The sequence below is a fragment of the Arachis ipaensis genome, chromosome B2 (assembly GCF_059453495.1).
Source record: "Arachis ipaensis isolate K30076 ecotype BB chromosome B2, ASM5945349v1, whole genome shotgun sequence".
Taxonomy (NCBI): Eukaryota; Viridiplantae; Streptophyta; class Magnoliopsida; order Fabales; family Fabaceae; genus Arachis; species Arachis ipaensis.
In genome coordinates this window covers 64,417,746-64,489,834 of record NC_142437.1, presented here as the reverse complement: position 1 = coordinate 64,489,834, position 72,089 = coordinate 64,417,746, and the positions used below count along the sequence as shown (strand labels likewise).

At 39.0% G+C, this 72,089-nt stretch overlaps 3 non-coding genes across 3 annotated transcripts; 1 reads left to right on the top strand and 2 right to left on the bottom strand.

Moving 5' to 3' along the window:
* Nucleotides 1-3,169: 3,169 nt before the first annotated feature.
* Nucleotides 3,170-3,276, bottom strand: LOC148574164 (small nucleolar RNA R71). Its single transcript, XR_015906666.1, has one exon. It is a non-coding gene; the product is annotated as a small nucleolar RNA R71 (small nucleolar RNA).
* A 30,977-nt stretch (nucleotides 3,277-34,253) lies between these two features.
* LOC148574163 (small nucleolar RNA R71) lies at nucleotides 34,254-34,361 on the top strand. The gene has a single exon (XR_015906285.1). It is a non-coding gene; the product is annotated as a small nucleolar RNA R71 (small nucleolar RNA).
* Nucleotides 34,362-40,647: 6,286 nt separating this feature from the next.
* Nucleotides 40,648-40,755, bottom strand: LOC148574162 (small nucleolar RNA R71). Its single transcript, XR_015906708.1, has one exon. It is a non-coding gene; the product is annotated as a small nucleolar RNA R71 (small nucleolar RNA).
* Between the last annotated feature and the right edge of the window lie 31,334 nt (nucleotides 40,756-72,089).

Genomic DNA, 72,089 nt, shown 5'->3' with positions numbered 1-72,089 from the left:
CTTGGCCAGTTTCACTGACCTTTTCTTTACTGTTTTTAGGTTAGTTTCATGCATTTCCTTAGGAAATAAGCTAGTTTTGGGTAGATATTCACTTACACCTTGATTCAGGCATACATTGTGCATTTTACATTATTTCATGAGGATTTTGCATAAGTTTAGTGACAAATTGTATGTTGCATTGCCCATGATTTGGACTAGAACTTTGATGCACTCTATTGCTTGATTTCAGGACCAAAGGAAGCAAGGAAAGGGAGGAAACTTGCAAGGTTAATGAGAAAAGTGATTGCCAATGACACTCTCAAAGCCATCATTGCCCACGTTAAGAGTCACGTTAACTAAGTTAACGTGAACTCTGACGTGAAAAAGGGAAGTTGAGCCAACGTTAGTGACACTTAACATTGTCACTAACGTTGGCAAACACTCATGAGTGGCCACGTTAGAGCCCACGTTAACCTAGTTAACGTGGCCTCTAACGTTAAAGGGGGAAGAGAAGCCAACATTAGTGACATTCAACATTGTCACTAACGTTGGCTTAAGGATGCAACACACCACGTTAACTCCCACGTTAACTTGGTTAACGTGGGAGCTAACGTAAGAAGTGAGAGTTGTCGACAACGTTAGTGACACTCAATATTGTCACTAACGTTAGAAGCAACCACACAACCCCCCAAGGAGCCACGTTAACTTCCACGTTAACTTAGTTAACGTGGAAGCTAACGATGAGGAATGAATGATGAGCTAACGTTAGTGACACTCAACATTGTCACTAACGTTGGGATGGCTAAGAATGGCCACGTTAGAAGCCACGTTAACCTAGTTAACGTGGACTTTAACGTGAGATCTAGGGGCACATTGGAATGTTAGTGACAATGTTGAATGTCACTAATGTTCTCGAAGGTTGGCAAGGCCACGTTAGAAGCCACGTTAACCTAGTTAACGTGGGCTTTAACATGAAGCAAAAAGGGGCACACTAGAACGTTAGTGACAATGTTGAGTGTCACTAACGTTCTCGAAGGTTGGCAAGGCCACGTTAGAAGCCACGTTAACCTAGTTAACGTGAGCTCTAACGTGAGGCAAAGGGGTACATTGGAACGTTAGTAAAAATGTTAAGTGTCACTAACGTTCTCGAACTTGTACTTTCACTAAATGATTAACACCCCTTACGCCCTGAGCTAAAGTCTCTGCCCACTTAACACTTTCTCTCTGCAAGTAAAGCCAAGCCCAAATGAAGAAAAGAACTGCTTCAAACTCAAGATCCAAAGGCCCAAGACTTGAAGAGCAAACTAGAAGCTGAGAAGGGTAGTATATATAGGAGTAGCTTTGAATTGTAAAAAGGAGTTCTGGAGGCTGGGAGAGGAGAACTACTCTCTGTATTTTACTTTCTCTGCATTTTTTAGTTTTATGATGTATTCTCCATCTTTGTTTTCATCTTCTAGAGCTATGAACAACTAAACCCCTTTCATTGGATTAGGGAGCTCTGTTGTAATTTGATGGATCAATACTAATTTTCATTATTCTTCTTCTATCTTTTCTCTTGATTTTACTTGAAAGCTTTCGATCTTCATCCAATTGAGTAGTTATCTTGGAAGAGAAGCTATTCAAACTTGGATCTCTTTTGAACCTTGAAAGAGGAATGAAGAGATCAAGCTAGAAATGCTTTCTCATGCTGGACCAAATTGGGTTTGGATGGGTATGTGACTATAACCCTCTCAATACTTGATTTGGAAAATGCATGTGGTATAATCAGTGACCATACTTCATCTCTTCTCATGAGCAATTGACCAAGGAATTGGCTATTGATCAAGATTTGAGAGATTGAATTGCAAGAAATTGTAATTCAATCACTTAAGATTGCCAAGGAGATCAATGAGTGCATTGATTGAGGAAGAGATGAAAATGAACTTGATCCGGAGAATCGCAACATCTCCTAAGCCCAATGAACTCCCCATCTCTGATCTTACCCATTCTCTTTAATTTCTGCTATTTACTTTTATGAGCAAATCCCCCATTCCCATTTACAATTCTGCAATTTATTTTCAGTCATTTACTTCCAGTCCTTTAATTCTAGCATTTACTTTTCTGTTATTTACATTCCCGCCATTTTATTTTCTGCAACTCTCAACCCAAATTCTGGATTCGCTCAACTAGAACATTCTTCTAATTAAAGTTGCTTGATCAATCAATCCCTGTGGGATTCGACCTCGCTCTATTGTGAGTTTTTACTTGACGACAAATTCGGTACACTTGCCGAAGGGAGATTTGTTGTGAGACAAGTTTTCTGTGCATCAAGTTTATGGCGCCGTTGCCGGGGATTGATTGTGCATCAACAATGATTAAATTGGAAGATCACTAGATTGAGCATTTTTATTTTGTGAATTTCATTTTCTGTTTGAGTGATTTACTTTTTTGTTTTAGTTAAACTTCTTCCCTTCCCCGTCTACTCTTTTGTTCTTCTTTGTTATTTTCAATTCTGTTTGCTAACCCACTAACTGTTTGATATATTGCATCACCCACAACTAACAGTAATTCTGACACAAATACTTTCTGCACCTATCTTTTCTTGCTTGCACTTGATGGTTGTATGACAGGGAGAAGAAGCGGGGCTTCAACTTCCTTCGATTCTGAACCTGAGAGGACCTTCCTTAGATTAAGGAGGGAGGCAATAGGAAAGAAAGTGGTTGGTGCTGAGGAAGAAGAGGAATTCTTTGAAACAAACATGGAAGACAACATGGAAAACCATCATGAAGAAGAAGATCACAACCATGGGGGAGGAGGTAGAGCAAATCATGCTGCGGAGGATAGAAGAGTTTTGGGCTCTTACATCAATCCAAACCCAGGAAATTGTGGAAGTAGCATCCAAAAGCCAACAATCCATGCCAACAACTTTGAACTTAAACCACAGCTTATCACCCTTGTTCAGAACAACTGTTCATTTGGAGGAAGTGTTTAAGAAGACCCCAATCAACATTTAACCACCTTCCTGAGAATATGTGACACAGTGAAGTCTAATGGTGTTCATCCTGACACCTATAGACTGCTCTTATTTCCATTCTCACTCAGGGACAAGGCAGCCAAATGGCTGGAATCTTTCCCAAGGGAAAGCTTGACAACTTGGGAAGACGTGGTGAACAAATTCTTAGCAAGATTTTACCCTCCTCAACGAATCAATATGCTGAGAGCTGAGGTCCAAACTTTCAGGCAACAAGATGGTGAGACTCTATATGAAGCATGGGAGAGGTTCAAGGACTTAACAAGGAGGTGTCCACCTGATATGTTCAACGAATGGGTGCAGCTGCACATTTTCTATGAAGGACTCTCTTATGAGTCAAAGAAGGCTGTAGACCATTCATCCGGAGGATCTTTGAACAAGAAGAAGACTATTGAGGAAGCCATAGATGTTATTGAAACAGTAGCAGAGAACGACTACTTCTATGCTTCCGAAAGAGGGAACACAAGAGGAGTAATGGAGCTAAACAATGTAGATGCTCTGTTGGCCCAAAACAAGCTCATTACCCAGCAGCTGGCTGACCTCACCAAGAAGATGGAGATGAACCAAGTAGCAGCAATCTATACTTCATCAACAATCCAAGAAGGAGTGAATGAAGAAGCAGAGGGGAGTCAGGAGCAAGCCAACTACATTGGGAATTCACCAAGGAAAAACTATGATCTATACTCCAAGACCTACAACCCTGGATGGAGAAACTACCCAAACTTTGGGTGGGGAAGTGAGCAAGATCAAAACCAAGACCAGAGACGTTACAACTCCAACAACAATGCAGCTCACCAGCAATTCACACAGAGAACATCTCAATACCCCCATAACAACACTTCTCCACATGCTTATCAAAACCAAAATAGCACATCTGCTCTGAAGCACCCATCAATTGATGACAAGCTCTCTAAGATTGAAGCCTTACTTGAAGGAATATGCCAAGAGATTCAAGAAAATAAGGTGTTCAAAGAGGAGGTACGAGCCAATATCAAGAATCAGGGAGAGACCATTAGGAAGCTGGAATTCCAGGTGGGATATTTAGCTGAGAAGACTCCCAAACCTATTGATAGCTTCTCAAGTGACACGGAGAAAAACCCCAAGGGAGAAGCAAAGAAAGTAAGATGGGAAGATTGCAAAATGGTCACTACAAGTGATCAAAAGACTGAAGACAAGCAAGGCAAACTGTGTAAACAACCTGAAGACAACTCAACAAAGGAAGAGGATAGAGATCACCAAGAACCAGAAATCTCACAACAAGAGTTGCTGAAGCTCTATGCTCCCTTCCCTCAACTGCTCAAGGGTGCTGTGGGAAAGAGAATATACTCAAGGTTCCTAGACTTGTTTGCATCTCTGCATGTAAACATACCATTCATCAAGGCAATTCAACAAATACCTGCATTCATCAAGTATATGAAGGAACTTCTTCCCAGGAAAAGCTCACTCAAAGGAGGCCAAACTATAGTGATGAACAAGAAATGTAGTGCCCTTATTCAACCTGAGTTGCCTACAAAAAGAAAAGACCCAGGGAGTTTTCACATCCCTTGTGCCATAGGTGAAACTATGTTCGATAGAGCACTATGTGATTTGGGGGCCAGCATCAACTTACTGCCTTTATCCCTGGTGAAGAGGCTGCATATTAATGAGATAATGCCCACAGATGTAATCATCAGACTGGCTGACAAAACTCAAAAGCAAGCAATAGGAGTGGTGGAAAATGTGTTGCTAAAGGTTGGGAAGTACTTTCTTCCAACAGACTTTGTCATCCTGGACATGGAAGAAAGTCACACTCACCCAATCATATTGGGAAGACCATTCCTAGCTACGGCCAGAGCACTTATCGATGTAGAGAAAGGGGTACTAATATTAAGAATCCATGATGAACGACTCAGCTTCAATGTTTTCAAACTCTCACAAGAAACAGATCAAGAGGACAAGGAACTAAGCACAAATGATAATGAGACACTGAAGGAGGGAACAAGCACTGAAGCACAGCCAGTTCATTCTGAGATTCCCTTAATAGATAAACAAGGAAAACAGTAATTGCCACAGCTCAAGGAAAAGTTGGAAGAACCTAAACCTCTAGAGGCAGGAGAAGACAGCATCACAACTCCTTGGACAAAAGAGGTCACCAAGGGGAAGGCAACCTGAAAAGAAACAAAGAAGAAGGTACCAAGGAGATGGAGGAACAAGAAGATCCCTACAGAAGACTTCTCTCCAGGGGATAGAGTTGTCTCAGCTTACTTCCCAGATATTCCCCCTAATCTCCCTACTGTACCATCTCAGTTACCTAAGGTCTTCACTATCAACAGAGTTCTTTCTCTGGAACATGTGGAGATCATTGATCCAACCAATGGATATAAGTCCACAGCAAGAGGGGAGGACTTTAAGCACTACCAACCACCCTGATGAGGAAAAAACGTCAAGCTAGTGACGCTAAAGAAGCACTTCATGGGAGGCAACCCATGTTTTATATGTTTTTAAAATAATGAATAAATCAATGTTTATGAATTTCAACCCAAACTTGACAAATACTTGGTGAAATCTTTATCATGCAGTCTATAGTGAAGAACAAGTTTGGTGTTCAAAGCATAACTCTTGGAGCTTTGAACAAAACTTTTCATCACAATGCTTCAAACTAAGTTTGGTGTCACCCCATGGTGCCACCAAAATGCATGAGGATACACCAGTAGTTGGCTAAGTTGAAATTCATAAATATACAAACTCTTTTTCTTCTCTTTAGTATTCTAGCCGTAGAGTTTGATTTTTTTTATGATATTAATTTCCTTATTTTAAATCTTTATAGGAAAGGAAAAGGAGCATTAAAAGGGATAGATTGGACAACCAAACAAAGAAGGTTCGGACACCACAAAAGGAGGGGTTACACACTTGTTCTAAAGAGGGAATACATTGGAAAATGTTGCCATGCAACATTGAAAAAATGGGACCCCTAGAAGACCGAGCAATCCCCATCATAAAGTGATGATCCTTGTCTTCTAGCCATGCATAACCCTAACCGTCCATCAAGTGACCACTTCATCAATCTACACCCTCCATTCTCTCACAACTTCTTTATATAAATGACCCTTGTCCGTACCACCCTTCATTGTCATCACACACCCTTCACCATTGGTACAATACACCCCCTATCCGATTATAAACATTCCTCCCCTCACTCTCTTCATTGCCATAAAACCCTAAACAACCAAAAGTCTCCACAACCTTGCCACCTTCACATATTAATCATCATTCATGGCAACTTCAAGTTCTAAGAGAAGGGAGGGAAAGGAACCCATGGAAGAACACCCATATGATGAGAAGAGATTTAGAAGCTTGCATCATGCATTGCAATACGGGTGGATGGTTGATAAGGAAATCATTTATGAACTGGGATTTCAAGTTAAAAAGACTGAATGCCCCGAAATCACAGAGAAGGTAGAAAGGAGAAGATGGGAGCTCCTCACTGACCCGGTCACTAAGGTGAATACAAATCTCATAAGAGAATTTTATGCAAATGCAGTCAGATATGATAAGAAAGATGAGTCATATACAAGCTTGGTGAGAGGAACAATGGTGGATTTTGGTCCCATGAGTGTAATGAGGGCATTGAAGCTGCGGTCTATACCGTTTAAAGAAGAAAGTTATCACTCAAGATTGGACAACAACCCCAATTATGACCAGCTTTTACGAGACCTTTGTGTACCAGGAGCTGACTGGAAAAGGGGTGCGGGAAATAAACCAAAGTTCATTAAGAGAACAGACCTCACTCCTGAAGCTAAGGGGTGGTTCGAGCTAGTGAGGAGGTCTATTCTCCCAGCTGCAAACAACTCGGAGGTAAATCTTGAGAGAGCAACAATGGTGCATTGTATACTCAAGGGAGGAGAAATCAAAGTTCATGAGATCATATCTCAAGGCATTAGAAAGATGGCAGAGAAAAGCGACTCAAGAGGAACATTAGGGTACCCCAGCACTATTTACCGAATATGCAAAAAAGCTAGGGTAGTTTTTGAAGATGAGGACCCCGTTTGGATAAAGGAAGGCATTCCAATAACGGTCCGAAGGATGAATTCTGCAGCATCCCCCCTGCCTCAACGGAAGCAAAGAAAGAGGACAACCCCTCAAGTAGTGGAAGGCCAAGTCTCAGAGGGACAAGCACAACAGACCTTGGACATGCACCAATTGCAGGAGGCCATTGATGGCTTGTCTAGACAATATTTGGAAAGCCAAGGAGCACAGAAAGAGCTTCAACTACAGATGATGGGGCAGCAAGAGGAAACACTTTCAAGATGGATGACTCAGCAAGGTGAGTGGCAAAGGCAAATGATGAAACAACAACTAAGCCAAGGACAACAATGGGGAGAAGCATTCAACAGGATGGAACAAAGGCAAAACGAGCAACAAGAATCCACCCAGAGGCTAATCAACATCCAAGCACATCAAGGGGCACACATACATGAGATGCATCGAAGACAAATAGAACAGGCAGAACTATTGGACGAGCAAAGGGCATTCGCAGAAGGAGTTTACATGAGCCAAACAGGACATCATATAAACACTCAAGCCAGGCTCGGCTACTTAGTAGGACAGCTGCTAGTATTGCATCCAGGAATAGCCAAGTATGACGAAATGAAGGATGAATTAGCACGAAAGGAAAGACAAAGGGTGGAAGAGAGTCATGAGTCAGTGAGGAAGGCACTTGAGGATTGGAAGCAAGCAAGATTGGCACGGATGCGAGGAAATGCAAGAGAAAACAAGGAGGACAAGCAAGGAAAAGAGCATGGACATCCACAACAGTAAAAGGTGGTGGAGTTCCTTCTTTGTTCCATCTTTCTCTATGTCTTAAATAAGGAAGATCTTGTATGAAATAGAACTTTCTTCCATGTTATGTTTAAACCTTTTTCAATCATGTCTTTTAAGTTCGTGGTATTGAATAGGTCTATGTGTGCTAGTCTTTATGTCACTGCATCCTTACTTAACTTACTTGTATGCTTGTCCTTTTTTTTAAATCAAATGAAGAAGAGAATGTTTATGTTTTTAAAAGACCAGAGTGGAGTTCATATTGTGGAAGTGCATTCATGAATCTTTGGGGTAGTCATAAGTCAGCTAAGTTGGTTCAACCGCAAGGTTAGGAGGACAACTATCTATCCTGAATACTTGACTTTGGATATACCCATGAGACTAAGTAGATGACAAGATCCTAATAAGAGAAAAGGGAAAGAATAATGGAAGTGAAAAACAAAAGAAAAAGAGTAAGCAATAAGGCTAGGCACCAATGGTTTGGACCTTGAGACAAGTGTCTGTGGTGCTCCTGTGTGAGGGATCTACTTGGATGAATAAGCTCTCAGGGGTGCTTTATCACTTGGTAACTTGGGTTAACTAACCCGGGATTATTAGTTGAAAATCCGCTATCAAGAGTAACCCTCACCACAAAGCATTTAGTAACCCAAAGAGGTGCTGGACACCAAGGTCTCAAGAAAAGAAAATAAAGGAACTATATGCCTGTGGTGTGTATGTATGGGGGAGAGACTTGAGGGAGTAAGTCCTTAGGGGTGCTTCAACACCTAGCACCTTAAACCAACTGGTTCGGGAGTGTTGGCTGAAAGCTTATCTTAAAGAGTTGCCCCCTTACAGAGCACTTAGCCTAAATAACACAAATAACCCTTGACATAACAATAAAAGGATCAATGAATAAAAGTCTCATGGGATATAGACAAAGTAAGTGTTTAGGGACATGATAAAGGTCTGAAAGCCAGTAAAGGAATGAACCTAAGTTGCTATGCATGAAACCACCATAAAATCAGTAACATGACTTCTACAAGAATGACTCATTCCTCTGGATATCCCATTCATCATTCTCTTGATCCAGTACTTGCTTAGGGACAATCAAGCTTTAAGTTTGGTGTTGTGATGCCAGGACATCTTGGCCAGTTTCACTGACCTTTTCTTTACTATTTTTAGGTTAGTTTCATGCATTTCCTTAGGAAATAAGCTAGTTTTGGGTAGATATTCACTTACACCTTGATTCAAGCATACATTGTGCATTTTACATTATTTCATGAGGATTTTGCATAAGTTTAGTGACAAATTGTATGTTGCATTGCCCATGACTTGGACTAGAACTTTGATGCACTCTATTGCTTGATTTCAGGACCAAAGGAAGCAAGGAAAGGGAGGAAACTTGCAAGGTTAATGAGAAAAGTGATTGCCAATGACACTCTCAAAGCCATCATTGCCCACGTTAAGAGTCACGTTAACTAAGTTAACGTGAACTCTAACGTGAAAAAGGGAAGTTGAGCCAACATTAGTGACACTTAACATTGTCACTAACGTTGGCAAACACTCATGAGTGGCCACGTTAACCTAGTTAACGTGGCCTCTAACGTTAAAGGGGGAAGAGAAGCCAACGTTAGTGACATTCAACATTGTCACTAACGTTGGCCTAAGGATGCAACACACCACGTTAACTCCCACATTAACTTGGTTAACGTGGGAGCTAACGTAAGAAGTGAGAGTTGTCGACAACGTTAGTGACACTCAACATTGTCACTAACGTTGGAAGCAACCACACAACCCCCCAAGGAGCCACGTTAACTTTCACGTTAACTTAGTTAACGTGGAAGCTAACGATGAGGAATGAATGATGAGCCAACGTTAGTGACACTCAACATTGTCACTAACGTTGGGATGGCTAAGAATGGCCACGTTAGAAGCCACGTTAACCTAGTTAACATGGACTTTAACGTGAGATCTAGGGGCACATTGGAACGTTAGTGACAATGTTGAGTGTCACTAACATTCTCGAAGGTTGGCAAGGCCACGTTAGAAGCCACGTTAACCTAGTTAACGTGGGCTTTAACGTGAAGCAAAAAGGGGCACACTAGAATGTTAGTGACAATGTTGAGTGTCACTAACGTTCTCGAAGGTTGGCAAGGCCACATTAGAAGCCACGTTAACCTAGTTAACGTGAGCTCTAACGTGAGGCAAAGGGGTACATTGGAACGTTAGTAAATATGTTAAGTGTCACTAACGTTCCCGAACTTATACTTTCACTAAATGATTAACACCCCTTATGCCCTGAGCTAAAGTCTCTGCCCACTTAACACTTTCTCTCTGCAAGTAAAGCCAAGCCCAAATGAAGAAAAGAACTGCTTCAAACTCGAGATCCAAAGGCCCAAGACTTGAAGAGCAAACTAGAAGCTGAGAAGAGTAGTATATATAGGAGTAGCTTTGAATTGTAAAAAGGAGTTCTGGAGGCTGGGAGAGGAGAACTACTCTCTGTATTTTACTTTCTCTGCATTTTTTAGTTTTATGATGTATTCTCCATCTTTGTTTTCATCTTCTAGAGCTATGAACAACTAAACCCCTTTCATTGGGTTAGGGAGCTCTGTTGTAATTTGATGGATCAATATTAATTTTCATTATTCTTCTTCTATCTTTTCTCTTGATTTTACTTGAAAGCATTCGATCTTCATCCAATTGAGTAGTTATCTTGGAAGAGAAGCTATTCAAACTTGGATCTCTTTTGAACCTTGAAAGAGGAATGAAGAGATCAAGCTAGAAATGCTTTCTCATGCTAGACCAAATTGGGTTTGGATGGGTATGTGACTATAACCCTCTCAATACTTGATTTGGGAAATGCATGTGGTATAATCAGTGACCATACTTCATCTCTTCTCATGAGCAATTGACCAAGGAATTGGCTATTGATCAAGATCTGAAAGATTGAATTGCAAGAAATTGTAATTCAATCACTTAAGATTGCCAAGGAGATCAATGAGTGCATTGATTGAGGAAGAGATGAAAATGAACTTGATCCGGAGAATTGCAACATCTCCTAAGCCCAATGAACTCCCCATCTCTGATCTTACCCATTCTCTTTAATTTCTGCTATTTACTTTTATGAGCAAATCCCCCATTCCCATTTACAATTCTGCAATTTATTTTCAGTCATTTACTTCCAGTCCTTTAATTCTAGCATTTACTTTTCTGTTATTTACATTCCCGCCATTTTATTTTCTGCAACTCTCAACCTAAATTCTGGATTCGCTCAACTAGAACATTCTTCTAATTAAAGTTGCTTGATCAATCAATCCCTGTGAGATTCGACCTCACTCTATTGTGAGTTTTTACTTGACGACAAATTCAAAGGTCAATTTAATTAGTACCTTGACTTTCCTTTGCCCTAGTAAAGGTTGACCAAGTGGAGTTTAGATTCAACTTTTGTTATAGTTGAGAGAGATAACTATGTTGGACCTCCAACTTCTCTTACCTTGCCAAAAGTCTGCTTTACAGTATTTATTTATTTTAATTGCCATTTGCTTTACTTGTCATTTAAATTACTTGCTTCTCATCTTCTAAACCCCGATTACAACCTTTATAGCCAATAATAAGAACATACTTCCTCGCAGTTCCTTGAGAAGATGACCCGAGGTTTGAATACTCGGTTAACAATTTCTAAAGGGGTTTGTTACTTGTGACACCCAACACGTTTGTACGAAGGGATTTTTGTCGGTTAAGAGACTATATCTACAACGCAACTGTTTCTATGAATCTCTTTACTGGTAAAAATCTCAACATCAAGGATCCTGAGATATAGATAGAGCAGGATGAGGAGATGGACGAGCCTCACGGCGATTCTCCGAACGGCCACGTGTAGATATAGTTTGACTGCGGAAGGGGCATTCTTTTGATGACACTTTAGTCTGACATTATCTGATAGTTAGTCTCTCACTTGTGTTAGTACACCCGAGAACTAAGAGCTATATAGTGGTTAGGCTAGTCTGGGTGCCAGTTTAGCAGCTTTTTGTATGGGCCAGGCCCTGGGAGTGTCGTGTATATATTAGCTGCATAGGATGACGAGGATGTAAACTGACTTGATCTTGTGTAAATGCTACATATTTTGTTATAGTGTACCTGACGTATATTATCAGCTGTGTTTCTTTGTTTATTTATCCTTCCTTTCTATTTCTCTCAATGTATGCCTGTTTATCTTACCTTGTTATCCGCAACAATATAATAAAAAAAATAGTTACCCGTAAAATTGTCATCACTCTAACAAGGAACATGCTCATATATTAAAGAATAGTTAATAATTAGGAAGGATAAGTTAGTAACACTTAGCTTCTTGTATGACCATGGCATACTGGGAGTTGGGTCGTTGTAACAAGTATTTATTTCATGCTCTTTTATTTTTCGCATTTCAGACTGATAATAATAATTAATCTCTTGACTAAGATTTACAAGATAACCATAGATTGCTTCAAGCCAACAATCTCCGTGGGATCGACCCTTACTCACGTAAGGTATTACTTGGACGACCCAGTGCACTTGCTGGTTAGTGGTACGGAGTTGTGAAAAGTGTGAATCACAATTTCGTGCACCAAACACCAATACCTCCATGAGCCACAATTTTCTTATACACCACCTCAAAACTTTCACTAATATGAACCACCTTCCAACTACAATGCCTTTCCCTCAAATGATGAACCCTCTCTTCCACCACCACCTTCAGTAGACCAATCTCTCCAACCCCTATGGCAAGAACTACAAGAACTTCTAGCTAGGTGTCTTAAGCAAGAAGAAGAGCAAAAGATGTTAGGGAAATTCGCGGCTAATTTGACCGAAGTGATGAACCAATTGGTATCATTGTGATCAAGTATCCAAGACACTCCCATTGTTGAACATGGAGGAGTAGTTGAAGAGCACAATGAGAAGGAGAATTTGGAGCTTCAAGGTGGAGAAGAAGAGTTAAAACAATAAGTGCAAAAAGAGGAGGAGGTAGAGATAATAGAACCAAAGGAAGTGGTTGAAGATTTAGGAGATATTGAATGCAAAGAGGAATCACAAGTTGAAAAGCCCTCTTCCATGGAGTTTGAAATTGGTGTTGAGGAGGATAGTGCATGATGAACAAAAATTTGTTGTGTCGGTAAAGAATTTCACAAATAAAATCTCGTTGCAAGTATAGTTCTAAACCAACAAACAATTCCTCAATCAAAAATTTGTTTGTCACAAGTACAAACCCCAATAAAAATAAACCAAAGTATTTAAACCTCGGGTCATCTCTCAAGGAATTGCAGGAAAGTATGCTCAGTTATTGGTTATGGCAAAGTGTTTTTGGATTTTGAATAAGAAACATGAAAGAAAAATTGTAAGAAAGTAAACGAAACTCAAATGATAAAAAGGTCTTGGCAAGGGTTGATGGTTAAGGATCTTTATCCTTGTCACTAACCACAACATGATAATTGCAAGGATCAATCCCATTAAGTCATCCTCTAACAATTGAAGGAAAGTCAAATGAGCTTTATCAATCCTAATTCATAAGTCCTAGCCACTCACTAATTGACTTAGTGAAAGCTAGTGTCAATGGACACCAATTATCAATCACTTGGGCATTAGCAACTCAAGGTCACCTAAGTTACTATCCCAAGCAAAGAACACAAAAATCTACTCTAAAATCCAACCAAGCATTTTATCAAACACTTGGAAGGTATAAAAGGAAAGCATAATAAAATGACAAGAAATATAAAATCTAACACTACCAATTGCAAGGAAATAACAATAACAAAGAAATTAAACAATAAAGGAACATAGAATATGAAATTGCATTAAAGGAAATTAAAAGGAACAAGAGTGCATCAACAACAAAGTAAACAATTACAAGGATTAAAATACTAAACTAGGAAAGCAAAGGTAAAGGAACAAGAAATTAGAAAGGAAAAGTAAATCAAAGCATGAATTAAACCTAGATCTAAAGAAATCCTAATCTACATCTAACCTAATTCTAGAGAGAAGAGAGAGCTTCTCTCTCTCAAAACTAACTAAAGCATGATAAAAACTCCACTATGTGCTCTCCCCCCTTTCACCCCTCTTGAATTCTGCATGTAATAGCCTCTGGAATGAGTTGGATTTGGGCTTGAGAAGCTCAGAAATCGCCCCCAGTGAATTCACTTTAATGAGGTCACGTGCGAGCTGCGACGCATACGCATGGGTCACACGTACGCGTCATTTGGCATTTTGCTTCTCACGCGTACGCGTCATGTCACGCGTACGCGTTGCCATGCGACTTCATATTCACGCGTGCACGTCTATCACGCATGCGCGTCGATGTATGCACTCCAAATCCTTGATTTTCCATGAATCCTCCATTTTGCATGCTTTTCTCTTCACTCCTTTGATCCATTCCTAGCCTTTCCAACCTAAAATCACTAACACATCTATCAAGGCATTGACTGAGATCAAATATGAATTAAAATTAGCAAATTATAGGCCTAAAAAGCATGTTTTTACTCTTAAGCACAAATTAAGGGAGAATTACAAAACCATGCTATTTTATTGAATAAATGTGAGAAAAGTTGATAAAATCCACTCAATTTAGCATAAAATGTACCACGAAATAGTGGTTCATCAGAGCACAACCTCCAAGGCACAATGTGATTGAGGAATTGGAAAAAGTAGGACAAGCACCAAGTTCTCCTATCTATGATGATTCCGCATCAACATATGATCCTTTTGAGTTTGAGGAATCCTTCTCAATTGGGCTTGGAATTGATGATGAGGTAGACCTCACTAAACCTCCTATCTATAATTTTAGTGATGGAGAAGAGCTTGAAGACATTGGTGAAGAATAATGTGAACTTGAGGAAGCTTGGCAAGAGGTAGAGCTTCAAGAACCTTGCCAAGTGGTGGAAGCTCCTAGAAGGGGATGGACGAGAGTGGAATGTGCCTTATAAAGATCATTGGAAGCTTCTCTACCTAAGTGGCCATCTAGTCCTTCATTTGAGTGGGTAAAACTTATAACTCTTAGCTTTATTATCTCACTTGAATTTGGCTTGCTTGAAATGGATGGCGAGTGATGAGCGGATAATTTATACCCTTTTTGCCATTGTTTTTACTTAGTTTTTAGTATGTTTCAGTTACTTTTTATTATATTTTTATTAGTTTTTATTCAAAAATTACATTTCTGGACTTTACTATGAGTTTGTGTGTTTTTCTGTGATTTCAGATATTTTCTGGCTGAAATTGAGGAAACTGAGCAAAAATCTGATTCAGAGGCTGAAAAAGGACTGCAGATGCTGTTGGATTCTGACCCTCCTACACTCGAAGTGGATTTTCTAGAGCTACAGAAACCCAATCGGTGCGCTCTCAATTGCGTTGGAAATTACACATCATGGGCTTTCCAAAAATATATAATAGTCTATACTTTGCCCGAGATTTGATGGCCCAAACTGGCGTTCAAAGCCAGTTTAAAACATCTTGGCGTAAAATGCCCAAACTGGCACTAGAATTGGAGTTAAACGCCCAAACTGGCACCAAAGCTGGCGTTTAACTCCAAGAACAGCCTATGTACATGAAAGCTTCAATTCTCAGCCCAAGCACACACCAAGTAGGCCCCGGAAGTGGATTTCTGCACTATTTGCACTTAGTTACTCATTTTCTGTAAACCTAGGTTACTAGTTTAGTATAAAAACTACTTTTAGATATTTATTTTACATCTTTGGAATATCTTTTGATCACTTTGATCTTAGAGACCATTGTACACGTTTGGAGGCTGGCCATACGGCCATGCCTAGACCTCTTTCACTTATGTATTTTCTACGGTGGAGTTTCTACACCCCATAGATTAAGGTATGGAGCTCTGCTGTTCTTCATGAATTAATGCAGTTACCACTGTTTTCTATTCAATTCACGCCTACTTCTTCTCCAAGATATACTCTCGTACTTAATTCAGTTAAGTCAAAATGAAGGGGTGACCCGTGACAATCACCCAATCTTCGTTACTCGCTTAGCCAAGATCCGCGTGCCTAACAACCACAAAGCAGTCTACATGATGTTCAACGTTGTCATTGGACGACAGCTGGAGTATATTCTCTTGGATATCTAATACACGGACCGAGTCCGTGAGATTAGTATCTTCGTGGTATAGGCTAGAATTATTGGCAGCCATTCCTGGGATCCGAAAAGTCTAAACCTTGTCTGTGGTATTTCGAGTAGGATCCGGGAAGGGATGACTGTGACGAGCTTCAAACCTGCGAATGTTGGGCGCAAGTGATAGTGTGCAAAAGGATCAATGGATTCTATTCCGACGCTAGCGGGAACCGACAGATGATTAGCCATACGGTAGCTGTACCTGGTATTTTTCATCCGAGACGAGAAATCCAACAGTTGATCAATGGATTCTATTCCGATGCTAGCGGGGACCGACAGATGATTGGCCATGCGGTAGCTGTACCTGGTATTTTTCATCCGAGATGAGAAATCCAACAGTTGATTAGCCGTGCAGAAACCGTAGAGGACCATTTTCACTGAGAGGATCTTACAGCTTACCATAGAAGGAAGTAACGCATGGTTGGAAGAAGGCAATAGGAAAGCAGAGGTTCAAAAGTAACAAAGCATCTCCAGACGCATATCTGAAATTCCCACCAATGAATTATATAAGTAACTTTATCTTATTTTATGTTTTATTTATATTTTAATTATCAAAACCTCATAACCACTTGAATCCGCCTGACTGAGTTTTACAAGATGACCATAGCTTGCTTCAAGCCGACAATCTCCGTGGGATTGACCCTTACTCACGTAAGGTATTACTTGGACGACCCAGTGCACTTGCTGGTTAGATGCGCAGAGTTGTGAAGAAGTGTTGAGATCACGATTCCGTGTACCAAGTTTTTGGCACCGTTGCTGGGGATTGTTCAAGTTTGGACAACTGACGGTTCATCTTGTTGCTTAGATTGGGTAATTTTATTTTATGTTTACGCTTTTTATTTTTATTTTCGAAAAATTCAAAAAAAAAATATATGTTCTTCAGAATTTTTAAGAACGAATTCTAGAGTTTCATGAGATATGTTGAAACCTGGCTGGCTGTTAAGCCATGTCTAATCTTTTGGTCCGAGGTTTCCACTTATCTTTGCAAGAGCCTTCTGGTTCCCATCAATTTGGCTGTTGAATGCAATGCTCTGCTAAAGCTTGGCTGGCCTTTGGCCATGTCTAATCTTTTGGACCGAAGCTTTTACTTAAAGCTTGGCTGGCTATTAAGCCATGTCTAAATTTTTGGACCGAAACTTTAGATTAACATTGCATGATTCCTGGAATTCTTATTAAAAATTTTGAATTCTTTTAGTCTTTTTCTAAAATAATTTTGAAATATACAAAAAAAAATTAATAAAACCATAAAAACAAAAAAAAAATGTGTTTCTTGTTTGAGTCTAGTGTCAAATTTTAAGTTTGGTGTCAATTGCATGCTTTTAAATTTTCAAAAATATATGCATTGTGTTCTTCATTGATCTTCAAATTGTTCTTGATGATTTTCCTTGTTTGATCTTTGAAATTTTTTTGTTTTGTGTCTTTTCTTGTTTTTTCTTGTGCATTTTCGAATTCATAGTGTCTACACATTAAAAAATTTTTAAGTTTGGTGTCTTGTATGCTTTTCTTTTCTTAAAAATTTTCAAAAATATGTTCTTGATGTTCATCATGATCTTCAAAGTGTTCTTGGTGTTCATCTTGACATTCAAAGTATTCTTGCATGGATTATTAGTTTTGATCTTAATTTCTTATGTTTTGTGTCATTGTTTTGTTTTTCTCTTTCCTCATTAATTCAAAAAAATTCAAAAATAATATCTTTCCCTTATTTTAATCTTCAATTTCGAATTTTTGGATTGACTTAGTCAAAAACTTTCAAAATTTAGTTGTTTCTTATTAGTCAAGTCAAAATTTCAATTTAAAAATCCTATCTTTTCAAATCTTTTTCAAAAATCAAATCTTTTTCATTTTTTTCTTCTTAATATTTTCGAAAATTTTAAAAATTGATTTTCAAAATCTTTTTCTTATTTTTATTTCATAATTTTCGAATTTATTGCTAATATTTAATGTTTTTATTCAAAAATTTTTAAGTTGTTACTTGCCTATTAAGAAAGGATCAATCTTTAAATTCTAGAATCATATCTTTTAGTTTCTTGTTAGTCAAGTAATCAACTTTAATTTCAAAAATCAAATCTTTTTAATTTTCTTTTCAAATCTTTTTCAAAATAATTTTCAATCATATCTTTTTCAAAATTTAATTTCAAAATCTTTTTCTAACTTCTTATCTTTTCAAAATTGATTTTCAAATCTTTTTCAATTAACTACTTGACTTTTTGTTTGATTTTAAAAGTTTTCTATTTCAAATCATATCTTGTACAAAACCACCTAACTACTTCTCTCTCTCCAATTTTCGAAAATAATTAACCCCTTTTTCAAAATTCCTTTTAATTAACTAATTGTTTTAAATTCTAATTTTATTTTATTTTCCTTCTTAATTTTGAATTCTAACTAAAAATTAAAATAAAAACAAAAATATTTTTTTATTAATTTTCGAATACTCTTCTCTCTCTCATCTCTTTCTATTTATTTTATTTATTTACTAACACTTCCCTTCTTCTTATAATTTGAACCCTCTCCCTCTCTCTGTGTTCGAATTCTTCTTCTCCCTTCTTCATTCTATTTCTTCTATTCTTCTACTCACATAAAGGAATCTCTATACTGTGACATAGAGGATTGCTCTTCTTTTTTGTTCTCTTCTTTTTCATATGAGCAAGAACAAGGATAAGAACATTCTTGTTGAAGCTGATCCTGAACCTAAAAGGACTCTGAAGAGAAAGCTAAGAGAAGCTAAAACACAGCACTCTGGAGAAGACCTAACCAAAATTTTTGAAAAAGAAGTAGTTATGGTAGCCGAAAATAACAACAATGGTGGAGATGCAAGGAAGATGCTTGGTGACTTTACTGCACCCACTTCTGACTTCTATGGAAGAAGCATCTCAATTCCTGCAATTGGAGCAAACAATTTTGAGCTTAAGCCTCAATTAGTTTCTCTGATGCAGCAGAATTGCAAGTTTTATGGACTTTCATTGGAAGATCCTCAACAATTTTTAGCTGAATTCTTGCAAATCTGTGACACTGTTAAGACCAATGGGGTTAATCCTGAGGTCTATAGACTTATGCTTTTCCCCTTTGCTGTAAGAGATAGAGCTAGTACATGGTTGGACTCACAACCTAAAGAAAGCCTGAACTCTTGGAAAAAGTTGGTCAATGCTTTCTTGGCCAAATTCTTTCCACCTCAAAAGTTGAGAAAGCTTAGAGTGAAAGTCCAAACCTTAAGACAGAAGGAAGGTGAATCCCTCTATAAAGCTTGGGAAAGATACAAGCAATTGATCAGAAGGTGTCCTTCTGAGATGCTTTCAGAATGGAGCATCCTATGTATATTCTATGATGGTCTGTCTAAATTGTCCAAGATGTCATTGGATCACTCTACTGGTGGATCTCTTCATCTGAAGAAGACGCCTGTAGAAGCCCAGAAACTCATTGAAATGGTTGCCAATAACCAGTTCATGTATACTTCTGAAAAGAAATCCTGTGAATAATGGGACAACTCAGAAAAAAGGAGTTCTTGAGATTGATACTCTGAATGCCATATTGGCTCAGAACAAAATATTGACTCAGCAAGTCAATATGATTTCTCAAAGTCTGACTGGAATGCAAGCTGCATCCGGCAGTACTAAAGAAGCTTCCTTTGAAGAAGAAGCTTATGACCCTGAGAACCCTGCAATGGAGGAGGTGAATTACATGGGAAAATCCTATGGAAACACCTATAATCCTTCATGGAGAAATCATCCTAATTTCTCATGAAAGGATCAACAGAAGTCTCAACAAGGCTTCAATAATAATGGTGGAAGAAATAGGTTTGGCAATAGCAAACCTTTTCCATCATCTTCTGAGCAACAGATAGAGAATTCTAAGCAGAACCTCTCTGACTTAGCAACCATAGTCTCTGATCTCTCTAAGACCACTCACAGTTTCATGACTGAAACAAGGTCCTCCATCAGAAATTTGGAGGCACAAGTAGGTCAACTGAGTAAAAGATTGGCTGAAACTCCTCCTAGTACTCTCCCAAGCAATACAAAAGAGAATCCAAAAAGAGAGTGCAAGTCCATCAATATACCCAACATGGCCGAACCTGGAGAGAGTCTGAAGGCAGTGATTTCCAATGAGGAATACCTCAATGGACGTCCATTGGCCACTAAGGAGTCCCCTATTGAGGAACCAAAGGAATTTGAGGCTCATACAGAGACCATAGAGATTCCACTGAATTTTCTGTTGCCATTCATGAGCTCTGATGAGTATTCTTCCTCTGAAGATGATGAAGATATTATTGAAGAGTAAGTTGCTCAGTATTTAGGAGTAATCATGAAGCTGAATGCCAAGTTATTTGGTAATGAGACTTGGGAGGATGAACATCTATTGCTCATCATTGAACTAAATACCTTGGTTCAACAGAAATTACCTTAGAAGAAACCGGATCCCGAAAAGTTCTTAATACCTTGCATCATAGGCACCATGACCTTTAAGAAGGCTCTGTGTGACCTTGGTTCAAGTATAAACCTCATGCCACTCTCTGTAATGGAGAAACTAGGGATCTTTGAGGTACAAGCTGCAAGAATCTCACTAGAGATGGCAGACAATTCAAGAAAACAGGCTTATAGATTTGTAGAGGATGTCTTAGTGAAGGTTGAAGGCTATTACATCCCTGCTGACTTCATAATCCTAGACACTGGGAAGGATGAAGATGAATCCATCATCCTTGGAAGACCCTTCCTAGCCACAGCAAGAGCTGTGATTGATGTGGACAGCGGAGAATTAGTCCTTCAATTGAATAAGGACTACCTTGTGTTTAAGGCTCAAGGATCTTCTTCTGTAACCATGGAGAGGAAGCATGAGAAGCTTCTCTCAATACAGAGTCAAACAGAGCCCCCACACTCAACTTCTAAGTTTGGTGTTGGGAGGCCAGCATCAAGCTCTGAGTATCTGTGAAGCTCTCTAAGAGCTCACTGTCAAGCTATTGACATTAAAGAAGTGCTTGTTGGGAGGCAACCCAATGTTATTTAATTATATTTATTTATTTTCCATTGTTATTTTATGTTTTCTTTAGGTTGATGATCATGTGAAGTCATAAAAATAACTGCAAAATTAAAGAAAAATGAAAAACAGCATCAAAAATAGCATACCCTGGAGGACAAGCTTACTGGCGTTTAAATGCCAGTAAGGGTAGAAGAATGGGCGTTTAACGCCTAGCCTGACAGCATTCTGGGCGTTAAACGCCAGAATGGACAGCACTCTGGGCGTTTAACGCCAGAAAAGGCTGTCTGGCGTCTGGCTGGCGTTAAACGCCAGAAATGGGCAGCAGACTGGCATTTAACGCCAGGAAAGGTAGCAAAGTTGGCCTTTAACGCCAGGAAAGATAGCAGGGCTGGCGTTAAATGCCAGGATTGGCACACAGTGGGCGTTTAAATGCCAGATTGGTGCAAGGAGCAGAATTCCTTGACACCTCAGGATCTGTGGACCCCACAGGATCCCCACCTACCCCACCTCTTCTTCTCTCCTCTTCACACCTTTCCATAACACTCTTCCCTAAATACCCTTGACCAATCCTATCATTAACTCTTCCCTATATCCTCTTCACCACTCACATCCATCCATCATAAATCCTACCTACCTCACCATTCAAATTCAAACCATTCCCCTCCCAAACCCACCCCCTTGGCCGAACCACTCACCTCCCTCCATCTCCTCCATTTCTTCTTCTTCTACTCTTTTCTTTCTTCTTTTGCTCAAGGACGAGCAAACCTTTTAAGTTTGGTGTGGAAAAAGCCTTGCTTTTTGTTTTTCCATAACCATCAATGGCACCTAAGGCTGGAGAAACCTCTAGAAAGAGGAAAGGGAAGGCAATTGCTTCCACCTCCGAGCCATGGGAGATGGAGAGATTCATTTCAAAGGTCCATCAAGACCACTTCTATGAAGTTGTGGCCAAGAAAAAGGTGATCCAAGAGGTCCCCTTCAAACTCAAAAAGAGTGAATATCCGGAGATCCGACATGAGATTCAAAAAAAAAAGGTTGGAAAACTCTCACCAACCCCATTCAACAAGTCAGAATCTTAATGGTTCAAGAGTTCTATGCTAATGCATGGATCACTAGGAACTATGACCAAAGTATGAAACCGAACCCAAAGAATTGGCTCACAATGGTTCGGGGGAATTACTTGAATTTCAGTCTGGAAAATGTGAGGTTAGCATTCAACTTGCCAATGATGCAAGGAGATCCTCACCCTTTCACTAGAAGGGTCAACTTTGAACAAAGGTTGGACCAAGTCCTTAGGGACATTTGTGTGGAAGGAGCTCAATAGAAGAGAGACTCAAGAGGCAAGCCAGTTCAACTAAGAAGGCTTAACCTCAAGCCCGTGGCTAGGGGATGGTTGGAGTTCATCCAACGCTCTATCATTCCTACTAGCAACCGGTCTGAAGTTATAATAGACCGGGCTATCATGATCCATAGCATCATGATTGGAGAGGAAGTAGAATTTCATGAAATCATATCCCTAGAACTCTACAAAGTGGCGGACAAGCCCTCTACTTTGGCAAGGTTAGCCTTCCCTCATCTCATCTGTACCCTATGCAATTCAGCTGGAGTTGTTATAGAGGAAGACATCCTCATTGAAGGAGACAAGCCCATCTCTAAGAAAAGGATGGAGCAAACAAGAGAGCCCACTCATGGACCTCAACAAGAGCATGAGGAATTTCCTCATCATGAAATCTCTGAGATGCCTCAAGGGATGCACTTTCCTCCACAAAACTATTGGGAGCAAATCAACACCTCCTTAGGAGAACTGAGTTCCAACATGGGGCAACTAAGGATGGAGCACCAAGAGCATTCCATCCTCCTCCATGAAATTAGAGAAGACCAAAGAGCCATGAGGGAGGAACAACAAAGGCAAGGAAGAGACATAGAGGAGCTCAAGCACTCCATAAGATCTTCAAGAGGAAGAACTAACCGCTATCACTAAGGTGGACCCGTTCTTTAATTTTCTTGTTTTTATTTCTCTATTTTTCGAAAATTATGCTTTAGGTCTTGTCTATGTTTTTGTCTTTATTATATGATCATTAGTGTCTAGTGTCTATGTCTTAAAGCTATGAATTTCCTACGAATCCATCCCCTTTCTTAAATGAAAAATGTTTTAATTGCAAAAAAACAAGAAGTACATGGATTTCGAATTTTATCTTAAAATTAACTTAATTATTTTGATGTGGTGGCAATACTTTTTGTCTTCTGAATGAATGCTTGAACAGTGCATATTTTTGAATTTGTTGTTTATGAATGTTAAAATTGTTGGCTCTTGAAAGAATAAAGAAAAAGAGAAATGTTATTGATAATCTGAAAAATCATAAAATTGATTCTTAAAGCAAGAAAAAGCAGTGAATAGACAAATCTTGCAAAAAAAAAGAAAAAAAGGGGAAAAAAAGAAATAAAAAGAAAAAGCAAGCAGAAAAAACCAACAAGTTGGATAGGAGGGTAAAAAGGATCCAAGGCTTTGAGCATTATTGGATAGGAGGGCCCAAAGGAATAATATCCTGGCCAAAGCGGCTAAAACAAGTTGTCCCTAACCATGTGCTTGTGGCGTGAAGGTGTCAAGTGAAAAGCTTGAGACTGAGCGGTTAAAGTCGTGGTCCAAAGCAAAAAGAGTGTGCTTAAGAGCTCTGGACACCTCTAACTGGGGACTCTAGCAAAGCTGAGTCACAATCTGAAAAGGTTTACCCAGTTATGTGTCTGTGGCATTTATGTATCCGATGGTAATACTGGAAAACAAAATGCTTAGGGTGATGGCCAAGACTCATAAAGTAGCTGTGTTCAAGAATCAACATACTGAACTAAGAGAATTAATAACACTATCTGAATTCTAAGTTCCTATGAAAGCCAATCATTCTAAACTTCAAAGGATAAAGTGAGATGCCAAAACTGTTCAGAAGCAAAAAGGCTACAAGTCCCACTCATCTAATTGGAACTAAGTTTATTGATAAGTTTGGAATTTATTGTATATTCTCTTTTTTTATCCTATTTTGTTTTTAGTTGCTTGGGGACAAGCAACAATTTAAGTTTGGTGTTGTGATGAGCGGATAATTTATACCCTTTTTGGCATTGTTTTTACTTAGTTTTTAGTATGTTTTAGTTATTTTTTATTATATTTTTATTAGTCTTTATTCAAAAATTATATTTCTGGACTTTACTATGAGTTTGTGTATTTTTCTATGATTTTAGGTATTTTCTGGCTGAAATTGAGGAACCTGAGCAAAAATCTGATTCAGAGGCTGAAAAAGGACTGCAGATGCTGTTGGATTCTGACCCTCCTACACTCAAAGTGGATTTTCTGGAGCTACCGAAACCCAATTGGTGCTCTCTCAATTGTGTTGGAAATTAGACATCATGGGCTTTCCAGAAATATATTATAGTTTATGCTTTGCCTGAGATTTGATGGCCCAAACTGGCGTTCAAAGCCAGCCTAAAACATCTTGGCGTAAAACGCCCAAACTGGCACCAAAGCTGGCGTTTAACTCCAGGAACAGCCTATACACGTGAAAGCTTCAATGCTCAGCCCAAGCACACACCAAGTGGGCCCCGGAAGTGGATTTCTGCACTATTTGTACTTAGTTACTCATTTTCTGTAAACCTAGGTTACTAGTTTAGTATAAAAATTACTTTTAGAGATTTATTTTACATCTTTGGAATATCTTTTGATCACTTTGATCTTAGAGACCATTGTACACGTTTGGAGGCTGGCCATACGGCCATGCCTTGATGATGAGTGGATAATTTATACGCTTTTTGGCATTGTTTTTAGTATGTTTTTAGTAGGATCTAGTTACTTTTAGGGATGTTTTTATTAGTTTTTATGTTAAATTTACATTTCTAGACTTTACTATGAGTTTGTGTGTTTTTCTATGATTTCAGGTAATTTCTGGCTGAAATTGAGGGACTTGAGCAAAAATCAGATTTAGAGGTTGAAGAAGGACTGCTGATGCTGTTGGATTCTGACCTCCCTGCACTCAAAGTGGATTTTCTGGAGCTACAGAACTCCAAATGGTGTACTTCCAATTGCGTTGGCAATTAGACATCTAGGGCTTTCCAGCAATATATAATAGTCCATACTTTGACCGAGTTTAGATGATGCAAAATGGCGTTGAACGCCAGTTCTACGCTGCAGTCTGGAGTTAAACGCCAGAAACACGTCACGAACTAGAGTTGAACGCCAAAAACACGTTACAACTTGGCGTTCAACTCCAGAAGAAGCCTCTGCACGTGTAACATTCAAGCTCAGCCCAAGCACACACCAAGTGGGCCTCGGAAGTGGATTTATGCATCAATTACTTACTTCTGTAAACCCTAGTAGCTAGTCTAGTATATATAGAACTTTTTATCATTGTATTCGTAGTCTTGGTTACTCCGGTTCCCTTCTGGGGCCGAGACCAATGAACTCCATTATCACTTATGTATTTTCAACGGTAGAGTTTCTACACTCCATAGATTAAGGTATGGAGCTCTGCTGTTCCTCATGATTTAATGCAAAGTACTACTGTTTTATATTCAATTCAACTTATTCCGCTTCTAAGATATCCATTCGCACCCAAGAACATGATGAATGTGATGATTATGTGATGCTCATCATCATTCTCACTTATGAATGCGTGCCTGACAAACACTTCCGTTCTACATGCAAACAAGCTAGAATGAATATCTCTTAGATATCTAATATAGGGGACCGAGTCCGAGATATTAGAGTCTTCGTGGTATAAGTTAGAAACCATGGATGGCCATTCCTGAGATCCGGAAAGTCTAAACATTGTCTGTGGTATTCCGAGTAGGATCTGGGAAGGGATGGATGTGACGAGCTTCAAACTCGCGAGTGCTGGGCGTAGTGACAGACGCAAAAGGATAGTAAATCCTATTCCAGTATGACCGAGAACCTCCAGATGATTAGCCATACAGTGACAGCGCATTGGACCATTTTCACAAGAGAGGATGGGAAGTAGCCATTGACAATGGTGATGCCCTACATACAGCTTGCCATGGAAAGGAGTAGGACTGGTTGGATGAAGACAGCAGGAAAGCAGAGGATCAGAGGAACGAAAGCATCTCTATACGCTTATCTGAAATTCTCACCAATGATTTACATAAGTATTTCTATCTTTATTTTCTGTTTATTTATTATTATTATTCGAAAACTCCATAACCATTTGATATTCTCCTGACTGAGATTTACAAGATAACCATAGCTTGCTTCATATCAACAATCTCCGTGGGATCGACCCTTACTCACGTAAGGTTTTATTACTTGGACGACCCAGTGCACTTGCTGGTTAGTTGTGCGAAGTTGTGAAGTTATGTTTGGACCATGGTATTGTGCACCAGTTTTGGCACCATTGCCAGGGAGAGAACGAGCAACAAATTTTACAACCTCAGAGTAACAATTTCGCGTACCAAGTTTTTAGCGCCGTTGCCGGGGATTGTTTTGAGTTTGGACAACTGACGGTTCATCCTATTGCTCAGATTAGGTAATTTTCTTCTTATTTTGTTTTCAAAAAGTTTTCAAAAATCTTTCAAAAATTTTTTCTTTATTTTCGAAAAAAATTTTTTTAGAAAATCATAAAAATCAAAAAAAGAAAAATTTTCCCTTTGTTTTCGAAAATTATTCTAAAATTTTTAAGAATGAATTCTAGAGTTTCATGAAGCATGCTGAAGCCTGCCTGGCTGTAAAGCCATGTCTAAATTCATTTAGACTGAGGCTTCCAACTCCTCATTACAAGAGCAAGCTAGTTGTTGCTAATAAAATTTGTTATTGTATGACTGATTTGTATCTTCTAAAGCTTGGCTGGCTATTAAGCCATGTCTAACCCTCAGATTGGAGCTTTAGACTAAGAGTACAAGATTCCTGGAATTCATATTAAAAATTTTGGAATCCTTATTTTTCTTTTTCATATTAATTTTCGAAAAATCCAAAAAAAAATCACAAAATCATAAAAAATTCAAAAATATTTTGTGTTTCTTGTTTGAGTCTTGAGTTAAAATTTAAGTTTGGTGTCAGTTGCATACTCATCTTGCATTTTTTCGAAAATTGCATTCATGCATTGCATTCATCATGATCTTCAAGTTGTTCTTGATAAACCTTCTTGTTTGATCTTCATATTTTCTTGTTTTGTGTCTTTTCTTGTTTTTCATATGCATTTTTGCATTCATAGTGTCTATACATGAAAAATTTCTAAGTTTGGTGTCTTGCATGTTTTCTTTTCTTAAAAATTTTTCAAAAATAAGTTCTTGATGTTCATCTTGACATTCATAGTGTTCTTGGTGTTCATCTTGATATTCATAATGTTCTTGCATGCATCACATGTTTAGATCCAAAATTTTCATGCATTGCATCATTTTTCATGTTTTTCTCTCTCATCACTAAAAATTTAAAAATCAAAAAAATATCTTTCCTTTTTTCTCTCATAAATTTCGAAAATTTGGATTGACTTTTTCAAAAATTTTTAAAATTCAATTGTTTCTTATGAGTCAAATCAAATTTTCAATTTAAAAATCTTATCTTTTTCAAAAATCAAATCTTTTTCATTTTTCTTATTTATTTTCGAAAATTTTAAAAATATTTTTCAAAAATATTTTTCTTAATTTTACATTATATTTTCGAAAATATCATCAACAATTAATGTTTTGATTCAAAAAATTCAAGTTTGTTACTTACTTGTTAAGAAAGATTCAAACTTTAAGTTCTAGAATCATATCTTGTGATTTCTTGTGAACTAAGTCATTAATTGTGTTTTTTTAAAAAATCAAATCTTTTTCAAAACTAATTCTAATCATATCTTTCTATCATATCTTTTTTTTTAAATCTTATCTTTTTCAAAAATTTGATTTTCAAATATCTTTTCTAGCTTCTTATCTTCTTATCTTTTCAAAATTGATTTTCAAATCTTTTTCAACTAACTGATTAACTTTTTGTTTGTTTCTTATCTCTTTCAAAACTACCTAACTAACTTCTCTTCTCTAATTTTCGAAAATACCTCCCTCTTTTTCAAAAATTCTTTTTAATTAATTAATTGTTTCAATTTTTAATTTTAATTTTAATTTTATCTTAATTTTCGAAAATCATTAACTCTTTTTTCAAAAAATTATTTTCGAAAACTTCTCTCTCATCTTCTTCTATTTATTTATTTACTAACACTTCTCTTCATCTCATATCTCTGCTCTCCTCACCCTTGTGTTTGGATTCTCCTCCATTCTCTTTCCTTACATTACTGGTATGCGAAATTGTTACTCAGGTTGTGAATTATTGTTCGAAATTGATTCCCTGGCGATGGCACCAAAAACGGATGCACAGAACCATGGTCTAAACATATCTTCACAATTTCGCATAACTAACCAGCAAGTGCACTGGGTCGTCCAAGTAATACCTTACGTGAGTAAGGGTCGATCCCACGGAGATTGTTGGTATGAAGCAAGCTATGGTCACCTTGTAAATCTTAGTCAGGTGGATATAAAATAGTTATGGAGTTTTCAAAATTAATACTAAAATAAGGATAGAAATACTTACGTAAATCATTGGTGAGAATTTCAGATAAGCGTATGGAGATGCATTCATTCCTCTGAACCTCTGCTTTCCTGTTGTCTTCATCCAATCAGTCTTACTCCTTTCTATGGCTGGCTTTATGTAAGGATGTCACCGGTGCCAATGGCTACTTTCAATCCTCTCGGGAAAATGGTCCAAATGCTTTGTCACAGCACGGCTAATCGTCTGGAGGCATCACCCTTGTCATTGGTTGCATCCTATTCCTCTCTGTGAAAATGGTCCAATGCGCTGTCACTGCATGGCTAATCATCTTGGAGGTTCTCGATCATACTGGAATAGAATTTACTATCCTTTTGCGTCTGTCACTACGCCCAGCACTCGCGAGTTTGGAGTTCGTCACAGTCATTCAATCCTAGAGTCCTACTCGGAATACCACGGACAAGGTTTAGACTTTCCGGACTCTCATGAATGCCGCCATCAATCTAGCTTATACCACAAAGATTCTGATTAAGAGATCTAAGAGATACTCATTCAATCTAATGTAGAACGGAAGTGGTTGTCAGGCACGCGTTCATAGGGAATGATGATGATTGTCACGTTCATCACATTCAGGTTGAAGTGTGAATGAATATCTTAGAAGCGAAATAAGATGAATTGAATAGAAAACAGTAGTACTTTGCATTAATCTTTGAGGAACAGCAGAGCTCCACACCTTAATCTATGGAGTGCAGAAACTCTACCGTTGAAAATACATAAGTAATGAAGGTCCAGGCATGGCCGAATGGCCAGCCCCCAAACGTGATCAATAGATCAAAAGATAATCCAAAGATGATTCCAAAGATGTCTAATACAATAGTAAAAGGTCCTATTTATAATAAACTAGCTACTAGGGTTTACAGAAGTAAGTAACTAATGTATAAATCCACTTCCGGGGCCCACTTGGTGTGTGCTTGGGCTGAGCTTGAAGTCTACACGTGGAGAGGTCATTCTTGGAGTTTAACGCCAACTTTTGTGCCAGTTTGGGCGTTGAACTCCACTTTGTAACTTGTTTCTGGCGTTGGACACCAGAATTAGGCAGAGAGCTGGCGTTGAACGCCAGTTTGCGTCGTCTAAACTTTGGCAAAGTATGGACTATTATATATTGCTGGAAAGCCCTGGATATCTACTTTCCAACGAAATTAGAAGCGCGCCATTTTGAGTTTTGTAGCTCTAGAAAATCATTTTGAGTGCAGGGAGGTCAGAATCTAACAGCATCAGCAGTTCTTCAACCTCTGAATCTGATTTTTGCTCAAGTCCCTCAATTTCAGCCAGAAAATATCTGAAATCACAGAAAAACACACAAACTCATAGTAAAGTCCAGAAATGTGAATTTAACATAAAAACTAATGAAAACATCCCTAAAAGTAACTAGATTCTACTAAAAACATACTAAAAACAATGCCAAAAAGCGTATAAATTATCCGCTCATCACAACACCAAACTTAAGTTGTTGCTTGTCCCCAAGCAACTGAAAATTAAATAGGATAGAAAGAAGAGAATATACTATAAATTCCGAACTATCAATGAAACATAGCTCCAATCAGATGAGCGGGACTTGTAGCTTTTTGCCTCTTGAATAGTTTTGGCATCTTACTTTATCCATTGAAGTTCATAATGATTGGCTTCTATAGGAACTCAGAGTTTAGATAGTGTTATTGACTCTCCTAGTTCAGTATGATGATTCTTGAACACAGCTATTTTATGAGTCTTGGCCGTGGCCCTAAGCACTTTGTTTTCCAGTATTATCACCGGATACATAAATGCCACAGACACATAATTGGGTGAACCTTTTCAGATTGTGACTCAGCTTTGCTAAAGTCCCCAATTAGAGGTGTCCAGGGTTCTTAAGCACACTCTTTTTTTGCTTTGGACCTTGACTTTAACCGCTTAGTCTCAAGTTTTCACTTGACACCTACACGCCACAAGCACATGATTAGGGACTGCTCGGTTTAGCCACTTAGACCAGGATTTTATTCCTTTAGGCCCTCCTATCCACTGATGCTCAAAGCCTTGGGATCCTTTTTATTTGCCCTTGCCTTTTGGTTTTAAGGGTTATTGGCTTTTTGCTCTTGCCTCTTGGTTTTAAGAGCTTTTGGCTTTTTCTGCTTGCTTTTTTTTTCTTTCTATTTTTTTTGCCTATTTTATATTTTTTTTCTGCAAGCTTTGTTCTTTGCTGCTTTTTCTTGCTTCAAAAATCATTTTTATGATTTTTCAGATTATCAAATAACATGTCTCCATGTCATCATTCTTTCAAGAGCCAACATATTTAACATTCTTAAACAACAACTTCAAAAGACATATGCACTGTTCAAGCATACATTCAGAAAACAAGAAGCATTGTCACCACATCAATATAATTAAACTAAGTTCAAGGATAAATTCAAAACTCATGTACTTCTTGTTCTTTTGAATTAAAACATTTTTCATTTAAGAGAGGTGATGGATTCATATGACATTCATAACTTTAAGACAAAGTTACTAACTACTAATGATCATGTAATGAAGACACAAACATAGATAAGCACATAACATAGAAAACGAAAAACAGAGAATGTAAGAACAAGGAATGAATCCTCCTTAGTGATGGTGGCATTTCCTTCTTGAGGAACCAATGATGTCCTTGAGCTCTTCTATGTCTCTTCCTTGTCTTTGTTGCTCCTCCCTCATTGCTTTTTGATCTTCTCTTATTTCATGAAGGATGATGGAGTGCTCTTGATGTTCCACCCTTAGTTGTCCCATGTTGGAACTTAATTCTCCTAGGGAGGTGTTGATTTGCTCCCAATAGTTTTGTGGAGGAAAATGCATTTGAGGTATCTCCGGGATCTCATGGTGATGAGATTCATACGCCTCTTGAGCTCCATAAATGGGCTCTCTTGCTTGCTCTATCTTTTTCTTAGTGATGGGCTTCTCTTCCTCAATCTGAATGTCTCCTTCTATGAAAGCTCCAGTTTGATCATGGTTCCTAGTGATCCATGCATTGGCATAGAACTCTTGAACCATTAGGATGCCGACTTGTTGGATGGGGTTTGTTAGAACTTCCCAACCTCTTCTTTGGATTTTATGTCGGATCTCCGGATACTCATTTCTCTTGAGTTTGAAAGGGACCTCAGGGATCACCTTCTTCTTGGCCACAACATCATAGAAGTGGTCTTGATGAGCTTTGGAGATGAATCTTTCCATCTCCCATGACTCGGAGATGGAAGCTTTTGTCTTCCCTTTTCCTTTTCTAGAGGATTCTCTGGTCTTAGGTGCCATCAATGGTAATGGAAAAACAAAAAGCTTATGCTTTTACCACACCAAACTTAGAATATTGCTCGCCCTCGAGCAAGAAAAGAAAGAATTAGATGAAGAAGAAGAAGAAAATATGGAGAAGAGGGGGGAGGTGTGTTTCGGCCAAGAAGGGAAAGAGAGGGTTGTGTTGGGTGGGAAATTGATTTTGAATTTTAAAGGTAGGTGGAGTTTATTGGGTAGGTTTATGGGGAAGAGTGGGTGGATGTGAGTGGTGAAGGGTTTTGGGGAAGAGTGTTTATTGGGAATAGAGGATGATTGAGAAGAGAGAAGAGAGTGAGTGGAGGTAGGTGGGGATCCTGTGGGGTCCACAGATCCTGAGGTGTTTAAGGATTTACAACCTTGCACCAAATTAGGCATGTAAAATGCCCTTGCACACAACTCTGGGCGTTCAGCGCCAGGTTGGTGCCCATTTTGGGTGTTCAACGCCCATTTGTTGCCTATTTCTGGCGTTGAACGCCAGAACCATGCTTGTTCTGGGCGTTCAGCGCCAGCTCTTCTCCAGGGTGCAATTCTGGCGTTCAGCGCCCAGATGCTGCCCATTTTGGGCGTTCAGCGCCCAGATACTGCCCATTTTGGGCGTTCAGCGCCAGAACCATGTTCTGTTCTGGCGTTGAACGCCAGACAGGTGCTTCCTCCAGGGTGTGATTTTTCTTCCGCTGTTTTTGATTCTGTTTCTAAATTTTTCGTTTATTTTGTGACTCCATATGATCATGAACCTAAGAAAACATGAAAAACAAAAATAAAATTAGATAAATAAACATTGGGTTGCTTCCCAACAAGCACTTCTTTAATGTCAATAGCTTGACAGTGGGCTCTCATGGAGCCTCACAGATATGCAGAGCTTTGTTGAGACTCCCCAACACCAAACTTAGAGTTTGGATATGGGGGTTTGACACCAAACTTAGAGTTTGGTTGTGGACTCCCAACACCAAACTTAGAGTTTGACTGTGGGGGCTTTGTTTGACTCTGCTTTGAGAGAAGCTTTTTATGCTTCCTCTCCATGGATGCAGAGAGAGATCCTTGAGTTGTAAACACAAGGTTGTCCTCATTTATTTGAAGGATCAATTCTCCTCTGTCCACATCAATCACAACTCTTGCTGTGGCTAGGAAAGGTCTTCCTAGGATGATGGATTCATCCTTATCTTTTCCAGTATCTAGGACTATGAAATTAGTAGGGATGTAAAGGCCTTCAACCTTTACTAACACGTCCTCTACTTGTCCATAAGCCTGTTTTCTTGAATTGTCTACCATCTCTAATGAGATTTTAGTAGCTTGCACCCCAAAGATTCTCAGTTTCTCTATTACAGAGAGGGGCATGAGGTTTATTCCTGAACCAAGGTCACACAGAGCCTTAAAGATCATGGTGCCTATGGTACAAGGTATTAAGAACTTTCCAGGATCCTGTTTCTTCTGAGGCAATGTCAGTTGATCTAGATCACTTAGTTCATTGGTGAACAAGGGAGGTTCATCTTCCCAAGTCTCAATACCAAATAATTTGGCATTTAGCTTCATGATTGCACCAAGGAACTTGGCAGCTTGCTCTTCAGTAACATCCTCATTTTCTTCAGAAGAGGAATACTCATCAGAGCTCATGAATGACATAAGGAGGTTCAATGGAATCTCTATGGTCTCTAGATGAGCCTCAGAGTCCTTTGGTTCCTCAGAGGGAAGCTCCTTATTGATCACTGGACGTCCCAGGAGGTCTTCTTCCTTGGGATTCACGTTCTTCTCCTCTCTTGTGGGTTCGGCCATGGTAATTAATTCAATGGCCTTGCACTCTCCTTTTGGATTCTCTTCTGTATTGCTTGGGAGAGTACTAGGAGGGATTTCAGTGATCCTTTTACTCAGCTGGCCCACTTGTGCTTCCAAATTTCTAATGGAAGACCTTGTTTCATTCATGAAACTCATAGTGGTCTTAGATAGATCAGAGACTAAATTTGCTAAGCTAGATGGATTCTGCTCAGAATTCTCTGTCTGTTGCTGAGTGGATGATGGAAAAGGCTTGCTATTGCTAAACCTGTTTCTTCCACCATTATTAAAACCTTATTGAGGCTTTTGATCCTTCCATGAGAGATTTGGGTGATTTTTCCATGATGGATTGTAGGTGTTTCCATATGGTTCACCCATGTATTTTAACTCTGCTATTGCAGGGTTCTCAGGATCATAAGCTTCTTCCTCAGAAGATACCTCTTGAGTACTGTTGGATGCAGCTTGTATTCCATTCAGACTTTGAGAAATCATATTGACTTGCTGAGTCAATATTTTATTCTAAGCCAATATGGCATTTAGAGTATCCATTTCAAGAACTCCCTTCTTCATAGGCGTCCCATTACTCACAGGATTCCTCTCAGAAGTGTACATAAACTGGTTATTAGCAACCATGTCAATGAGTTCTTGAGCTTCTGCAGGCGTTTTCTTTAGGTGAATGGATCCACCTGCAGAAGTATCCAATGACATCTTTGATAGCTCAGATAAACCATCATAGAATATATCCAGGATGGTCCATTCTGAAAGCATGTCAGAAGGACACTTTTTGGTCAGCTGCTTGTATCTTTCCCAAGCTTCATAGAGGGATTCACCTTCTTTCTGTTTGAAGGTTTAAACATCATCTCTAAGCTTGCTCAGCTTTTGAGGAGGAAAGAACTTGGCTAAGAAAGCCGTGACCAGCTTATCCCAAGAGTTCAGGCTGTCTTTGGGTTGATAGTCCAACCATATTCTAGCTCTGTATCTTACAGCAAAAGGGAAAAGCATGAGCCTGTAGACTTCAGGATCTACTCTATTAGTCTCAACAGTATCACAGATCTGCAAGAATTCAGTTAAGAACTGAAAAGGATCTTCAGATGGAAGTCCATGAAACTTGCAGTTTTGCTGCATCAGAGAAACTAGCTGAGGTTTCAGCTCAAAATTGTTTGCTCCGATGGTAGGAATGGAGATGCTTCTTCCATGTAAATTGGAATTAGGTGCAGTAAAGTCACCAAGCATTCTCCTTGCATTATTGTTGTTGGGTTCGGCTGCCATCTCCTTTACTTGTTCGAAATTTTCAATAAGGTTGTCTCTGGATTGTTGTAATTTAGCTTCTCTTAGTTTTCTCTTCAGAGTCCTTTCAGGTTCTGGATCAGTTTCAACAAAAATGCCTTTTTCTTTGTCCCTGCTCATAAGAAAGAGAAGAGAAAAAGAAAAGAAGAGGAATCCTCTATGTCACAGTAAAGAGGTTCCTTATTGTTAGTAGAAGAAAAAAAGGAATAGGGGTGAAGAAGAATGAAGAATCCAAACACAAAGGTGATGATAGGAGCAGAGATGTGAGATGAAGAGAAGTGTTAGTAGATGAATAAATAAATAGAAGGGGATGAGAGGAGGGGAGAATTTTCGAAAATAATTTTTGAAAAAGAGTTAGTGATTTTCGAAAATAGTTTTTGAAAAAGGTTAGTAGTTTTTCGAAAATTCAAAAAAAAAATAAAATAATTAGTCTAATTAAAAAGAAATTTTGAAAAAGAGGAAAGATTTTTTTCGAAAATTAGAGAGAGAGAGTTAGTTAGGTAGTTTTGAAAAATTTAGGAAACAAACAAAAAGTTAGTTAGTTAGTTGAAACAAATTTGAAAATCAATTTTGAAAAGATAAGAAGTTAGGAAGTTAGAAAAGATATTTTGAAAATCAAATTTTTGAAAAAGATAAGATAAGAAGATATTTTTGAATAGATATGATAGAAATTAGTTTTTGAAAAAGATTTGATTTTTAAAATCTCAATTAATGACTTGATTCACAAGAAATCACAAGATATGATTCTAGAACTTAAAGTTTGAATCTTTCTTAACAAGTAAGTAACAAACTTGAAATTTTTGAATCAAAACATTAATTGATGATGTTATTTTCGAAAATTATGAGATAAAATTAAGAAAAATATTTTTGAAAAATATTTTTATAATTTCGAAAATAACTAAGAAAAATGAAAAAGATTTGATTTTTTGAAAAAGATTTTGAAAAAGATAAGATTTTTAAATTGAAAATTTGATTTGACTCATAAAACAACCAGATTTTAAATTTTTTTTAAAAAAATCAAATCTAATTTTCGAAATTTTAAGAGAGAAAAAGGGAAAGATATTTTTTTTATTTTTGAATTTTTTAATGATGAGAGAGAAAAACATGAAAAAGACTCAATGCATGAAAATTTTGGATCAAAGTATGTGATGAATGCAAGAACACTATGAATGTCAAGATGAACACCAAGAACACTTTCAATGTCAAGATGAACATCAAGAACATGTTTTTGAAAATTTTTATATGCAAAGAAAACATGCAAGACACCAAACTTAGAAATCTTTCATGTTTAGACTCTATGAATGCAAGAATGCATATGAAAAACAAGAAAAGACACAAAACATGAAAACATCAAGATCAAACAAGAAGACTTACCAAGAACAACTTGAAGATCATGAAGAACACTATGAATGCATGAATTTTTTGAAAAATACAAGATGAATATGCAATTGACACCAAACTTATAACATGACACATGACTCAAACAAGAAACACAAAAAATATATTTTTTTATTTTTATGATTTTCTAAATTTTTTGTATTTTTTCGAAAATTATTTGAAAAACAAAAATAAGGATTCCAAAATTTTTAATATGAATTCCAGGAATCTAGCATTCTTAGTCTAAAGCTCCAATCTGAGGGTTAGGCATGGGTTAATAGCCAACCAAGCTTTAGCATATAACATCAGAGAATATACTGCTCATTACTTATCAAAGTAACTTGCCTCTATGCTGATGGTTTGGAAGCCTCAGTCCAAAAGAATTTAGACATGGCTTTATGGCTAGTTAGGCTTCAACATGCTTCATGAAACACTAGAATTCATTCTTAAAAATTTTGAAGAAAAATATATTTTTGAAAACATTTTTTTTTAAATTTTTTCGAAAACAAAGGAGAAATTTTTGAAAGATTTTTGAAAAATTTTTTTGAAAACTTTTTGAAAATAAGAAGGAAATTACCCAATCTAAGCAACAAGATGAACCGTCAGTTGTCCAAACTCGAACAATCCCCAGCAACGGCGCCAAAAACTTGGTATGCGAAATTGTTACTCAGGTTGTGAATTATTGTTCAAAATTGATTCCCTGGCGATGGAACCAAAAACGGATGCACAGAACCATGGTTTAAACATATCTTCACAACATCGCATAACTAACCAGCAAGTGCACTGGGTCGTCCAAGTAATACCTTACGTGAGTAAGGGTCGATCCCACGGAGATTGTTGGTATGAAGCAAGCTATGGTCACCTTGTAAATCTCAGTCAGGCGGATATAAAATAGTTATGGAGTTTTCGAAATTAATACTAAAATAAGGATAGAAATACTTATGTAAATCATTGGTGAGAATTTCAGATAAGCGTATGGAGATGCATTCATTCCTCTGAACCTCTGCTTTCCTGCTGTCTTCATCCAATCAGTCTTACTCCTTTCTATGGCTGGCTTTGTGTAAGGATGTCACCGGTGCCAATGGCTACTTTCAATCCTCTCGGGAAAATGGTCCAAATGCTCTGTCACAGCACGGCTAATCGTCTGGAGGCATCACCCTTGTCGTTGGTTGCATCCTATTCCTCTCTGTGAAAATGGTCCGATGCGCTGTCACTGCATGGCTAATCATCTTGGAGGTTCTCGATCATACTGGAATAGAATTTACTATCCTTTTGCGTCTGTCACTACGCCCAGCACTCGCGAGTTTGGAGTTCGTCACAGTCATTCAATCCCAGAGTCCTACTCGGAATACCACGGACAAGGTTTAGACTTTCCGGACTCTCATAAATGTCGCCATCAATCTAGCTTATACCACGAAGATTCTGATTAAGAGATCTAAGAGATACTCATTCAATCTAATGTAGAACGGAAGTGGTTGTCAGGCACGCATTCATAGGGAATGATGATGATTGTCACGTTCATCACATTCAGGTTGAAGTGCGAATGAATATCTTAGAAGCGAAATAAGATGAATTGAATAGAAAACAGTAGTACTTTGCATTAATCTTTGAGGAACAGTAGAGCTCCACACCTTAATCTATGGAGTGCAGAAACTCTACCGTTGAAAATACATAAGTAATGAAGGTCCAGGCATGGCCGAATGGCCAGCCCAAAACGTGATCAATAGATCAAAAGATAATCCAAAGATGATTCCAAAGATGTCTAATACAATAGTAAAAGGTCCTATTTATAATAAACTAGCTACTAGGGTTTACAGAAGTAAGTAATTGATGCATAAATCCACTTCCGGGGCCCACTTGGTGTGTGCTTGGGCTGAGCTTGAAGTCTACACGTGGAGAGGTCATTCTTGGAGTTGAACGCCAGCTTTTGTGCCAGTTTGGGCGTTGAACTCCACTTTGTAACTTGTTTCTGGCGCTGGACGCCAGAATTGGGCAGAGAGTTGGCGTTGAACGCCATTTTACGTCGTCTAAACTTGGTCAAAGTATGGACTATTATATATTGCTGGAAAGCCCTGAATGTCTACTTTCCATCGCAATTGGAAGCGCGCCATTTTGAGTTCTGTAGCTCCAGAAAATCCATTTTGAGTGCAGGGAGGTCAGAATCCAACAACATCAGCAGTCCTTCTTCAACCTCTGAATCTGATTTTTGCTCAAGTCCCTCAATTTCAGCCAGAAAATACCTGAAATCACAGAAAAACACACAAACTCATAGTAAAGTCCAGAAATGTGAATTTAACATAAAAACTAATGAAAACATCCCTAAAAGTAACTAGATTCTACTAAAAACATACTAAAAACAATGCCAAAAAGCGTATAACTTATCCGCTCATCAATTACATTCTTTTCTTCTTCTACTCACACAAAGGAATCTCTATACTGTGACATAGAGGATTCCATATTTTCTCTGTTATTCCCTTCTTTGTCATATGAGAAGGAGCAAGGACAAGAACATTCTTGTTGAAGCAGATCCTGAACCTGAAAGGATTCTGAAAAAGAAACTAAGAGAAGTTAAAATACAACAATCCAGAGACAACCTTACAGGAATTTTCGAACAGGAAGAGGAGATGGCAGCCGAAAATAATAATAATGCAAGGAGGATGCTTGGTGACTTTGCTGCACCTAATTCCAATTTACATGGAAGAAGCATCTCAATTCCTACCATTGGAGCAAACAATTTTGAGCTTAAACCTCAATTAGTTTCTCTGATGCAGCAGAACTGCAAGTTCCATGGACTTCCATCTGAAGATCCTTTTCAGTTCTTAACTGAATTTTTGCAGATCTGTGATACTGTTAAGACTAATGGAGTAGATCCTGAAGTCTACAGGCTCATGCTTTTCCCTTTTGCTGTGAGAGACAGAGCTAGAATATGGTTGGATTATCAACCTAAAGATAGCCTGAACTCTTGGGATAAGCTGGTCAAGGATTTCTTAGCCAAGTTCTTTCCTCCTCAAAATCTGAGTAAGTGATAAACCACTATTTTATGGTTTATATTATGTTTAATTATGTGGTTTTATCATGATCATTACCCACTTATTCATTAAATTAGCATGCATATTAAATTTCTTTCCGGAATTTATTACATGTTTGAAAACTGCTTCCTAGAGACTTTAATTATTTAATTTTAATTCTCCTTTATTCCATTCGATGCCGTGATCTGTGTGTTAAGTGTTTCAGATTTTATAGGGCATGAATGAGTTGGAGATTGGGAAGGAAGCTAGCAAAAATGGAAGAAACACAAGAATTTGAGGAGATAACCAGCGAGAAGTGACGCGGTCGCATGGCTCACGCGACCGTGCGAAGGAGAGCAAATCGCAGCGACGCGGTCGCATGGCTCACGCGGCCGCGCAGATTGGAAAGCCCAAGCGACGCGGTAGCGTGGACGACGCGAACGCGTGGCGAGGAAAAGCGCAAGTGACGCGTCCGCATGGATGACGCAATCGCGTGACATGTGCGATCTGCATAATCTGCAGAATTTGCTGGGGGCGATTTTGGACCCTATTTCGACCCAGTTCTCGGCCCGGAACAGCAGACTAGAGTCAGAGAATATGCAGAAACAAACAACACATTCATTGAGAGACAGTTTTAGATCTAGTTTTACTCTCTTAGGTTTTTCTCTCTAGGTTTTAGAATTTTCAATTGATCTTAGCATTGGAACATTGAGAAGAGTTATTTCCTCATCAAGACTTCGTCATTCTAGTTCGTTTTCTCAACTTGGTTTTATTCTTCCATGTTCTTTGTTTTGTTCAATTTTGTCATTCAGATACTTTTATGATTATTTAATGCAAGGATTATTTCTTTTTAATTCAATTTCAATTCCAATAATCAAGTCTTCTTTTAATTCCCTTTCATGTGCTATGGATTTATTATTTACAATGCGTGAGTAGTTTCTTTACTTGATGGGGAGTTGATTAAAAAGGAACTCTTGAGTTGGAAGGATTGAAAGAAAAATTATAATTGGGTTAATTGTTGGATTGTTATCTTGTCACCAACGTCAATCCCTTTGAATTAAGTGGGTTGCAACTTGTGAACAGATCTAGCATTCCAACTTGTTTGACTTTTCCTTACCTAGTAAAGGATAACCAAACAGAGCAACCATTAATTATAATTCAATCTTAAAATCACTCCATCAATAATAGAGATTCCAACTAATCAACTCCCAGTCAAGGCTTTTATTCATATTATTTAAATTTCCTCAATTTACATTCCAATTTACTTAACTCAACTTCTTGGAACATCTGATTAATAAGATAGCACACTTTTCTGCAACTCGTTGGGAGACGACCTGGGACTTAAAACTCCCAGTAATTTTTAATTCAAACTCTCTGTGACATACTTCTAAATTGATAGGCAGATTTTCGGTGAGTTAAGAACTATACTTGCAACGTAACCATTTTAATAATTTTTAATTCACCAGCTTCTGTGTCTCATCAGTAAGCTTAGAGTGGATGTTCAAACCTTCAGACAGAAAGAAGGTGAGTCCCTCTATGAAGCTTGGGAGAGATACAAGGAACTGACCAAAAAGTGTCCTTCTGACATGCTTTCAGAAAGGACCATCCTGGATATATTCTATGATGGTCTGTCTGAATTAGCTAAGATGTCATTGGATACTTCTGCAGGTGGATCCATTCACCTAAAGAAAACGCCTGCAGAAGCTCAAGAACTTATTGACATGGTTGCTAACAACCAGTTTATGTACACTTCTGAGAGGAATCCTGTAAGTAATGGGACACCTCAGAAGAAGGGAGTTCTTGAGATTGATACTCTGAATGCCATATTGGCTCAGAATAAAATATTGACTCAACAAGTCAATATGATTTCTCAGAGTCTGAATGGAATGCAAGCTGCATCCAACAGTACTCAAGAGGCATCTTCTGAAGAAGAAGCTTATGATCCTGAAAATCCTGCAATAGCAGAGGTGAATTACATGGGTGAATCATATGGAAACACCTATAATCCCTCATGGAGAAATCACCCAAATATCTCATGGAAGGATCAACAAAAGCCTCAACAAGGCTTTAATAATGGTGGAAGAAATAGGTTTAACAATAGTAAACCTTTTCCATCATCCACTCAGCAACAGACAGAGAACCCTAAACAAAATACCTCTAATTTATCAAACTTAGTCTCTGATCTATCTAAGGCCACTGTGAGTTTCATGAATGAAACAAGGTCCTCCATTAGAAATTTGGAAGCACAAGTGGGCCAGCTGAGTAAAAGGATCACTGAAATCCCTCCTAGTACTCTCCCAAGCAATACAGAAGAAAATCCAAAAGGAAAGTGCAAGGCCATTGAATTGACCATCATGGCCAAACCCACAAGAGAGGAGAAGGACGTGAATCCCAAGGGGGAAGACCTCCTGGGACGTCCAGTGATCAATAAGGAGTTTCCCTCTGAGGAACCAAAGGAATCTGAGGCTCATCTAGAGACCATAGAGATTCCATTGAACCTCCTTTTGCCCTTCATGAGCTCTGATGAGTATTCCTCTTCTGAAGAGAATGAGGATGTTACTGAAGAGCAAGTTGCCAAGTTCCTTGGTGCAATCATGAAGCTGAATGCCAATTTATATGGTAATGAGACTTGGGGAGATGAACCTCCCCTGTTCACCAATGAACTAAATGCATTGGATCAACTGAGATTGCCTCAGAAGAAACAGGATCCTAGAAAGTTCCTAATACCTTGTACCATAGGCACCATGACCTTTGAGAAGGCTCTATGTGACCTTGGGTCAGGGATAAACCTCATGCCCCTCTCTATGATGGAGAAACTGGGAATCTTTGAGGTACAAGCTGCTAAAATCTCATTAGAGATGGCAGACAACTCCAGAAAACAAGCTTATGGACAAGTAGAGGACATGTTAGTAAAGGTTGAAGACCTTTACATCCCTGCTGATTTCATAATCCTAGATATTGGGAAGGATGAGGATGAATCCATCATCCTTGGAAGACCCTTCCTAGCCACAGCAAGAGCTGTGATTGATGTTGACAGAGGTGAACTAGTCCTTCAATTGAATGAGGACTCCCTTGTGTTTAAAACTCAAGGTCATCCTTCTGTAAACATGGAAAAGAGGCACAGTAAGCTTCTCTCAAAATAGAGTCATACAGAGCCCCCACAATCAAACTCTAAGTTTGGTGTTGGGAGGCCTCAGCCAAACTCTAAGTTTGGTGTTGAACTCCCATATCCAAACTCTAAGTTTGGTGTTGGGAGTCTATAAAATTGACCTGATCACCTGTGAGGCTCCATGAGAGCCCACTGTCAAGCTATTGACATTAAAGAAGCGCTTGTTGGGAGGCAACCCAATTTTTATTTATCTAATTTTATTTTTATTTTTATTGTTCTTTCATGTTTTATTAGGATCATGATCATGTGGAGTCACAAAATAAATCAAACAATTAAAAACAGAATAAAAAACAGCAGAAGAAAAATCACACCCTGGAGGAAGGACTTACTGGCGTTTAAACGCCAGTAAGGAGTATCTAGCTGGCGTTCAACGCCAGAACAGAGCATGGATCTGGCGTTGAACGCCCAAAACAAGCAGCATCCTGGCGTTCAGAGACCAGGAATGCACACTGAGGAAAACTGGCGCTGAACGCCAGAAACAAGCATAGAACTGGCGTTCAACGCCAGAAACATGCTGCATCTGGGCGCTGAACGCCCAGAACAAGCATCAATTCGGCGTTTAAATGCCAGAATTGCATGCAAAGGCATTTTACATGCCTAATTGGTGCAGGGATGTAAATCCTTGACACCTCAGGATCTGTGGACCCCACAGGATCTATACATACCTCTACTCACGTTCCCTCCTCAGAATCCTATATCACCCTCTCTCTCTCTCCATTCACAGTCATCCCTTCTGTTTTCTATTCACCACTCACATCCATACACCCCACCTACCTTCAAAATTCAAAATTTCTTTCCCACCCAAGCCCACCCATATAGCCGAATACACACATCCCTCCATCTCCTCCATATCTTCTTCTTCTTCTACTATTCTTTCTTCTTTTGCTCGAGGGCGAGCAACATTCTAAGTTTGGTGTGGTAAAAGCATAGCTTTTTGTTTTTCCATTACCATTGATGGCACCTAAAGACTGGAGAAACCTCTAGAAAAGGGAAAGGGAAGACAAAAGCTTCCACCTCCGAGTCATGAGAGATGGAGAGATTCATCTCAAGGGTCTATAGCTCAGTGGTAGAACATTTGACTGCAAATCAAGAGATCCCTAAGATACCTCAGGGGATACATTTTCATCCACACAATTATTGGGAGCAACTAAGGGTGGAACATCAAGAGCACTCCGTCATCCTTCATAAAATTAGAGAAGATCAAAGAGCTATGAGAGAGGAGCAACAAAGACAAGGAAGAGACATAGAAGAGCTCAAGGACATCATTGGTTCCTCAAGAAGGAAACACCACCATCACTAAGGTGGACTCATTCCTTGTTCTTACATTCTCTATTTTTCGTTTTCTTATGTTAAATGTTTATCTATGTTTGTGTCTTCACTATGTGATCATTAGTATTTAAGTATCTATGCCTTAAAGTAGTGAATATGAATCCATCACCTCTCTTAAATGAAAAATGTTTTAATTCAAAAGAACAAGAAGTACATGAGTTTCGAATTTATCCTTGAACTTAGTTTAATTATTTTGATGTGGTGACAACACTTTTTGTTTTCTGAATGAATGCTTGAACAGTGCATATGTCTTTTGAATTTGATGTTTAAGAATGTTAAATATGTTGGCTCTTGAAAGAATGATGACAAGGAGACATGTTATTTGATAATCTGAAAAATCATAAAAATGATTCTTGAAGCAAGAAAAAGCAGTGAATACAAAAGCTTGCAAAAAAAAATAGAAAAAAAATAGCGAAAAAAAAAAAGAAAAAGCAAGCAGAAAAAGCCAAAAGCTCTTAAAACCAGAAGGCAAGAGCAAAAAGCCAATAACCCTTAAAACCAAAAGGCAAGGGTAAATAAAAAGGATCCCAAGGCTTTGAGCATCAGTGGATAGGAGGGCCTAAAGGAATAAAATCCTGGCCTAAGCGGCTAAACCAAGCTGTCCCTAACCATGTGCTTGTGGCGTGAAGGTGTCAAGTGAAAACTTGAGACTGGGCGGTTAAAGTCAAGGTCCAAAGCAAAAGAAGAGTGTGCTTAAGAACCCTGGACACCTCTAATTGGGGACTTTAGCAAAGCTGAGTCACAATCTGAAAAGGTTCACCCAATTATGTGTCTGTGGCATTTATGTATCCGGTGGTAATACTGGAAAACAAAGTGCTTAGGGCCACGACCAAGACTCATAAAGTAGCTGTGTTCAAGAATCAACATACTGAACTAGGAGAATCAATAACACTATCTGAACTCTGAGTTCCTATATATGCCAATCATTCTGAACTTCAATGGATAAAGTGAGATGCCAAAACTATTCAAGAGGCAAAAAGCTACAAGTCCCGCTCATCTGATTGGAGCTATATTTCATTGATAGTTTGGAATTTATAGTATATTCTCTTCTTTTTATCCTATTTGATTTTCAGTTGCTTGGGGACAAGCAACAATTTAAGTTTGGTGTTGTGATGAGTGGATAATTTATACGCTTTTTGGCATTGTTTTTAGTAGGATCTAGTTACTTTTAGGGATGTTTTTATTAGTTTTTATGTTAAATTTACATTTCTAGACTTTACTATGAGTTTGTGTGTTTTTTTGGGATTTCAGGTATTTTCTGGCTGAAATTGAGGGACTTGAGCAAAAATCAGATTCAAAGGTTGAAGAAGGACTGCTGATGTTGTTGGATTCTGACCTCCATGCACTCAAAGTGGATTTTCTGGAGCTATAGAACTCAAAATGGCGCGCTTCTAATTGCGTTGGAAAGTAGACATCCAGGGTTTTCCAGCAATATATAATAATCCATACTTTGGCCAAGTTTAGATGACGCAAAAGGGCATTGAACACCAGTTCTACGCTACAGTCTGGAGTTAAACGCCAGAAACACGTCACGAACCAGAGTTGAACGCCAAAAACACATTACAACTTGGCGTTCTACTCCAGAAGAAGCCTCTGCACATGTAACATTCAAGCTCAGCCCAAGCACACACCAAGTGGGCCCCAGAAGTGGATTTATGCATCAATTACTTACTTCTGTAAACCCTAGTAGCTAGTCTAGTATATATAGAACTTTTTATCATTGTATTCGTAGTCTTGGTTACTCCGGTTCCCCTCTGGGGCCGAGACCAATGAACTCCATTATCACTTATGTATTTTCAACAGTAGAGTTTCTACACTCCATAGATTAAGGTATGGAGCTCTGCTGTTCCTCATGATTTAATGCAAAGTACTACTGTTTTATATTCAATTCAACTTATTCCGCTTCTAAGATATCCATTTGCACCCAAGAACATGATGAATGTAATGATTATGTGACGCTCATCATCATTCTCACTTATGAACGCGTGCCTGACAAACACTTCCGTTCTACATGCAAACAAGCTAGAATGAATATCTCTTAGATATCTAATACAGGAGACCGAGTCCGAGATATTAGAGTCTTCGTGGTATAAGTTAGAAACCATGGATGGCCATTCCTGAGATCCGGAAAGTCTAAACTTTGTTTGTGGTATTCCGAGTAGGATCTGGGAAGGGATGGATGTGACGAGCTTCAAACTCGCGAGTGCTGGGCGTAGTGACAGACGCAAAAGGATAGTAAATCCTATTCCAGTATGATCGAGAACCTCCAGATGATTAGCCATGCAGTGACAGCGCATTGGACCATTTTCACAAGAGAGGATGGGAAGTAGCCATTGACAACAGTGATGCCCTACATACAGCTTGCCATGGAAAGGAGTAGGACTGGTTGAATGAAGACAGCAGGAAAGCAGAGGATCTGAGGAACGAAAGCATCTCTATACGCTTATCTGAAATTCTCACCAATGATTTACATAAGTATTTCTATCTTTATTTTCTATTTATTTATTATTATTATTCGAAAACTCCATAACCATTTGATATTCGCCTGACTGAGATTTACAAGATGACCATAGCTTGCTTCATACCAACAATCTCCGTGGGATCGACCCTTACTCACGTAAGGTTTTATTACTTGGACGACCTAGTGCACTTGCTGGTTAGTTGTGCGAAGTTGTGAAGTTATGTTTGGACCATGGTATTGTGCACCAATTTTGGCGCCATTGCCAGGGAGAGAATGAGCAACAAATTTTACAACCTCAGAGTAACAATTTCGCGTACCACTAGACTTCTTTCACTTATGTATTTTCTACGGTGGAGTTTCTACATCCCATAGATTAAGGTGTGGAGCTCTATTGTTCTTCATGAATTAATGCCATTACTACTGTTTTCTATTCAATTCATGCCTACTTCTTCTCCAAGATATACTCTCGTACTTAATTCAGTTAAGTCAGAATGAAGGGGTGACCCGTGACAATCACCCAATCTTTGTTACTCGCTTAGCCAAGATTCGCGTGCCTGACAACCACAAAGCCGTCTACATGATGTTCAACGTAGTCATTGGACGACAGCTGGAGTATATTCTCTTGGATATCTAATACACAGACCGAGTTCGTGAGATTAGTATCTTCGTGGTATAGGCTAGAATTATTGGCAGCCATTCCTGGGATCCGGAAAGTCTAAACCTTGTCTATGGTATTCCGAGTAGGATCCGGGTAGGGATGACTGTGATGAGCTTCAAACCTGCGAATTTTGGGCGCAAGTGACAGTGTGCAAAAGGATCAATGGATTCTATTACGACGCTAGCGGGAACTGACAGATGATTAGCCATGCGATAGCTGTTCCGAGAGTTACCTGAAACTGTAGGTCGATCTCGGACGAGATCTTCTGTGCTGGTCGGAGATGACGTGTCCGACTGGTGGGCGGCGGCCGGAGCTGTCGTGTCCGACTTGTGGGGTTGGCCGCACTGCTGATCCTTCGTCACCGGAGGGTGGTGGTACCTGTAAGGGACTCCGATGCTTAAGTTAGCAAGGGTATTAAGCAGGTTTTTAGTAGAATCAGAGTATGAGTTATACCTGGGTGCTTCAGTGTATTTATAATGGTTGTGGGCTGACCTTTTTAGGTAAGATAAGTTAGTTATCTTATCTTATCTTATCTTATCTTTGGGTGAGGTCAGCTTATCTTTAAGGGAACCGCCTTTATCTCTATAGACTTGGACTGCATTTGGATGTGGGTCGTGTTCCTCTGTTTGGGCCCTTTACTGGGCTTTCCTGTTAATTTGGCCGATCTCTTTGAGAAGAGGTTGGATAGTTGGACCTGAAGAGGTCAGTCACCTTGTCACTAATCATCCCGGGTCGGACAGCTCGACCCAGGGTATGAACAGTGCCCCTGCTCGAGCTCGGTCTTTTCTTTTTGAGATCAAGTCTTAGTCTTAGGACTTCGATCCTTCTTGGGTGAAGCCGAACTCGAGCATTTGTCGACTTCTTTCGTTGTAGAATCTTCCTTTTTGAATGTGGAACGTTTTCTTCTGAAAGCGCGCGCTTTTGTATTAGCGCTCTGTTCTTGGGAACGTGCGAGGGTTGAATGCCCTCATTAATTGGTTTTAATTGCCTCATTTCTCTTAGCCTCTTTATTTTGAATTTCACATTTCAGAAAAACGATTTCTTTTCTCCGTAACCTCCCTGTTCTTCTCTCCTTCTGTTTTCGCCTAGGGTTTGTAGCTTTCGCCTCTTTCCTTGCGACATTGCTTGGTTATTGTTTACTCCTGGCTGCGGAAGGGCGATTCCAGATTCTGCTCTTCTTTTCAGCTTTCTCTCGAGGCTTTCTGCTTTTTCCAGGTTGGTTTTTTCTTACTTTCTTGTTCTCATCATTTTTCTGGTAAAACTTTGATTCTGAATATATGTTGAAAAGTTTGAACCTTTCTGTGGTCTTTGTGTTTGTTCGTCATTGTGATGTATTTTTTGGCCTCCTTTTCGTCTTTATGCGTACTCCTAGAACTTCTGTAGAGTCTTTTTAGGGCTTTGCATGTTTTGCTACTTGCTTCTGGTTGTTTTTTTATACTCGAAAACTGCATTTGTTTACTTCTGCAAAGATTGCCCCTTGATTTTTGCCCTATTGGTATCTTTTTCTTGCTGCTGAACTTTTGTAATAGAAGATTGGTGCTTCTTTTGACTTTACTTCGTTTGGGGGAATTTTATTTGTCTGAGGACAGGGTTGCGTCTTTGATGATATTTTGTTGCTTAGTAGATTCGTTTGTTGATTAAAACTGGGGTGGCGAGTCTGGAAGGTAGTTTATTTTGATGACTTTGCTCGATTTGTGGCTCGCAGCTTTCTTTTCAGAGTGTCGCTTTAGTTACAGATCACAAAAGAGAGGTTTATTGTTTTTCTGTTAGGATGTATGTGAGCTTGTAGGTTTTCCTAAATCCTTGTTCCATAACTTGCCTCCAAAAGGTGCCCCTGGATCTTTAGTGTGGGTCCTGGGGTTTTCTTTTGTTGCTTGTATTGCTCTGTGTCATTCTTGTCCGAGCTGTTCTGATATGGTTTGTTTTTGACTTTATCGGAGATGTTTGGGTTAGTAATCTATTTTCTTCTTTTCTTGCTGTAGGACTAGTTGACCTCATGTCTTCTCGCAAGAACATTGTTGAGACATCTTCCCAAGTCCTTGAGGGCATGGCTGATTGGGTAGATTCGATGGTTCTTTTGTGTGTTTTTTTGGTTGACTCCGAATTTTGTCAGCAGCTTAGGCAATTTCATAGGGTTTGTAGTAGTGGTAGTGAGGAAAAGAATTATGAGCTTGTACCCCCCACTCCTGAAGAGAGTTTGTTTCTCTACTCGAGTTAGTGGAGACCGTCCTTTTTTCTATGCATACGATTACTTTTTTGGTCAGATGAATATCACCATTCCTTTTACTCCTTTTGAGACCAATCTGTTGTGGTCTTGCAATGTAGCTCCATCCCAACTTCACCCCAATTCTTGGGGTTTTATAAAGATCTTTCAATTGCTGTGTTGTGAGTTTGACGTCCCTACTTCGCAATCCCTTTTCTTTTATTTGTTTATCTTGACAAAACCTGGGGTAGTGAAGAAAAAGGCTGCCTGGGTTTCTTTCCGAGCTTCGCAAGGGAAGAAAGTTTTTCTATGTATGACAAGTCGTTTCGTGATTTTAAGAACTATTTCTTCAAGGTCTGAGCTGTTGAAGAAGCTCGTCCCTTTTTTCTGGATGAGAATGATGAGCCCACTTTTCCTTTAGAGTGGCAAAAGAACGTTGTTGTGTCGAGGTATTCCTAGGAGATGTTGGACGAGGTCGAGCAGGCCTTTGTGACTGTGTTGGAGGAGAATTGGCGAGAGCCTCCCTATCTTGATACCAAAAAATTCTTAGGGGACCCCTCACTCCTTCGAGATGAGCTGGGTAGTGTTCAATTTTGGCTTTCCTTGTTTTGTTGAGTTTATTTCTTTACGAGCTCTTTTTTGATTTGTAACTTGGTTTCCTGCTGTGATGTTTTGTTTGCAGAGATGATTAAGAATAAGGAATCCATGAAGGCCTTTAAGAGGGCAAGAAAGGCCACTGTAGCTCAAAACGTCTCAGCTAAGGCAACCGGTGAGGGATCATCTCAAGTTCAGTCGAAGCCGGCCATACCGAACTCGCCGGGGGTGAGGAAGGTAATCCCTACTCCCCGGGTTCGTTTGGCTGATCCTCCTCAAGTTTCTGTTACTACTTCTGGTGCTCCTCCAAACAAAAAACAAAAAACAACTGAGCCTTTCAACCTTGATGTCCCTGACTTTGACACAGTTGAGTTTGTCGATCAGCAAATTAGTCCTTACGATACCATTCCTACCGACGATGTCTCTCTCCTTCGCTACTTGGATTTTATTACTCGGAGTAGCATCAAGATGGCACATATGGGAGCTGCCCCATACCGAACTGCCCAATACCTCCCTCTTCATGCTACCAAAGCTTTTATAGAGGAGGCTAAGCAAGAGTTCGACCGTATGAAGGGTTTGAAGGAGGAGCTCCAAGTGAAAGTGACCAAACTGGAGAAGGAGCTGGAGACCGAAAAGGCTAGTTCTGTTGCTTTGGCGGCTTCTGTGAGGTTGGCTGAGGATACCACCTTGAGGCACAAGAATAGCTATGTTACGGCCTATAGGGAGGTGATGCGTCTCAGGGAGGAGTTGGAGTCTGCCCGGGTTGATTATGCTGAGCTCCAGGGTCACCTTGTAGGCAGCGTAAATGCTGCTTATAAGAACCTGAAGGAGCAAGTTCGAGTTCTTGCTCCGGAGGTTGACCTTACTCTCTTTAGTCTGGACAATGTTGTAAAAGATGGCAAGATTGTCCCTGACGACCCTGATGACGATGATGTTGAACCTCCCCCTGTGCTTGCTGCCAAAGCCTCCGAAGTGCCGACTTCTTCTGCTCCTTCAGCTGAGGTTGATCATCCTGTGTCAGATCCTGACTGTCAAATCTTGAATCGGGATGATGGGACTGTGGATGCTGTGCCTATTTAGACTCGCCCTTCTTCACTGACGTTAGGATTTTTGCCGGTAAAGAATTTCATAAAAACAGTCACGTTGTAGATATAGTCTCTAAACCAACAGAAATCCCTTCATACAAAATTTTTAGTTGTCACAAGTAACAAACCCCTAAATAAATTGATAACCGAAGTATTCAAACCTCGGGTCGTCTTCTCAAGGAACTGCAGGGAAGTATGTTCTTATTATTGGTTATGGAGATTGTAAATTGGGGTTTTGAGAATGAGGAGGGAATGATTTAATTATCAAATAAAGTAAATGAAGAACAAGCAATTTAAATGGCAAGTAAAATAAACAAATGACTGTAAATACTTTTGGCAAGGTATGAGAAATTAGAGGTCCTATCCTAGTTACCCTTATCAATGATGATGAGAATTGAATCATAATTCCACTTTGTTAACCTTTACTAAGATAAAGGAAGGTCAAGGGATTAATTGATTGATCTTTGAATCCTATTTATTTCCTAAGGAAAGATTGGGATTATTGAAGTTCAATTCAATTAACAAAGATAACAATTATCAATCATGTTTGAGTTTGATAACTCCTGAGTTACTGATTTTTTAACCAAGACCAAAAGAAGAAAAATAAATCTACTGGAATAAAAATGTCTTCAGATGGGAATAACAATAATGTAAATAAGAGAAAGCAATATTAAACTGAAATACCTCAAATAACATTAATTCAAAAGAGTAATCTGTAACATGAATGTAGCATAAGCCAAATAGGCAACATAACTAATATAAGCATTAAAGTATCTGAAAGTAAGAGATAAATATAAAGTAAAAGAACATTGAACCTGGGATCGAGAGTCACTCCTAAAACTAAGAGAAATCCTAAATCCTAATCCTAAGAGAGAAGAGAGAGGAGAGAACCTCTCTCTAAACTAAATCTAAATCATGAAAACTAAACTAAACTCGTCTCTCTCTAAATGGATGCATTTCCCCACTTCATAACCTCTGGTCTATGCCTTCTGGACTTGGATTTGGGCCAAAAAGGGCTTCAGAATTCGCTGGGAGCATTTTCTGCAATTTCTGGTGCGTGGCCTCTGTCACGCGTCTGCGTGGGTCACGCGGTCGCGTCATTCGGAGTTTTCCTTGTCACGCGATCGCGTCAGTCATGCGGCCGCGTCGCTGCTTCTTCACGCTTGGCATGCGTCCGCGTTGCCCATGCGATCGCGTGGATGCCAGTTTCTTCACAGACTCCGTTTTATGCTTTCCTTCCATTTTTGTATGTTTCCTTTCCATCTTTTAAGTCATTCCTACCTTAGAAGATCTGAAACTACTCAACACACAAATCACGGCATCGAATGGAAATAAAGGTAATTAAAATAATTAATTTTAAAGCATAGGAAACATGTTTTTCACATACATCATATAATAAGGAAGGGAAAGTAAAACCATGCAATTAATATGAATAAGTGGGTGAAGGATTGAATAAATCACTCAGATTAAGCACAAAATATATCATAAAATATGGGTTTATCAACCTCCCCACACTTAAACAATAGCATGTCCTCATGCTAAGTCCAAGAGTAATGTTAGGTTAAAGTGGTGGAATGCCATGTAATGCAATCTAATCTAAATGCAACTACCTAGATGCATCATACAATTCTAATTTTTATTCACTTGTATATAAAGCTTGCATGTAGTTGAATTAATTCACATTCTCAAGGAGTCATATATATATATATATATATATATATATATATATATAGCCAAACCTTAGATAGTGATAAAGTGCCTTTACAATTGAGATGGGAGAGAAAAATATTTTATAAACTTGTAAGACAATTAACAATTCAAACAGAGATATATGTTAATGAACTATTGAACCCTCACTGGATTTTGTGTTTACTCTCTAGTCACTCAGTGTTTATTGGGTTAATCACTCTATTCTTCTTTTTATCCTTACTTTCTATAACTTTGTTCTTCATCTAACCAATCAACAATTATAGAATATAGACATACCAAAAATCATGAGGTCTTTAGTAAAGGTTGTAATGGGGCCAAGATAAAGGTAAGGGTATATGTATAGGGCTAAGTGAGCTAATAAGTGAATCCTTAATTAGTCTAAGATCTCACCTAACATACATACTTTGTAAAGCAAAGCTTCTTTACTTATTTTCCCATATCTTCCCACTTTTGATGTTACATGCTCATGTTTCAATGTTTATTATTTTTATCTCATGTGCATTGCTTTATTTCACATTTGGAGAATTTTTTTGTGTCCCCTTTATTTAAATACTGAAGAATATACATGTATATATATATATATATATTTTTTAATGCACATGGTAATTCAGTTAATTTGATTTCACATGAGCATGCTTCCCAAAACTCTTTATTTTGAATTATTTTATTCTTTTCAACTTTTTCTACCTTTTGTTTTTATCATCCATGTTCCCAATAGGTTTTTCCACATTTAAACCATACATACTTCCTATCTTAAGCTAACCAAGGATTCAACTTGGAATTTTTATTTTGTTTTTCTGCTTAAGGCTAGTAATGTGGTTTATAGAAAAAAGGGATTTAAAGGCTCAAGGGGGCTAACAAGGGTGATGTAAAAGGGTAAGCTATTTTGGGATAAGTGAGCTAAAATCAAATAATGGCCTCAATCACTCTCTTGGTATGTATTTCTATTCTATAATTGGACATATAGATTAAAACAAAGTAAAGAACACCAGAATACAAAAGAAGGGTGGAACATACAGGAATAAAAATTATGGTTTGAATGTAACCATACAATTAAGCTCAAAACTCACAGGCTGTGTATTCTCTAGCTCAAAAATCATTTATCACTTATGTATGTCATGCAGGTTTAGTTAAAAATTCCCATTATTCTCAAAGTAAAAATTATATTGAATGGCTTTAAAGTTCCAGTGTTTCTCCTTGATGAAATGTTGTTAACTAACTAACATGTAATGCTATATATATAAGTTGTGTGGATTATTTCTATTATGTTCAAGTTCCTAGTTTACTTCCTTTTTATATTTTTCAATTTAAACTAAGCTATCTTATGCTAAAAAGGGTAAACTATACTAATTAATCCACAATTTCTATAACTAATAAGTTAGAATTGCAACTAAAACTAAATGGCTAAAATATGACTAAAATGCAAAATGGAATAAATACATAAAAATAGCAATATATATAAGTACTGAGAAAATAAAAATAAAAATAAAAAGAAAAATACAGAAAAGTAGCAAAATAAATAAAAAGAGTATGTAGTGGTTCACCAAAAAAGAACACCAGAGATGGCGACCTCCCCACACTTAAAATGTAGCATCGTCCCCGATGCTCACTCAAGCAGGGTGTGAAGGGGTGTCATCACTGGAAGGACGGGTAGCTGGAGTCTCTGTGGTGGTGGTCTGAGGATCAGCCTGCTGCAGAGGGGGTGCTGACTGGATAGGGATCTCGGGGTCTACAGTCTGAATCTGAGGCAGAGCCTCCTGATGTGATGCTGCCTGCTGGGTGCCTGCCTGCTCTGCCTCGCTCTGTGGATGGGTCTCTGCCTCATGAGCATCCGCCTCCTCCTCAGATGCCTCGGATGATGTGTCAGGCTCGGAGGGGATATCGCCAGAGCATATCATCAGCTTCAGGTGCTCATAGCGTCGCTTGTTGCGACGCTCCATCTGGTCAAGCCGGCGAAACAGGTGGTGCATTAGATGATAGATGGGCTCTGGGGCAGGTGGAGGTGCAATGGTGGTGGCAGGGGTAGCTGTGGAAGAAGAGGGGCCGGCAGATGGTGTGGCTGTGTCAGCAGTAGCAGTGAGGAAAGGAGGTCTGTAGCCTAAAGCCAGAAAGTTCCTGCTGTGCGGGATAATCTTCTTGCATTCTGCAGCAGGTGGCTTTTCATCAGCATCCTCCTAAGGCACGTCAGCTCGACGTCCTAGCTGCGTAATCGGATAAGAAAAGGGAAGAGTGCCTCGGACGTGGACCCTGGCCATATAATATCGGATAAAGCGTGGCAGGTACAGGTCCTTACCCTCCATCACACACCAAAGGAGGGTGATCATAGCGGCTGGTATCTCAGTCTCGTGAGTACTCGGCATAATGAAGTTGCTAAGTATCTGATGCCATAGCCGAGCCTCATCATTCAAGTAAATCCGCTTGATTCCCTTTAGCATGGTAGTGTTCTGACCCATAATCCAAGGAACGGTCGGGTTGAGGGCTATCCTGGCCTTTACTACATCCCAATCAAATCGCATGAAGCGCATATCCTCCTCAGCTTTCTGATAACCATCCAGCTGATCAGTTTTAGACAGAAGCTTCAGAACTTCTTCAATTGCCTCTTCAGTAACCAGAATCTGCTTCCCTCTGAGGTTCACTGCATCTAGGGAGGTTTTGAAGTAATTGCAGTAGAATTCCCTAACCCAAGATGCATTGACCTCAGTCAGGGGTCTTTCCAAGAAGAACCAGCCTCTTTGTTTGATTTTCTCAAAGGTGTATTGCTGGAGTTCTTCAGGGATCTTCAATGTTCTCTCCAGGTATAGGTTCCTGGATGCTGCAAACACCGGATACCTCAGCTCACAGTATCGGTTTGCAAACTTTACTGGATCAGTTGCAGGGATAAGCTGGTCGGCCTTCTCCTGCGGGGTAAAGTTTTTCTCCCGCAAGGAGGCATCATGCATGAGATCTATGATAGACATAGAGGGTTCTCCTCTTTTCCATTTGCCAGTTGTTGCCTTTCCTTTCCCTTTTTTGTGGGAGTCCGACATCCTGAAAAACAGAATTCAAGGATATAATAAAAACATGAAAACAATGAGGCAATTAACAAAAGAAGCACATAGTGGCAAAGGAGCAGGAGAGTAATGAATATGAGCTAAGTAAATGTGCATTACGGATTGAATAGGAGTTAAAAGTTCGAGAAGTAAAATTAACAATCCAAAATGTATTAGAAACAAGTTAAATAGAAAAATTGACATCATGCCATGGTTAGAATGTTAAAAGAAAGTGAAAGAAAACCAGAAGAGAAGTTTTGAAAGGTTAGGTTGGTTAGAATTGAAAAAGAGTTACGAAGTTAACATTAGTGAGTTAGTAAAAAGTGGGTTAAAGTAAGTGGCATAATGGAAATATTCCAAGTAACAAGTAGTCACAGTTAGAAGCTATAAGTAACTCATATCCAAATAAAGAAAACAGGGTGATGATGATTCAAATAGATATAGAGAAAGCGAAAATTGGAATCAAACATCAAAAATGCAGTTTAGGAACCAGAAAATCAAAAAGGATAGGAAAGCATGCCCTGGCAGTCATGAATTGGTTTGGTTAAAGCAGAGGAAAGCAGAGTTCAAAATGCCAAAACCAAAACATGAATGAAAAACATTTTACAGAAATTTGGGCAGCATTCCGGCTAAAATTGGATTGTCCCAGAAAATAAACAACAATCAAATAGTTCATATGAATCAAAATTAAAGCTGCAATTACATATAGGGAATATAAACATGAAAATGCAGTGTACAGAGCAGCAGAAAATAAGAAAGTACAGCATATGAACATTACAATCATCACAGCAACAGCAGAATAAAACAAGAAACACGAACAGTACAATTAAACAGACCTAAATTCACTAACCACATCCTAGGCTACCTAACAACCTAAAATCTACTACAACATGCATATCTAACTAGCCTAAAGATGAACATAAACAGAAAAATATGAATGAACGACGAAGGATAGAAGGGTGGCGTTCGTCAGAACCTGGTAGGCGTAAGAGAGAGAGTGGGGCAGAGAGGTGAATGGGGATGACGGCGGTGGTTTATCCACCTCCCCACACTTAGATATTAGCATGTCCTCATGCTTAGTTGAAGGAGATAAAATAAATGAGTAGGAACATGTAAAACTCATGCAATGCAATGCAACCTATATATATGAATGTAACTATATGATTCTTGTCTACCTGGTTAAAAGTAAATAAGCTCTTCAAGACAATCACAAATCAAATTCTACTAATTCAATTCTTATACAGTAAGAACAAATAAAAATGAAAGAAGGTAGCTCATGAAAGCAGGGAACATAGAATTTAAGCATTGAACCCTCACTGATGATGTATGTATGCTCTAATCTCTTTAGTGTATAGGATAATCACTCTATCCTTCTCTAATTATGCTTTCTAATTTTTGTTCTTCACCTAACCAATCAACAACATTTAATATACCAATACAAACATCATGAGGTCTTTTCAAGGTTGTAATAGGGCCAAGGTAAGGATAAGGATCCATATATAGTTAAGTAAGCTTATAAATTAAATCTTTAATTAACCCAAGCTTTCCCTAACACACATATATAAATTCTATATAACTTAAATTTTATACCTAGCTACCCAAAATTTCTCTTTCACATTCCATACTTATGTATCAACTTTCATTTTAATTTTATCATACGTGCATTGATCTTTGAATTCGTAACTTAACATTGGGGTAATTTTGTCCCCTTTAATTATTGAATATTTTTGGATTTTTGGATTTTTTTTAACATAAATATAAAAATAAACATAGCTTATCAATGCACATAGATTTTTGATTCTTATAGTTTCACATGAGTAGGTACCCAAATTCCCATTATATCATCATGACACATTCCCTTATTATCTTTTGTTCCCACAATTTTCCCATACTTAATTAACACACAATTCTATCTTAAGCTAACCAAAGATTCAATTGGGATATAAAATTGTTTTTCCGCTTAAGACTAGTAATGTGGTAAAATAAAGAACAAATGGGATTTAAAGGCTCAAAGTGGCTAACAAAGGTAATTCCAAGGGTAGGCTTAATTTGGATAAGTGGGCTAAACAAATAATGGCCTCAATCATATGAAAGCATATAAATATATTAAACATTGGACATATAGGATGAAACAAAATATAAATTACAATCATAGAGAAGTAAACACACAAGAATAAAATATTTATGGTTAAATAATATAACCATGTATAAAGGCTCAAATCTCACAGGTTGTGTGTTCTTTAGCTCAAAAATCATGTTCCAAATATAACTTCAAGCAAATTTAACACAAAAGTTTAAATAAAAATTAGTGAAATTTTGTTCTAAAAATAGGGTCTTAGAAGAAATTTATTGTATTTTCAATCAAGTAGAACATGCATGCAACTAATCTATTACTATGAAATTTATCCTATTTTACAAAAGAAAAACTAACTAAAATATCCTATTTTATTGGTGTTAGGGAAGAGAATTTACCTCCGGAAGTCAGGTACTGACCGACCTCCCCACACTGAAGGCTTTGCACCGTCCTCGGTGCCATCTGTCCGGAACAAAGGTGGGCTGGTAGCAGTATCTCCACAGTCGGGACCGTCATGGCTCCCAGTGTTGGTACAGGAAGTGGAGTCCGGGGTGTATGAGTCTCTGTATTTTCCCTTAAGTAGCTCATTGAGGTATGTGAATCGGCGCTTGTTACGGCGGTCTCTTAGCTTTGCTTTGTGTTCCTGCCGAACCAACCTTTCAAGTATCTGATGGAGCAGTTGAGTGGTTGTAGGTGCTTGTGGTGTTGAAGGAGGAATGTCTTCAGCCGGTTCAGTAGGCTAGCCTGTAGTGGCTGTTGGAGGTCTGATATATTTCCCGTTAGGGACATACTGATCTTCCCGTGGAAGCATGGCTTTGGTGTCCCCAGCTCTGTAGGAGACTCCGGCTGCTGAGACGAGATCTGAAACCAAGGCAGAAAAAGGTAAGTTGCCCGCAATTTGTACGTGTCCCATGGCACTCCGGATGTGTCTTGGTAGGTTTAGAGGTTGGTTTGTAAGGATGCACCATAGTAGAACGGCCATGTCTGCAGTGAAGGAGGACTCATGGGTGCTCGGAAAGACGTAATGGGACATAATCTGTGCCCATACTCGAGCCTCTAAGGTGAATGCGGAAGCCGATATTCCCTTAGGATGGGAACGATGGTAACCGTAGATCCATCTGCTGCCAGGTAGTGCAATAACTCTGAGAACAGCGTCCCAGTCAAATTGGTACATCTGGCGCTTAAGTGCGGCTTCTTGAAATGCGTCCAGTCCATCTGGAGTAAGAGGAAGATCTAAAGCTCGTTGAATGGCCTCTTCTGTGATGGGGATTTGCTTCTGACGGACATAGACAGACTACAGGGTCGGCAGGTGGAAGTTGGAGTAGAACTCGACAACCCAGGAAAGATTAACCTGCCGTGGCTGTCTCTGTAGGAAGCCCCAATGTCTTTGCGCAATTTGTGGCTCAACAAATGCAGCAATATGGTTTGGGAGGATAAGAAGGTATTCGTTATTGTAACTCCTTTCTGCCAGGATGGGGAACATCTGCTCACAGTAGCGATTGGTAAATCGCGCAGTGTCCTTTGCTGGGAAGGCTTTCTCTTTATCATCAACCTTTATAATCCTCTTAGTTCTTTTTGTTGAGGGTTTAACTGCAGTCGAAGAAAGCTCTGCCACTAATGCTCATTTTGTTCCTCTCCTTGCTGCTGATTTGGGAGCAGCTTTCTCCTTGCCTTTCTTGGTGGCCATCCTGAAAAGGAGAAAAGAGAAAGTATGTCAAAATGTCAAGGGATAGAGCAAGGAAGATGATGGTATGGGTGGTAATCAATGCACATTAAAGATGAATGAAGTTAACACATGGTCATGACTGCATGTGAAAAATTACCATGAGGAATATAGGAAGTGCATATGATGACAATTAAATGCAAGGTGTTTATTGGCATGCAGGTAAAGACATGAGTAGCATAGATCAAGCATTCAATTTTCAAGTTAGATTACCAAGCCTTTCAAACTGATAATTTATTTGTAAAGACAATTATATTTAAATAATAAAATATAAAAAAGGGTTTTGTGAAAAATAGCCATGTAGAGTGGTAGATTAAAAGAAATCCAGAAATAGTGCACAATGCCATACGGGCGTTTTCACAAACACATAGCATGCATGAAGAATAAGCTATTGAAATTATTAAATTGAACATGCAAGCAACCCTTAAAAATTAATATATAATTACCAAACAATTTTTGCAACAATCCACAAGCATATAATAAGAAACAATAACTCAAATAAATTTTTAACACCAATTAAAAGAAAAAGAAAGGATAAGAAAACATGGATAATGGAAGTAAAAAGAAAAAGAAAAGGAGAAGAAAGCATAAATTGAGAAGAAGAATAGAAAAGTAAAGAGGGAAGAAGAAAAGAAAAACCTTGTTAATAGTGATGAGAGAGAGAATAGAAAGTGAGAAAGAAGGAAGGAGGAAGAAAGGGGAAGAAAATAATGAAGGGGAAAAGAAAAAGTAGGATTTGGGGAGGGAAAAGATAAGATATTTGGAAAATTAGGATAAGCTATGCGGCACAAGCGTCGCGGACGCGTGGGGGACGCGTTCGCGCGACTTGCGCTTAAATTAATCCACGTGGTCGCGTCGGTCACGCGGACGCGTGACACGTTTGGTGCGACTGGCGCGAGGGCAGCCTCGCGCTCGCATAACTCTCTGTTCAAAACTTAGTATTGCCAAAATCCAGGGTGACGCGGTTGCGTGGTTGACGCGATCGCGTGAGTGGCCATCATTGGAATATGACGCGGACACATAAGCCATGCGTCCGCGTGGTTAGGCTTGTGCGTTCAGCACCAGTCCAGCACCACTCTAGCACAACTTTCGGTCGTGCACCCTTTCTTACATCGATTTTCAGGTCACATGTCTGCGTGGGTGACGCGGACGCGTGGGAGGCATGTTTTCTTTGTGACACGGATGCGTCAGCGACGCGGTCGCATAAGGCATGCCTCCAGCCACGCTCTCGCATGACTCTCTGTTCGATTGCTTCTTCTTTCTGATCCACCTGCGACGCGGACGCGTCGGCGACGCTATCGCGTCGCGCACTCTCCCTCTTTTTTTTTTGAAATAAAAATATGTAAATGCAGATACAAACTAAATGTGCTAATAATGAGAAGAGTTATTGAAAAAGAAAACTAAGAATAAAGAAAGGAACGATCATACCATGGTGGGTTGTCTCCCACCTAGCACTTTGCTTTAACGTCCTTAAGTTGGACGCTTCATTAGCTCAGTCTTCTGCTGTGAATGGATCCTCCAAGAGGAAGATATCTAACTCTTTGTTTTTTGTCACCTTTTCACCATGATATAGCTTCAAACGATGTCCATTAACTTTGATGAGTTCAGAGCTTGAAGGATGACTTATGTGAAAAACTCCGTACGGCTCAGCCTTCTCTACTCTATATGGACCTTCCCATCTTGATCTCAACTTGCCTGCCATGAGCCTCAGTCTAGATTTGTAAAGGAAGACTAAGTCCCCAGGTTGAAACTCTTTCCTCTTGATGTGCTGATCATGTATAGCCTTCATCTTTTCCTTGTACAGCCTTGAGTTCTCATTAGCTTCCAGGCGAAGGCTTTCCAATTCTTGCAGTTGCAACTTCCTTTCAGCTCCGGCTTTTTCCAATCCCATGTTGCACTCCTTTACTGCCTAAAAGGCTTTGTGCTCTACTTCAATTGGGAGATGACAGGCTTTTCCATAAACTAAGCGAAAGGGACTCATCCCAATGGGTGTCTTGTATGCTGTTCTGTATGCCCAAAGTGCATCTTGCAGTCTAGTGCTCCAGTCTCTTCTATGAGGTTTGACTATCTTCTGTAATATGTGCTTTATCTCTCTGTTAGACACCTCAGCTTGCCCATTAGTCTGAGGATGGTAGGCTGTTGCTACTTTATGAATTATCCCATGCTTCTTCAGTAATCATGTTAGTCTCCTGTTACAAAAATGGGTGCCTTGATCGCTCACGATTGCTCGCGGTGATCCAAAGCGACAAATAATATGGTTTCTAACAAAGGAAACAACAGTGTTAGCATCATCAGTGCGGGTAGGAATTGCTTCCACCCATTTAGAAACGTAATCCACCGTTAACAATATATAAAATAAACCATTAGAATTTGGAAATGGACCCATGAAGTCAATGCCCCAAACATCAAAAATTTCACAGAAAAGCATAATTTGTTGAGGCATCTCATCCCTCTTAGATATATTACCAAATTTTTGGCATGGGAAACAAGATTTACAAAATTCAGCAGCATCTCTAAAAAGAGTAGGCCACCAGAATCCACAGTCTAAGATTTTTCTAGCTATTCTTTGAGGCCCAAAATGTCCTCCACTTTCAGATGAGTGGCAGGCCTCTAAAATGGACTGGAATTCTGATTGAGGCACACACCTTCTAATTACCTGGTCAGCACCACATTTCCATAAATATGGGTCATCCCATATATAATATTTAGACTCGCTTTTCAGCTTGTCTCTTTGATGCTTAGTAAAGTTTGGAGGAAAAGTGCGGCTAACTAGATAATTAGCTACAGGTGCATACCAAGGGACTACCTCAGATACTCCTTGCAGGTTATCAAAAGGGAAATTATCAACTATAGGAGTGGAGTCATCCTTAATGTGCTCAAGGCGACTCAAGTGGTCTGCCACTAAATTCTGATTTCCACTCCTATCCTTTATTTCTAAATGAAATTATTGTAGTAACAGTATCCAACGTATAATCCTTGGTTTGGATTCCTTTTTAGCTAATAAATACTTTAGAGCTGCGTGGTCTGAATACACTACTACTTTAGTACCAAGTAAATAGGCTTGGAATTTATCCAGAGCAAAAACAACATCAAGAAGCTCTTTCTCAGTAGTAGTGTGATTAGACTGAGCGGCGTCTAAAGTCTTAGACGCATAAACAATTACAAAGGGTCCTTACCTTCACGTTGAGCCAGCGCTGCTCCTACTACATGGTTGGAAGCATCGAACATGATTTCAAATGGCTGGCTCCAGTCTGGTCCTCTCACAATTGGAGCTTGAGTCAAGGTAGTCTTCAGTTTATCAAACGCTTGTTTGCAATCCTCACTGAACTCGAACTCAATATCTTTCTGCAGTAATCTGGATAAGGGAAGTGCTACCTTACTAAAGTCCTTAATGAATCTCCGGTAAAAATCTGCATGGCCAAGGAACGAACGGACTTCCCTCACAGAGGAGGGGTAAGGCAAACTAGAAATAACATCCACCTTTGCTGGATCTACAGAAATGGCAGTATTAGACACAACATGTCTAAGTACAATACCTTGTTTAACCATAAAGTGACATTTTTCAAAATTCAATACAAGGTTTGTACTGACACATCTATCTAATACTCTAGATAAACTATATAAGCAAAGGCTAAAAGAATCACCATAAACGCTAAAATCATCCATAAAAACCTCCATACAGTCCTCAATGAGGTCAGAGAAAAGACTCATCATGCACCTTTGGAAAGTAGCTAGTGCATTGCACAAGCCAAAGGGCATTCTCTTATATGCATAAGTCCCAAAAGGACATGTAAAAGTAGTCTTTTCCTGATCTTCAGGAGCTATATGAATCTGGAAATAACCTGTGTAATCATCTAAAAAGCAATAATATGATTTACCTGACAGGCAATCCAGCATTTGATTAATGAATGGAAGAGGATAGTGATCCTTATGGGTGGCCTGATTTAGGCGCCTGTAATCAATGCAGACCCTCCAGGCGTTCTGTACTCTGGTTGCTATGAGCTCTCCATACTCATTCTTCACTGTAGTGACTCCAGACTTCTTGGGCACCACTTGTACTGGGCTTACCCATTCACTATCTGAGATGGCGTAGATGATATCTGCCTCTAGTAGTCTGGTCACTTCCTTTTTGATAACCTCTAAGATAGTGGGATTCATTATTCTCTGGGGTTGACGAACATGCCTAGCTCCCTCTTCTAAAAATATTCTGTGCTCACAAACTTGAGGGTTGATGCCTACTATGTCTGCCAAACTCCACCCAATTTCCTTCTTGTGCCTTCTCAGCACATTAAGTAATTGCTCTTCTTATTGAGAAGTGAGTTCCCGTGCAATGATAATTGGAAACTTCTGCTTATCCTCAAGGTAAGCATAATTGAGGTGTGGAGGGAGGGGTTTTAATTCTAGCTTCTGCTCATGGTCAGGCTCTGGATTATCTGGAGCTGGTGACAATGGTAAAGTACTTTCATTGTCCTCAGAAAGTGTCCCCACACTCGGACCTTGTCCTATGTACTTCTCTTCTAACTCCTCCTGGTGAATTTCAGCTACGGTTTCATCTATGATGTCACACTGGAGGATAGAATGATCTTCTGGAGGGTGCTTCATAACTCCATTCAGATTGAAGCTTACTACTCGGCCGTCTATTTCAAAAGAGTATGTTCCTGAAAAAGCATCCAATTTGAACTTCAAGGTCTTCAGGAATGGTCTTCCGAGTAGGATTGATGATGGCTTCTCTGAGTCATTTTGGGGCATCTCTAGGATATAAAAATCAATGGGGAATGTGAGCCCCTTAATGCCCACTAATACATCTTCAGCAACTCCAACCACTGTAATAATGCTTTTATCTGCTAACACAAAACAAGCTGCCGACCTTTTTAAGGGAGGGAGCCTCAAAATATCATATATAGACAAAGGTATTATACTCACATATGCTCTTAAATCACACATGTAGTCAGAAAATACCACACCACCAATAGTACAATTAACCATATATGGACCTGGATCACTACACTTTTCAGGTATACCTCCCATTACAGTAGATATAGAACTACCTAAAGGAATAGTTTCTAATTCATTAATTTTGTCTTTATGTATGCATAAATCTTTTAGAAACTTTGCGTATTTAGGTACCTGTTGAAAAATATCAAAAAGCGGAACAGTTACCTCAACTTTTTTTAATATTTCTACCATTTTGGGATCAGGTTCCAACTGCTTCTTGGGTTTCCTTGCAAGTTGTGGAAATGGAATAGGAATGGGGTTTTCTACAGTGTCTGTGCCCTTTGGTGCTTCTTCCTGTGATTGAGCTTCTTCTTCTTCAGCCATGTCCTCTATGTCTTCTTCCTCCTCAACATCTTCTATTTCCACTACCTCTTCAGCTGAGGCGTGTTTTGGTGGGTTTGGCTCTTCTTGATTCCTCTCTTGCAATGTGGTTCCGGACCTTAGGGTGATGGCATTAATGTCACCCTTTGGATTGGGTAATGGTTGAGAGGGGATTCCACTGGAGCTCAAAGGCTGGTTATTGGAGTTATTGATTGATCCAATCTGTGAGACATGAGCTTGCAAGGTAGAGTTCAGACCATTTAGAGTGTAAGTAAGGTTGTTTTCCATGGCCTGTTGTCTCTGATCAATAGATTGTAGTAACTCATCATTAGAAGATGAAGAAGGACAAGTGATCTGAGAGGTCTGCTGTTGGTTATGTTGTGATCCTTGGAATTGCCTCAGGTGAGGTACTCTGTAAGGTTGGTTCTGGTTCTGTTGCCTGTTGTTGTTATTATTCCACCTCTGATTTTCCTGATTGTCTCTGCCTCCTCTGTTATTGTTGTCCCTCCAGCTTTGGTTATAATTATCTCTCCAACCTTGGTTTGAATTGTCCTGCCATCCGTGGTTGTAGTTGCCACCTTGATTGTATCCTTGATTGGGACGGTCATAGAAGTTATGAGTGGCTGGCACAGTGTTATCTTCTTGTTGGAGCTGCGGACATTCATCAGTATAATGGCTATAATCAGCACAGATTCCGCACACTCTCTGTGGGACTAACTGTTGGCTTTGTTGTGGGGGAGAAGGTTGAGCTTGCTGAACTTGTTATTGATTCAATTGCATCTGCTTCAGTAAGTTGGTCATTTCACAGATACTCTGAGTTAGAGCAGCAATGTCTCTGCTAGAGGATACTTCTACAACAGCTTTTGAATGGCCTTGTTTCTGCCTGTGATTCCGAGTAGATTTAGCTAAGTCGCTGATCAATTGCCATGCCTCATCAGTGGTCTTGTACTTTTTCATAGACCCATTGCTAGCACTTTCCAATGTGGTCTTATCTTGGGGCCTCATGCCTTATGTGACGTAGCCGAGCAACACTATCTTGTCAATCATATGGTGGGAGCATGGTTCCAGAAAGTTGTTGAAGCGCTCCCAGTATTCATAGAGAGTCTCGGATTCGTCCTGAACAATCATGGAAATGTCTTTCCTTAGTTTGTCAGTAACTTCAGCTGGAAAGAATTTTTCCAAAAATTCTCTTCTGAGCGTATCCCAGTCAAAAACAATTGCTGCGGGTTGAGTGTAGTACCACTCTCTCGCCTTTCCCTCAAGAGAGAACGGGAAAGCTTTCAACAGAATAGAAGTTTCATCTGCACCATCACGCCTGACAGTAGAACAGACTGCTTGGAAATCTCTCAGGTGCTTGATAGGCTCTTGAGCAGGTAAGCCATGGAACTTAGGCATCAAGTTGAGCAGTGCAGTCTTTATTTCAAAGTCTGTAGCCACTGTTGGGTGATGCGCTTGAAACAGTTGCATTGTAAAATCAGGGGCTCCAGCCTCCTGGATAGTAATTCTCGTAGGTGCTGCCATGTCACCTACACGTAAATCAACCGAATCAGCAGAAAGGGAGCTTGTTTCTTCCTCAAGTGACGTTTCAGATTCGCCCTCAGAGAGGACTAACCGACGCCGAGCTTGCCTTATTCGTGAGATAGTTCTTTCAATCTCAGGATCAAATACTGGCAAGCTTGGATCAGGAAGTGAACGCGTCATTTAACAAAAGAAACATGTCGCTCATAGTAGCAAAATAAAATAAAATGCAAATAAATAAATTCCAATCAATAACTTAGCACTCTATTGCAACTCGCCGACAACGGCGCCAAAAATTGACGTGGCGGAAATTGGCGAGTTAAGAAATTATTATAAGAGATATGTTGCAAGTACAGTTCTTAACCAACCGAAATTCCGTTTATCAATTTAGAAGGGGTTGTCACAAAAATTAGAATTAAAATATTGGGAGTATGAATCCCAGGTCATCTCCCAACGAGTTGCAGAAAGGTGTGCTATTTTATTAATCAGATGTTTTCAAAAATGGTTTGAGTTGATAAACAAGAAATTAAATTAGAAAATTTATGTAATTTAAATAAAAACCTTGACTGAGAGTAGATTAGTTGGAAGCCCTATTTTTGCTGGAGTACTCACAAGATTAATTGATGATTGAAGGTTGTTCTGCTTAGTTATCCCTTACTAGGTAGAGGAAAGTCAAGCAAGTTGGAAAGCTATTTCTAGTCACAAGTCCTAATCCTCTCCCTTGGGAAGGACTAGTGTCAATGACTAGAGGGCGATCCAACAATAAACCCAATTACAATTTTTTTCTTGAGTAATCCAACTCAAGGTTTCCTTTCAATCATCTCCCAATCTAGTTATAGAACTACTCACTCATTATGAATGTAAATTTCATAACATAAGAAAGGGAAATAAAGAAAGACATGATAAATAATAATTAAAAGATCAATTAAAAAAAATAGTTCCTGTATTAATGAATTCTAAAAATAATCCAATAGTGATTCTGAATAAATTGAAGACATGGAAGAGTAAGAGACAAGTAAGGAAACGAAATAGAATGATGAAGTTCTGGCGGAGGTAATAACTCTTCTCAATATCCCAATCCAAAAAGCAATAAATCAAAATCCTAAGAACTATGAATGTGTAGAGAGAAAACTTAGAGGAGGAGTAAAATCAGATCTAAAACTAAAATTATGTGGAATGAATGTTGTGTTCTGTCTCTGTATGTTCTCTGGCTCTAAGCCGCTTTTCTGGGCCGAAAATTGGGTCAAAATAAGGCCCAAACTGCAGATCGCGCATGTCACGCGATCGCATCATCCAAGCGTTCGCGTCATGCAGCGTTTTGCCTTGCCACGCGTGCGCGTCGTCCACGCCTTCGTGTCACTGGTGCAGTTTCCAATCCGCGAGGTCGTGTGAGCCATGCGTACGCGTCACTGCAATTTTCGCTATATCGCGCGGTCGCGTGAGCCATGCGCCCGCGTCACTTCTCGCTGATCATCTCCTTAATTTCTTGTGTTCCTTCCATTTTTGCAAGCTTCCTTTCTAATCTCCAAGTCATTCATGCCCTATAAAGCCTAAAACACTTAACACACAGATCACAACATCGAATGGAATAAAAGAGAATTAAAATACAAAATTAAAAGTCTCTAGGAAGCAAGTTTTCAACCATAAAGTATTTTTAGGAAGGAATTATAAATGCATGCTTATTTAATGAATAAGTGGGTAAAGATTTGATAAAACCACACAATTAAACACAATATAAACCATAAAATAGTGGTTTATCAGAAGGTCCATATAGAGTAGAGAAGGCTGAGCCATACGGAGTTTTCCACCTGAGTCATCCTTCAAGCTCTGAATTCATCAAAGTTAATGGACATCGCTTAAAGCTATATCATGGCGAGAAGGCGACGAAAAACAAGGAGCTAGAGATCCTCCTCTTCGAGGATCCACCCACAGTAGAAGACTGAGCTAGTGGAGCGTCCAACTTAAGGACGTTAAAGCAAAGTGCTGGGTGGGAGACAACCCACCATGGTATGATCGTTCCTTTCTCTCTTTTTAGTTTTCTCTTTCAATAACTCTTCTCATTATTAGCACATGTATTTGCATCTTCATTTGCATAATATAAAAAAAAATTTGCACGCAACGCGTAAGCGTCACCGACGCGTCCGCGTCACAAGTGCATCAGGAAGAAAGAGAAATCGAACAGAGAGTCACGCGAGAGCGTGGCTGGAGGCGTGCCTTTGGCACAAATTGACCCGCGCGACCACGTCGTCGACGCGTCCGCGTCATTTGCGAAAAATGCCTCCCATGCGTCCGCGTCAAGCACGCAAACGCGTGCCCTGAAATCGACGTAAAAATGGGGTACATGGCAGCAAGTTGTGCTGGAGTGGGGCTGGAATGGTGCTAGACGCACAAGCCCTACCACGCGAACGCGTGCCCCATGCGTCCACGTCGTCTTCCAATATTGGCCATTCACGCGATCGCGTCCACCACGCGAACGCGTCACCCTGAAATTTGGCAACAATGAGTTTCGAACAGAGAGTTGTGCGAGCGCGAGGCTGCCCTCGCGCCAGTAGCACCAAACGAGTCACGCGTCCGCGTGACCGACGCGTCCGTGTCGATTCATATAAGCGCCATCCGCGCGGACGCTTACCCCACGCGTCCGCGTCGCTAGCGCCGCACAACATATCCATATCTGCCAAAATATCTTATCTTTCTCTTCCCCATATCCTACCTTTTCTTTTCCCTTCTTATTTCTTTCTTCCCCTTTCTTCCTTCTTCCTTCTTTCTCACTTTCTACTCTCTCTCTCTCTCTCACCACCATTATCAAGGTTTTTCTTTTCTTCTTCCCTCCTTACTTTTCTATTCTTCTTCTTATTTTTATGTTTTCTTCTTCTTTTCTTTTTCTTTTCACTTTCATTATCCATGTTTTCTTTTTCTTTCTTTTTCTTTTAACTGGTGTTGGAAATTTATTAGAGTCATTATTATTCCTTATGATTTGCTTGTGGATTGTTAAGGAATTGTTTGGCAATTATATATCAATTTTTAAGGGTTGCTTGCATGTTCAATTTATTATTTTCATTAGCTTATTTACCATGCATGCTATGTGTTTGTGAAAACGCCCTTATGGCATTATGCACTATTTTTCGATATCTTTTATTCTACTACTCTAAATGTTTGATTTTCACAAAATCCTTTTTATATTATATTATTTAAATATAATTATTATTACAAACAGGTTATTAGTTTGAAAGGCTTGGTAATCTAACTTGGACATTGAATGCTTGATCTATGCTACTCATGCCTTTGCCTGCATGCCAATAAACACCTTGTATTTAATTGTCATTATATGCACTTGCTATATTTCCATTGATGATTTTTCACATGTAGTTATGACCATGTGTTAACATCATTCATCTTTTAATGTGCATTGATTACCACCTTTCCCGTTCTCTTCCTTGCTCTAACCCTTGACATTTTAACATACTTTCTCTTTTCTTTCTTTTAGGATGGCCACCAAGAAAGGCAAATAGAAAGCTACTCCCAAATCAACAGCAAGAAGAGGAACAAAAAGAGCATTAGTGGCAGAGCCATCTTCAACTGCAGTTAAGCCCTCAACAAAAAGAATTAAGAGGATTATAAAGGTTGATCAAAAAGAGAAGGCCTTCCCAGCAAAGGACACTGCGCGATTTACCAATCGCTACTGTAAGCAGATGTTCCCCATACTGGCAGAAAGGAGTTACAACAACGAATACCTTCTTATCCTCCCAACCCGTATTGCTGAATTTGTTGAGCCACGAATTGAGCGACGACAATGGGATTCCTACAGAGACAGTCACGGAAGGTTAATCTTTCCTGGCACTACAAGAAAATGGAACATTTGTAATAAAAAAATTTGTATCAAACTTAAAATTGTTACAAAAAATAGTATTTTGTAATAATAATTTGTGATTGTTACAAAAGAATAATGTTTTGTAACAACATTACAAGTTGTTACAAAACATGATAATATTTTGTAACAACCCGTTTTATTTTGTTACAAATTATGTTAGTTTTTGTAACGAGATGGTGTTTTGTTACAAAATATTGTAATATTTTGTAACAAAAAGAAAAGTCGTTGCAAAAATTTAAAATATTTTGTAACAAAAGATTTTTTTGTTTCAAAACCTTCAATTGTTTTGTAACAAAAAATTAATTTGTCATAAAATTCAACATTGTTTGTAACAAGTTACTTAGTTTGTCACAAAATATAAGTATATTTTATAAAAAAAAATTATTTCAAAACGTTAAACACTTAGAGAGTAAAAAAAATTGTTTATATAATTCTTTTTAGAATAATTTTATTTTTCTTCAAAAATTAAAATATTTTACATAATGTAAAACCCAACACTTTTGAAAAAGTACTATCATGAGCTAATTTCAAATTTAATATTTTTGTAGCTTTAATTTCAGAAATTTTTTTATTAAAAATAATTAAAGTAAGTTTTGATTAATAAAATTTGAAATAAATTAAGATCTTTATTCGATTTTATAATTATTGAGATATTTTTTATATTTAAATTATAACGTTAGTAGTTATGAAATAATAAGAATTTTATGACTTAATTTAAATAGTTAATATTTTTATAATTCAATACTTTAATTTTTAGACTTAAAAAAGATTAATCTTGTTATCTAGTAAACTCAATTAAAATATTTTATTTTAAATTAATTAGTACTTTGGTACAACAAATAATATTTTAAAGTCATTTTTAAATATTTTAAAAGAATTCAAATTAATATCCTATGCCCCAATTTTATTCAAATTATTCTACTCTAATTAAACACAAAAATTCCCAAATCAAACCCTATTTTCCAACAAACCCTAATTCTAATTTAACCTAATCCTAACTCCTCTAACCCACCCAACAGCCACAACCCCTAGCCTAAACACACACACCTAACTCCTCTAACCCACCCAATAGCCACAACCCCTAGCCTAAACACACACACACACACACACACACACACACACACACACACACACACACAAACACACACACACACACACACACACACACACACACACAAGTAGAATCAGGGAAGGGGAAGAGAGGGGGAGACTGCGCTTGTTGCTGCCGTTGGAGAACAGAATCGTGGCGGAGGGAGCGCCAGGGGAGGAGGAGCTCGCCGCCGCCACTGCGCCTTGTTGCATACGCCGCCGCTGTCGTCCAGGGAGCCACCACCTCTGTTCGTCGTCGCTATTCGTCCTCACCATGTCGCCACCATCCTTGAGTTCACGAAGAGGGAGACTGACGGGAGGAAGTGGCGCGCACGGGAGAGGAAGAAACTGCCTCTACGCCGCCGTCGTCCACAAGCTCGACCGCCTCGCCATTGTCGTCGCCGAGCTTCCATAGCCGCCGCGTTTCACTGCGGTTGAGGGTGTCTCCACCACTGAACCTTGGTCGATGATACTGCCGCTACGCGCGAGAGGAAGAGGAGCGATGAGACAGAACACGACTGAGGGAGAGAAAGGGGGTCGTTGTCGCCACTGGGATGATACTACCGATGATACTGCCGCCACCATATTTCACCTTGGCCAGCAGCATCCTCCTTGTTCTGATTTTAATTTCCCCAATTTTGAAACGTAATCCCTTTCACCCTTGTTCTGTTTTAAATTTTGTTCTCTGCTACGTTCCTGTTTCACTCATGGTGGCATGTATCTCTGATTTAATTCAGCCCCTTTGCTTCATCTGTTTGTCTACTACAATCTTCTGGAATACTGGCGTCGGTGATATTACAGATCTGCTAGAATTGCTGTCTGGTGAGTCCGATGCTACTTCTTTATTTCTAGAGTGATCTTTTCCTTGATTACGGTCTATTTGCACATTTTATTGTCACTATTATGCTTGTTCTGAGTCAGATTGTGACATATACCTTGTTTTGAAATCCCCAGGGCAGAAATTGCTTTTAAATTCCGATCCAATTTAGATCCTCTATTTTGCTGCATTACCATCCTTCTTGTCTTGGTCTCAATTCCAGTTTGGTTCGGCTGAGCTTCCTCTGTTGCCAGGAGAACTTGAAAAGAGAGAGCTCACCACC